The 61,442-nt window shown below is 44.1% G+C and overlaps 5 protein-coding genes and 1 long non-coding RNA gene across 8 annotated transcripts; 4 read left to right on the forward strand and 2 right to left on the reverse strand.

Moving 5' to 3' along the window:
- Window positions 1-1,620: 1,620 nt before the first annotated feature.
- On the reverse strand, window positions 1,621-11,823 carry tmem59l (transmembrane protein 59-like). Its single transcript, XM_063466937.1, has 8 exons — window positions 11,526-11,823; window positions 10,482-10,587; window positions 9,766-9,860; window positions 9,457-9,609; window positions 5,183-5,288; window positions 4,971-5,085; window positions 4,325-4,442; window positions 1,621-3,380 (listed from the first exon to the last, which is right to left on the reverse strand). Exons 1-8 carry the CDS (start codon window positions 11,688-11,690, stop codon window positions 3,222-3,224), a joined length of 1,017 nt encoding a protein of 338 aa, XP_063323007.1. The 5' UTR covers window positions 11,691-11,823; the 3' UTR covers window positions 1,621-3,221.
- Window positions 11,824-13,495: 1,672 nt separating this feature from the next.
- LOC134621008 (uncharacterized) lies at window positions 13,496-16,011 on the forward strand. 2 transcript variants are annotated; one of them, XR_010092175.1, is made up of 4 exons: window positions 13,496-13,736; window positions 14,111-14,264; window positions 14,636-14,730; window positions 15,323-16,011. It is a non-coding gene; the product is annotated as an uncharacterized LOC134621008 (long non-coding RNA). The 2 variants fall into 2 exon arrangements; XR_010092174.1 differs by lacking the exon at window positions 13,496-13,736 and having other exon boundaries at window positions 13,863-14,264.
- A 1,216-nt stretch (window positions 16,012-17,227) lies between these two features.
- Window positions 17,228-27,023, forward strand: crlf1b (cytokine receptor-like factor 1b). The gene is made up of 8 exons (XM_063466741.1): window positions 17,228-17,332; window positions 19,638-19,916; window positions 20,757-20,886; window positions 21,047-21,219; window positions 23,402-23,559; window positions 24,414-24,582; window positions 25,682-25,863; window positions 26,617-27,023. The coding sequence occupies exons 1-8, from the start codon at window positions 17,275-17,277 to the stop codon at window positions 26,638-26,640; spliced, it is 1,173 nt and encodes a 390-aa protein (XP_063322811.1). The 5' UTR covers window positions 17,228-17,274; the 3' UTR covers window positions 26,641-27,023.
- A 70-nt stretch (window positions 27,024-27,093) lies between these two features.
- rex1bd (required for excision 1-B domain containing) lies at window positions 27,094-31,178 on the reverse strand. Its single transcript, XM_063466742.1, has 5 exons — window positions 31,062-31,178; window positions 30,153-30,235; window positions 29,799-30,003; window positions 27,632-27,720; window positions 27,094-27,458 (listed from the first exon to the last, which is right to left on the reverse strand). The coding sequence occupies exons 1-5, from the start codon at window positions 31,062-31,064 to the stop codon at window positions 27,386-27,388; spliced, it is 453 nt and encodes a 150-aa protein (XP_063322812.1). The 5' UTR covers window positions 31,065-31,178; the 3' UTR covers window positions 27,094-27,385.
- Window positions 31,179-32,494: 1,316 nt separating this feature from the next.
- Window positions 32,495-40,247, forward strand: LOC134621059 (protein FAM78B-like). Its single transcript, XM_063467466.1, has 2 exons — window positions 32,495-34,042; window positions 37,085-40,247. The coding sequence occupies exons 1-2, from the start codon at window positions 33,777-33,779 to the stop codon at window positions 37,605-37,607; spliced, it is 789 nt and encodes a 262-aa protein (XP_063323536.1). The 5' UTR covers window positions 32,495-33,776; the 3' UTR covers window positions 37,608-40,247.
- A 693-nt stretch (window positions 40,248-40,940) lies between these two features.
- Window positions 40,941-45,616, forward strand: LOC134621060 (protein FAM78B-like). Of its 2 annotated transcripts, none has more exons than XM_063467468.1 (2): window positions 40,941-41,311; window positions 44,687-45,616. In XM_063467468.1, the coding sequence occupies exons 1-2, from the start codon at window positions 41,307-41,309 to the stop codon at window positions 45,207-45,209; spliced, it is 528 nt and encodes a 175-aa protein (XP_063323538.1). In that variant the 5' UTR covers window positions 40,941-41,306; the 3' UTR covers window positions 45,210-45,616. The 2 variants fall into 2 exon arrangements, with proteins under 2 accessions (XP_063323538.1, XP_063323537.1); XM_063467467.1 differs by lacking the exon at window positions 40,941-41,311 and adding an exon at window positions 43,149-43,829.
- Window positions 45,617-61,442: the final 15,826 nt, after the last annotated feature.

Raw genomic sequence — 61,442 nt, forward strand, 5'->3', positions numbered from 1 at the left:
CATTGTTTCGATGGCTATTATAGAGCTGAAATGAATGTGTATTTAAGAGAAGTTGTGAGTGAGTATGAGCCAGGTGGGGTGTCCTGTTTCATTGTTGTCACTTTTATTAGCTGAATAACATTATGGCCACTGACCGGTAAAGTGGATAACGTGGATTATCTCTTCATCTGTGAGTGGGAGCAAGTAGGGAGCAAGTGAACATTTTGTCTTCAGAGCTGATGTTCAAAGAAGGGAAAATAGACGAGTGTGAGGATTTGAGTGAGTTTGACAGTATGGTGTCTTGTGGGGTGTTCTCGGTCTGCAGCGGTCAGTGTCTATTAAAAGGTCCAAGGAAATAACAGCGCCGAACCAGAGACAGGGTCAAGGGCGGCCAAGGCTCACTGGAGCGAAGGCCGGCCCGGGTGGTCCTACCCAATAGATGAGCTGCTATCGCTCAAACTTTCATGGAGACGGTGCTCCCCGATGGCTGTGGTCTCTTTCGGCAGGATAATGCACTGAAAGCAAAAATGGTTCAGGATTGATTGAGGAGCAAAACATCAACTTTGAGGCGTTGACATCCTTCACATTCAGTCCAGTCGAGCATCTGTGGGATGTGCTGGACAAACAAGTTGGATCCACGGAGGCTCCACCTCACAGCTGACACCACAGCACCACAGCTGAAGACTAGTGGAGGCAGCAATATTAGGCAGGTGGAAATAATGACTGCTGTATAGTGAGTGTGGTTTTTACACACTGGGGCTGAGAATGGGCTCACTGATCAGTAAAAATAAATAATAAGAAAATATATATTACAAAACAACTCTAACATTTTTAAATAATACAGGGAATGTTTAAAGTCATAATTTAATAAAATATAGTTGTTATTGACTCTTGTGCTATGATACACTCTGTTAAAATATATATATATATATATTTAAAAAATAATTATTTGATATTAAACAAACTAATGACAAAATAACAAAATGATTAGTCAATTAATTTTCCTGTTTGTTGGAAACCGAAAACAAATTATTTACTAGATTAATTTAAGTATCATTTTAAAGCTTATTTAAAAACGTTATTATAAAGTGTGACTGAATAATGAATTCAGATGGGCTGCCTGTCTTGGTCGTAAAAAAGTGAATAACAACATTTCAGCCTGATGACCTTTTCGCCCACACCCTGGGACCCGCTCTGTTCAGGCTGGGGGACATGTTCAGCAGCGACATGTGAGTGATGTTCATGTGTTCATTTACTCTGTTTGGGTGCTTCTGAAATAATCTTTGTAGTGTGTCCGGCTGTGGCTCGGAAGTTAGAGGAGGTTGGACAGTTGGTGGTTCGATCCCCGGCTCCTCCAGTCTGCACGTTGAACCCTTAATGGTCCCCAGAGCGCCCACTGGACTGCGTGTGCGGCGTCACAGTTAGAAAGTGCTTAAAGGCTTAGAATAAAGCACTGTATGAATGTGAATTCAGTGTAGTGTTATATAAGTACCGGACCATTTGCCATTAATCTTCTGCTCTCTATGCTACCGTTAAGCCTGATATTATTTCTGTCTTTACGAGCTTCACATACACGCTGACACAAACACGCACGAGTGCACGCTTTGTCTGAGGTTTTCTTTAGAAATGAAAAAATCACGCTTACCATGAAAACACTTTATTTCATCATGTTGTATCGTTTCATTGAAAATTAACAGACCAGTAAAAAGGAAACAATACAGTTTGAAATTCATCTTCGCGTTCCTTGCGGCATACCTCCGGCACAGATATCGATCGAATGGCTTTTTAAAAAATTATTATTAAGAGTCCTTCCTGTATATCATGAGGATATTGTCATTCGTTATTACGCATTCTATTCAAGGTTTACAGTAATATGAACACAAAAAATCACAAGTCTACAGTAGAGTTGTGCCGTAGTGGCGAGCGGTTAAGATAAACTATCAAAGAATCACTTGCATGCACGGTTTTTTGTCTACATAGCCTGGATTAAAAGAGAGCGCTACAGGACATCTAAAGCACTGAGAGGAAAACAGAAAATCTTCTCTAAGACTGCGACTGTGCTCAATAACAAAGGTCTGTGTTAAAAGCTTCGCATTACACACTGTTACAGAGGGAATCCTTCAGTATGTGCTCCTAGGACATACAAAATAGTCAGCTATTAGAAAGCACATATAACAGCTAAGAAGTCTTGAAGTGATAGAAGAGCAATAACAGAATAATTATCATCATAATAATAACAATAGCATTATTAATAATATAGCAACAGGTGTGATCTGCCTTTGTGTGTGTGTCTCTCTAGCTGATGTTACAGTATTTTACATACAGACTAATTACATTTGCATGATGACTGAACTGTACATGGTACTGCAAAAATACTAACGGGTAACTCACTTTGATGACTCGGAATATAACGAGGAGAAAATAAATTATGGTCGATTTTTGCTCATTTTTAAAGACGGCGTCCGGTTTAAGATTTAATTCGAGCTGTGTGAAAAGACAAAGATCCAGAAAACACACGGGACTGAGGCGACGAGAGACGCCGACGTGCTGTTTTTGTACCTCCGAACTCGGCGAGGGTCACTCACCTGAGAACCGTTTCATGCTGTCGAGAGCGAAGACGCGAATCTCAATTACGAGGCCATTTCTGCACAGATCACGGTGCTGAGTGAACAGATCATAAACTGCGAGGGCTTACTCTCACCTTTCATTCATCTTCCTTTCCTCTCAGAGCTTCCCCCCCCCCCCCCTTTGCTCTGAGCAAGCCACTAATTAATCCAAACTCTCTGAGAACGAGGGAAATTGAATCTAAGATGAAGCTCCGCGTTTGTCTTCTTGTCCACACTTCACGAATGACACGAGCGCTCTCGGCTGCGGTCTGTCCTCTCTGCTTGTCTCGCGCGTGGCTCGGAGACGAGAGCCGGGACTCAATCAATCAATAAGCAGTGAGCGGGTTAACCATTAGGGAACGACCTCGCTTGACGAAACCTGGATTGTACAAACTAATGAAATGCATGACAGGTGTAACTGACACAGAAAAAACCCAACTGACTGACACGAACTAAATGTTTGTGTGAGATCACTTTAAAAGATGGAGGGTGCCATGCTCTTAAGAATATGTTTTTTTAAAATTCTGCTGATGGAGTAAGCATCGTAATGTGTTTCTTTCACCCCACCCCTCTTCTCTGACGAGCCTCAGAGTTTAGTCACCCGCTGAAACGAGACAGCCGCTCTGCCGCTCCATCCTAAACGCAAGTTTTGTTCAAGTCGACCTTCACCGGCAGCGGCCCGGCTTCCTGGCTCTCCTCCGATTGCTTTACGGTGACGGCGATGACAGGACTCAGGTGGTACGGGTTGACCTTGTGGGCGTTTTCCAGAAACTCTTTATCTCCGTTGATACTCAGCTAAAAAGACACAAAGAATTTTTTTTAAAAAGGCACAAAATACCACACGGCGTGGATAAACTGACAGTTCTAGGAAAGCGTTTGTGGACTGCTGTGATTTAAAAGTTCCTTTTTCTAAAGGGAAGAGAAGGCACACGTCTGAGGTTTGACAGGAGCCGACAGCTTCAGCGATGGAAAGAGGAGATTTCTACCTGTATCCTGTTTTTTTTAATGGATTTTTACCGCACGCGTTTTGAGGATCCAGGACAAAAACGTGAGACCTGACAAACACACATCTGTGTATTCCCAGTTTATCAGAGTCAAATATATAAAAATTCTTCAAAGTCTAAGTTGGTAATGCTGCGATTATCTAATGTTTGAAACATTCCCTTTTCTTTAAAGCTTTCTGAGAAGACTGAAGAACTCCTCACGAGGTACGTCCTCCAGTGCATTCACAGCATGTTTACATACGCAGCAGCTTCTATTTACTCATAATTACAACTTGTGTAAACTATCAACAGATAAATAAATCAAATAAAACTTGCATGTGTGGCTGAGATATGTTCAGTAACAAAGCAAAGTGAGACACCGGAGTGCACAAAACACGAGTGTAATGATCCAGCTGCAGCCTGGTAGCATGTTTTAAGGCTGTGACAGGCTGCAGATGAAGTGCACCTCACTAACGACTAACGGGTTGGATGAGCAGAAAGGGAAGACCAGGAGAAGACATGCTAGCTGTTGTGGATGGGAAATGCTGATAAGAATCAGATATCAAAGCAATGTTTATGCCACCTTCCTGGAATGAAATCCAGACTCAGACAGAAGTGGGCTGTTGTTTGGTTTGTGTTACTTTAAATGTGTCCTTAAGGAGCTCCGAGATTAGAAAACACAGGTGCACTGCCCACCCAGGCAGAGCAGGTGAATTCATGATTTAATGTTGAGTCATTTCTTTTCCAAATGTTTACCTGTGTCTTGATGTGCTGCTCCGGTGCGGTAACGAGGCTGGCACAGCTGAGCCACAGCATGACCATGATAGACAGGAAGAGACAAGCAGCTAAAATCCACCGCGGAAGGCCTGAACGTCTGCAGAAGGAAGCGGGGGAGCAGGGGAGGGTGTGAGAATGAGGTGGGCCAGAAAGACCGAGAAGCTCGCCAAATTATAAATAAATGCACCGCAGATGTTGTATAGACTTAAATAGCATCTCGTTAATGCAATTAAAGTTCAAAGTCAAAGAATCAGAGAGGTATTTTTCTGCATGTTGCAACTCGTTTACTGAAAGAATTACTTTATTTGATTCTCTGTGGTTCTAAATGGCGTTTTATGAGTTTTGCAAACAGGATGAACTTCATCTGTTCAGCTGTCTTTGTCAGTTAGGACGTCAGTGTAAGGTCGGGGAGTTAAATGTGTCCACTGCCAAACACTGCACGATACTGCAGCTCTGTTAGCTGTGTTAGATTAGCTTCATCAAACAGGTTTCAAGTGTCTTTAGGTTCATTTTCACGCTGGCTCCAAGGAGCACTTGTGTAAAAGCAATTTAAATTTATGAGAAACACTCTGCTTAAATCATTTAATTGGTGATTTTCCACAGTGGGACTGTTTGTTCAGCTAACCTGGACATGCAGCCGAGGAAGTCGTGCTCAGATGCGGGGTCTTCCGCGTGCTGGACAGTGTGTTTCCCTTTAGCTGCAGCTTTGGGAGTTCCCTTCTCCCCGTGTCCCCTCGCACCTGACACACAGTTAAAAAAGTGGACACCAGTTCTAGTTGAAACAACTAATGGTGGGATATTGCAGAAGCATGGATGTGCAGAGCATTTTGGTCTAACCGTGGGGCCTCTGGGTGTGAGAGTGGACCTGAGGCCAGGGTTTGTCTGCCACGCTGGATCGAGGAGCCTGCAGCTCGGGCAGAGAGTACTCCATCTCTGGCTGGCTCTGAGGAGAGGAAAACAGCATCAGAGGAGCTCCAAATAAGAATAAGTGATGAGAAAAGTCAGAGCAAACACATCGAAACCCCACAGAAGGCATCCAGCTGATCCTACATCACCTTAAGGTCACGATTATAGTGAAAACCTTTAACATTCAGTTAATCTTTGCGGAAATTTTGACTTTGGACACAAAACACCTGCTTCTCTTTTCTCTCCCTCATACAAAGATTTGAGATTCTTACCCACAGACAGCCCTGGAGCTGGAGGGATGATTCAAACTTGTATTTAAGGACATTTCAGCCCTTTAAGAGCCATCTGTGAGGGTACGGTCTACAAACGCTCACCCTATTAATCTCACGGGTCCCCGTGAGTTTCTCAGCATAATGACACAGTCTTTCCAGACTCTGAATCTTTCTTCTCTGTTCAGTAAAAGTTCAGTTATTCGTACTTCAGCATTTAACGTCGTGTGAAACTGACGCCATCATTAGCATTCATTTTTTTCAAGCATGCTCAGTTTCCTTTTCTCACAGACACTGAAATAAGTTCACTAAAGCTCCTTTTAGTGGGACACCATCTCTGAAAAACATCTTTTTAAACCCACATAGAGCCTGCTGTTGCCATTTGCACTGTTGTGTGTTTCATTACGTGCGCGATGTTTTCGGTTCCCCTGGAGAACTCATTAAAAGAGGATTTTGCCTCCTTACTGCTGACCCTCCCTCCACTCTAACAGCAGCTGTAGTCAGTTGTAACGATACTATTGCTGGCCTCAGCAACAGCACACTCTCACAGACCTACTAACAGCACAACACATCCCCGTGGAGTGTCTTCTTCCCCGTTATTCATCCATTCGGACACTCAACGGGATCAACGGGATCTGAAACCTCTTGCTGTGTCTGACACTATAATCGAGGATCATTTTCACTTTATTCTTTACTTTGTTTTGTAAATGAGTGATCTGCTAACTTAGTGAGTGATTTCAGTCACATGACCAGAGCAGCAAAGCACTGCTGACGCGCTGCAGTCACTCTGGAAACTGAGTTTATTCTCACTCATTTTCAGTGGCGGTCCTAACCTGTTTGGTGCCCTGGGCGAACACTCCCTCTGGCGCGCATGTTCTCGTTTCGCTTGTGGGGGTGTCCTCCACGACGTGTTTGTCAGATAAACTGGTCGTAGCTGTGGATCTGAGAGTGTGTGTGGCTGTTTATCTTCCCCTGTCAAGGGTGTACCTCAGATTTCGAGCCTTCCTGTTCTGTGGCCAAGAGTATTTCACTGTGCCTATGCAGGAAACATGCACTAACATATGCATGGGGGGGGGGGGGGGCTATCGTGCTACCCTTTCGAAGGAAAAAAAACGTACAAAGATTTGAGATTCTTACCCACAGAATTCTTACCCCCCCCCCCCCCATTCCAGCTCACAGTCCTGATCAATCAACATCAAGAAGGGATCCAAGTTAAACTGTGATTGTCATCCACACCCTCGCTCCCTGCTGCATCCAGCGCACGTGTCGCTTGAGTCCGTGCTTATGTCAGTTCACCAATATCGATAATTCCAGCAAAATACCTGTGAGTCAGACTTCCTCCAAACGCTGCTGTGTCACCACTTCTTTGCGTTCTGTTCAGGCGTTTTCTTTAAAATTCACTTGGGCAGAATGACTAATGCAGGAAGAAATGGAGCAGCGCCTTCTCTTTGTGTATTCAGAGTTCAATTTGTTTGTTAACAAAAACCACGGCTCAGCTGGAAGAGGCGTTTAATCGATCCACTTTTGTTTCAAACGCTCTTCTCCCGCCACCTCATCGAGGGCTGAACTGTCAAAACAACAAGGTGGTGGTGAGAAGGGATAAAGGGGTCTGCTTTGCAAGTCTTTCTTTAAAATTACAAGTTTGTTTTTCCCTTCAGTAGGAATAACTGAGAATCGTATACTGTCTGGTTCCTGTGATCCTCCTGCTTGTTTGTATGATGCTTGCTCATATTATTATCCTCACAGCATGGTGTCAGGCAAAGACACACATAAGCTCTCTGCATACAGTCAGCCTGCAATGGACAGCCATGCCATTTGTATTTCAGGCAACAGCGGTTTATTCCCGCCTCCTCTCTGCTGTCCCGATCCTTAGCCCGACTTTTCCTGTTGTTTCAACACTCGGGGAGTCAATCTGTCGAGTTGGTGGCGGTTCGCCAGCTGCCCACTAAACACAGGCCCGATAGTTTTCTCACTGCCTCTCGGAGCCTGCTGGTTTCCCCCTGCTGCTCCAGTCTGCGTGTCGCTGCCATAAAGAGCAAACATCCATCACCGAGTCCAAAAGAAATGTCGGTAATTTCATATTCTGCGCTTGCTCCATCGCCATATATGAGGTTGAGAATTACAGCCCAGCGTGCACACACATTTTTATACCTAATAGTGAATTTCAGCATAACAGACAGCTCTGTGTTACACAGAAGCCTTTGTGTGTATGCGTTAGAGTGCATAAATACTATCATTTTCCACGGAAGCCTTTAATTATGTAGCTATAACTGCCATTGAAGTCACTTATACAAACGGGAAAACACTTGGGAGAGATGGTTTTTGATTTTAGAGGATCTGGCTGGGCAGTCAGTGGTTAAACAGATCCAATATTATTTTAGCTTTAATGTAGAGGTGGTTTACTGTGTTGGCTTTAACAAAAAAAGATGCACTAACATCTGAATTTACTCTTTTCAATAACAGAAAACGCGACAAATGCTGAATCTTTTTCCACTCTGCATCTAAAGACGCACGGTGATGGATAATAGAGAGGTTTTTTCCAAGTCAGCCAAGGTCACCAGACACACATGACTTCAGCTGTCAATGCAGAAAAGTCTGCATCAGCACCACAGTGGAAGCAGCACTTTCACTTTTTCACTGTTCTTCGGCGTAGTCTGTTCTGTTTAATCTTGCAGTGAGTTTCCATCGTGAGGTGAGTTCAACAGCTGGTCATCAAATATGCATGGCAGCGAGGGGAAGTGACATCATTTAAAAGGAAATTTATAAACAATTAAAGTGCTGTGAGGGGGGAAAAAAACATCCAGCTCTCTGAATTCAGCCACCTTTCCTCCACCCCGCTGTGTGCCCTTGTTCACTCAACCTTCACAGATGCACTGACTCTAAAATGAGCTGTGAGATCGGCTGGCCCAGGCTGTACACAGTGTATACCAGAGGATACATTTCACAGTTCTAACGGGAAGGAAGCAGAGGTGAGCTCATCCAGTAATCTATAAGGGCTCGCTGGCTTGCTTTAACCTCCAATTAAAAACATATGATGCGTAAAATCGCCGTAAGTAGTCATTTTATATTTTTCCAACACCGGTGGGCAACAGACCCTGCATGAACGAATATATCCTGAATATACTGTGCAGATACTGTGTACATGCACATTAAAAATTTCTGTCTTTCCAGTCATGTGGTGTGAAATTTGTAGAACAGACTGAAGATCTGACCGAAGCAAAGAACAGGATTCCATCTTTTTGGTGGTTTGTCTTAATTTTGAATGCCGGGTAAGAAAAGTGGCGTAAATGCTCACACTACTGTTTTTATTTACAGGTGACACATTCAGGGCATAACTGAAAAGTAAAACAAACGTTCCTAACAGCCAGCCAGTGATGACGCGTGTGGCTGCCGTGGGATCAATGACCTCAGTGAACATTTTCCTGCATTGCTACTGCAGTCAGATCCAACCCGCAGTTATCTCCTTAAAACACTACATCATTCTTTTATATACAGCCTATGGGAGGGGTGTCCAACATAAGGTCCGGGGGCCTGAATCGACCCAGCAAAGACACCAATCCGGCCCAATTTGTTGGCTTTGTAAATTTATGTGAAGGACATAAATGTTGGACTTTTCACAAGTTTTACAGCTTTTCCTGCTGATGAAGAGCTCCCCCTGTGGCCACTCACAATGCACCGAGGTAATTAAATTATAAATTAAACACATTTACTTCTTTACAGTTTAAGCCCAAAGAGTCGTCAACATTTCTGATGAAATTGCTTCTCTGTCTTACATTAAGGTATCTCACTGTGGAGTTAAACTTGTTTATACTGACAGAAATTGGAGTTTCACTGGTCCGGCCAACATATCAAAGCTGTATGTGGCCCACAGTGTAAAATGAGTTTGACATCCCTGCTCTATGGTGTTCCCCGTCTCCCAGTGCCAGCTGGTCCTACCTGGAAAACCACAACCTTGCCGTCGTCAGCCTGCAGGTAGAAGGTCCAGGTGGAGGAAATGAAACTCTGGGCGGAGCTGACAATGTCATTGCACCAGCTGGACATGGCCTCCATCACAGAGGGCGGCTTTGGGCGGAGAGTCATGGCCTTCAGCTGCAGGAGAAAGAGCAAGACGGCAGTGAGGGTGGTCTCCTGTGCTTCAGTACGCACTTGTGTTTTTAATGTGCTTACACATGCCAAGTTTAAACCGACACCTATAAGTTGTGTGTGTCTGGGTGCACCTATAGAGCGCAAAGTGCTCTTTCTCACCTTCCTTCTCTTGATCTCGGGTTCGGAAGGCTGGCTGGCACAGCCGGTGCTGCAGGCCTCCTGCTCCAGCAGCTTAATATATGCCTCCTGGCATGCTGTAGAGAGAGAGAGAGGGTGCAGTAGTGAAGTATGACAGAATATATAAAAAAGGAAAAGAGCAAAAGCAGGTTGACAGCGCAGATGAAGGAGTGAGAAGAGAAAGAATGAGCACAAAAGGGAAGTCAGCAGAGAAGAAATAAAACAGGTGAGGGCAGAAAGAACGGACGCAACCGAGACGACTCGCTCCACAATGCTGTTACTGAAGCAGAAGGAACCGGGGCATCTGCTGTCTGGACAGCAAATCACATCATTGATTTTCAATACAGCAGTTCAAACAGGGAGAACAGCCTGAAACCCCCCACCCTGACAAAAACGAGCCTGCCAGCTTTCAGGAAACACTGCAGTGTTTTCCAGAGCTTTGATGTTGCTCTCCAGATTTTATTTTCAACTCCAGTCCTGTCTTTTCCAACGACTACGAAAACACCAAATTCGAGTACTGATTTTGACCCTCGTGACCTCTCTTCAGGATTCTTTCTTTTTTCCATCTGATTTACAATTAACATTGAAGAAAATGCAAAAATAGATAGATAGATAGATAGATAGATAGATAGATAGATAGATAGATAGATAGATAGTCACGCCAACAGCCCAATGGACAGCTTGACACACTGACTCACCTCCCTGACACTCCTCCCTGCTGGTATTAAAGCCAGCGTTGCCATTGACAAACTGGCAGATGGAGTAGAGGCGACAGCCACGGTGACAGGCGTTCATTATGGAGTCCTAGCAGTCAAACAGACAGAAGGGGGGGGGTTCAAAATTAGAGATGTCTCCTGTAGTCTTGGATAAACTCCAGATAACCTTGTTAGGAGCTGTGACATAGATGGGTCATGGCATTCGTAATGACACGGTGCAGCTGTAATATTATGGCCTGACATAAACAGTTTATAAGACACGTTTAGATGCTGCCAGAGAAAGCCGATGGTAATGAGCGAGCTCCATGAAAATTTTGCAGGATAATGTGGTGGTGAGAGGAGGATGCACATTGCTGCATCCTCCTCTCACCACGCTCTTGATGCAAATAAAGAAACAGCGTCCTCTGGTGGCCTCGCTGGGAACAGACGAGACAAAAAAAGGTTTTTGGCCAGTTTATTACAGCCTTGAGCTTTTCATCATCTTTACTGCGTTTCCGCGCTGATTCGGAGGGAGGGGAAAGGCTGTTTATCCCAAAGCGCGAATGTGAATGCGTACACAGCGTGCCTGGAGTCGCTGTTCTGTGTGATGGACGCAGAGCTTTGGATCGTAGATTTCAAACCGGGTGTTTGCAGCTCTGCCCCCTGCCGCCCTGCAGGGTGTCTGAACCACACCTGAAGGCAGCAGAGGAGGAGAGGGGGAGGAGGGGGGAGACAAACACCCGAGATATGAAATCTGTAATCCACGGAAACTCACAAACCTGCCGCCCTCCGGTGTGGCCTTGTCTGCGTAAACCTGTCTACAAACAGCGGATCCGAGTGGGTCACTGACGCAGTTCACGTCTCGACTGGCCTTTAAGATGCACACAGAAATCAGCTGCATCCATTTTCGGCCTAAGTGCGCCGAAGCGTCCCGGAGGCCCTCGCGCGGACCTAAACACGTTCACTGCGGGTTATCATGAGCTCTGGCTCCCGCGTTAGTCTGCGCTGTGCGCCGCAGCGGGATGGAGCCTGCCGGGGACCACTTACTTTAGCGGGGTTTTTGTTTCTGATGGTGAGCGCGCACTGCTTCTTGCAGTAATTGATGTCGCCCAGCTGGTCGTCAAACAGATCGGAGGACGCTGCAGCGAGTCCAGCGAGGAGCACGGAGAGCAGGGCCGAGAGCGCGCACATCCTGCCGCCGAGCCGAAGCATGCCAGATCCCGGAGAGAGCCGCGGAGAGTCGCTTTGTGGCGCCACTGCTGCTGCGGATGCTTCTGCTGCCTCAGCCCGGGTCCAGTCTGCCGCTCCGCTGATCTGCTTCTGCCCGTGGCGTCACGCGCATCATCATCGTCATCATCACGCACGCGCCGGCCCCCCTCAAACAGCCTACTTGATCCGCAGAGCAGCCTTTGCTGCAGTGCATAAACGAGCAGCGGAGAGGAGGACCTGACCCACACCTGAGACCTCACAGAGACACAACACGCAACTCACGGTCACGCCTGTTAGAAGAACGGTTCACTGCTGGGTTACCTGAAAAAAGAGGATCATGAAAAAGTTTAACCGATGCTAGTTATAGAAGTGCTGTACAGATTATATGTAGCATAACATAACACAACATAACATAAAATAATATAACATAATGTAACGTACTATAACATAATATAATGTAACATAGTATAATATAATACAATATAATATAACTGAGAGTATTTGTGAGCATTTGTACCTGAGAGTATCCATATGTTTCTGACAGTATTTGTAAGTTTCTAAGAGTATCCGCGAGTATTTGTGAGTAACTGACAGTATCTGAACTAACTGTGTGTAAGCTCTTAAAGAAACAGAGTGTTTTGGCTCCTCCTCTGTCTCTGACTGCCCATCACTCGTTTCTGCTTTGGGTGGATATCTGTGGGCGAGTGTCATTTTTTATTCTTAATATTTCTAACCACTCTCTGGACCCTCTGATGCTGATGCTGTGATCTTGAGGACATCGACCTGAGCAGCGCTCCATTTTCTGTGTAAAAACTTAAGCAGAGCCTCACCTGTAGATGAGCTTTTACAGTTTTTCTCTTGTGTTTGGAAGAACACGTGATGCACTTTTTATTCTGCATTGTTCTTCCTGTCATTTCATTAGTGCCAATGCTGTGTGAATGCAGGGGCGATGTTTTAAATCCATTTTTACATCGGTAAAAATATCTTTGGTGCAGATGTTTTAAAATGTGTTTTGTGAAATAACATCTGGATTAGGCGAGTTTACAACTGTATGCCTCCCACTCTTCAGTATAGAACAGATTCACTCAGAGGTGAGAGCATTACATCCATGTGGTGAAAGACTGCAGCCCAAACACAAAATACAGCATTACCTGCTCTCCTGCATTAGAGCTAATAAACTGTAATAACTTAAAATAAGTTGTTTTACAGGTGTAAAAAAACAAAAACCCACAGCTTTTGCATTCAGTGGGGTTGTGTTAAAAAATATGCTGTGAGAGAACAGGGAGCTCGATACACTGAAAAAAGGGGACTGGCCATCTCTTGGATTTATGCAAGCATCTTGCATGAATTTAACACAATTGCCTCATGTTTTAAGGTTAAATGTAACTATATAGTGTAAAAACTACATGATATGCAGAAAGGGTGTATTCAATTGTTCATATCATGTTCAGTTGAAGTAAGTCAATAATATAGCAACGTTAAATCTCGTGAAACCACGCGTGATTTCATCTCGCGGGCTTTGGATCGTGGTTTAAAAAAGGCATCCAGCTCTGTCAAGTCGAGCAGTCAACTCTATCTTTTTTGGTATGTCTTGATTTTTTGAATTAATATTTACCATATTTCAGCCAAATATAGTTAAACGTCTAGAGTGTCGCCATGTAACATGCTAAAAAAGAGCCGTTAGCTTGTTTGCTGTTTTATCTGTTGTCAAAGAATTGGCGCTTTTTCATTTGAATTTGTCTTTGGCACAAGAGCCGTAATATCACATTAAACCTAATTACGAGGCGCTCATAACATAATTTGGTTTTCTTTGTGAATAGATTTGCCAACTTATTCTTCAGTTACATTGTGTATTTACTGCACCGTGGTGTTAGTGATCTTTAGCTAACATCATCAGCGGCATTATGCTAGCTTACATCCCTACCCCTCCTGCCCTCACCTGCTGTCCTTTTGGGGGTTTTTTTTTTTTTTTGCTGCAAATTGAGAGACGACCTCTATTCTGCATTTCACCAGGAGTCAGCTGATGGACTGTGGGTTCAAGGTGTTATGGTGAGAAAGTATATTCTATTTTTGCTTAAGGTTTCTGCAATTTAATTATAATAGATTTTTTTTTTAATTATTAGGTGCATGCATACTCAACAGACCACCCTATAAATACAACTGAGAAATCCAAAATCTGCCATAGGTTTAACTTATACCTCTATGTATTGTAAGAAAGGTGATTACTGGACTCACATTAATGCAAACTTGAACTAAAATGAGGTTGTAACTTGTGGGTTGTTGGGTTGCAAATCAGAAACAAACAGCTTTGGATTTTTTTAATCCCATAAGAGCTAGAAACACAGGTTTTATTCAACAAAACATTACTGTTTAACCAAGCACAGTGCCTGCTGTTATTTCAAAATAATTTTATGTCATTTCAGATAAAATGCAGCATTCCAGTGCATCCCAACCATGCCTTTACAGTCAAGGTTTCTGACGGAGCTGAGTTTCTCTCTGACAGTCTGCTGAGAGTGTTTGCAAAGTGATCGGGGCAACAGGGCACAAAAGCTAAAGGATGTAGCTGCCATGATGACAGTAAGAACTTTAATATTCTTTAACTACAAAGTGTATATGTATTGTATTAGGTCAGTAAAAGATTTTTTGTACTGCATCCATTGAAACAGTCAACTATTACCTGTGAGTACTGATTCCACTGAAAGGATGCCATAATTTTCATCATGCATTTACTGCCCCACTGAGAAAAAATTATCTTTTTAAAAAAATATATGTTCTGGAAACTATATATCCATAAAGTTGATGTCAAACAGGAACTTTTGATATTGCTTTGTAGATGCTGGTGTTGCATGTTGACTGGTTTAAAAAGTCAAGAGTTTTTGTCTGGCATCATTTTCTTCTGTGCTACTGAAAACTTTGAGTTCACAAATCTGTTTTCTTTGTTATAATAGTTAAGGATGACATTAATGCTCGAAGGGAGTCCCTCATCAAAGTGCTCCGCATCTGAGTGAAAGACAATTGCAACATCTTGGTGCAGGAGTTCATGGTGAGTGTTTTATAAGTAGATTGTGGCTTTGCAACATTTAAAAATGCATTTAGTTATCCACTTGATCCTCATTGGACTGGTTAGGACCAGTAGTCCTCTTTAATCATTTGAAGTTCACATGAGGCCTGGTAGTGAACTTGGCCGCCGGCCCTTGAGGCCCCACCCCTGTATTAGGGGTCACATCAGTGTGGAAAAAATGTAAATTTGTCATTCTAGTGAACAAAGGAAAATCCCACCAATATTTACATTAGCTTTTGTTTGAAAAATAAAAGACCAACTGACCAACACCTAACCAAATTGTGGGGCTGAAAGTCAAAATTCTAACATCTTCTGAGTGACATAACTTGGATTTCTGATGGGCCGGTGTCTTTCTAACAAAAACTAATGTAAAGCATTTGAAATTATTATGTTTTTCACTCTCTCTTAGAAACTCTGTTAGCCCATGAATGGCAGCATGGCAGGCCACTCTTTGGCTATAGCTATTTACTATGTTGCTTGCATTGGTTTAAATTACTCTAACATTAGAACTGGTAGATTAAAAAAGAGATGAGTTTAAAAAGGAATCTTAAAGAAATGTTTTGTGTTTAACCAGGACTTGACTGAGGCCACTGCACAGATTGAGAAAACCACAATGAACATCTGTCTCCAGAGATGCGCCAGGCAATGACTTTTCTGATGTTGGCATCATCATCGAGGGTATAGTAGTTCTTCAAGATCTGGATAACGCGACCTTTGCAGTAGCCATGCTGTTTGGACCTTTTTTATTCCTTCAATATGAGTTACCCATCACAACTCTGCTACACTTTTGAGGTGATTCAAAGGGTGGTAATGGAGTTGGATGCAACTCAGCTCTCAAGAAAAGCTCACAACTAAGACAAAACTGCTCCTGCAAGGAAAGCTCACTGTTATGCATGTGAGGGGATCAGCTCTAGGTGAGAGGACATGTAAATCTTGCACTTGTTCTGCTGCATTTTGGAAGCTCAATTCCAGGATCAGATCGCAGGGTTTATTTTTAAATACTCTGCAACTGCCATGAGGACAGGCCCTTTTTTTTGTTGTTGTTGTTTGTTTTTCCTTTTGCTCTGTACAAGTTCTCTGTTTGTCTGTTTGGCAGCATTTTTCAATTTCTGTTTGTATTTTTTCTTTCTTTTACTAGTGAAGAGATGTAGCGTGAACAGTTATACAGTCTAAATATCCCATATGGGTCATGTGAAATGGTATTTTCAGTTTCATTAAGTTGAAGTAAAGAACGTTGAATATTTCTAAGTGTGCTGTGCTGTTTTGAACCAAGATGTCACAGTATGATCAGTGCTGTAATTTCTGACAGTCACTGTATCAATGTTATTTTTGCATCTCTTGAATAAAGGTTTTGACCTGCAAGTGCTAATTTCTTTAGTTATTGGGGTAAAATGGGTAATGTTAATAGGAAGGTGTTTGCCAATTCCGTAACCTAATTTAATGTTAATGGAAACTAACACTACCTCAAATTGTTTAGTTATAATTGTTGTTTAACTGAATCTTGACGTCAGAGGCCTTAAATAGAATGTTTTGTATTGTTCTTCCACAAGATGGTTACCTGTAACATTTTTCAAAAGAAACAGTCTAATTTCTTTGCTGTGATTGATTCCAGAGAACACGGAAAAACTGACATTATTTAACTGTTGATTTATATAGATTCGGTAGAGGAGTAATGTCAGTTTAATTCTTTACCTACTGTCAATGCAGTGAAATTAGGCATTTTGTTTTGAAAGGTTACTGGTGGATGCCAGCAACCATCTTGGAAGAGAACAATACAATCTGTTATAAGGCCTCCATTTGAAAATTGTGTATTTGATACTAGAATATAATAGCAAAATGTAATTTGAAGATAACATGTAGTATCTAAGTGACCAAGTAGTATTGGGTAAAAGTTACTGAATCGTTTTGGGATAAAGTGAGAAAATTTTGAAGGATTAAAATATTCCAAGAGCTCAAATTACTTCATCAAAACATGTTTAAGTCACATTTTATCAACACAAATTGCACAGGTTTATTGAACATGAATAAATCGTGTTAATTTAACTCGATTGTTTAAGTTGTTGCCAAAGCAAAACATCTGTGTGCAACAAATGTCCACCATTGAATTAAGTAAATCCAACAACATATTTTTTTCAGTGTACTTGGACTGATGACTGGTTTCGTTTCTTTACATACGAATATTTCTTTTTAAAAATCATTTAGTATCACATGACTTTAACTTCCATCACTAACTGGTGAGGATAAAGCCTCGCCTAACACTGACAGGAAATGACGTATTGTGATAGGCGTGGTGATGTCAGGAAAGGTGAGATTTTCAAACCTGACAGTTGTCACCGCCTCACCTGAAGCATCTCTCTGCATAGGAACGATGGCAGCAGTGAAAGTGTGCAAGTGTGTGTGTCTGTGGGGGGGCGGGGCGTGAGGGTTGCAGTCAGAGGAGGGATCCTCTCTCAGGGAGTGCAGCTGCGCAGTTCTTCCTCCAGCTTCAGCTCCTGGAGCTGCGAGCGGACAGCAGCAGAGAGAAGCATGATTCCCGTCGTGTTGGTGATCCTCCTGGTTCCACGCGTGTTGTTCTCCTCGACACGTGAGTAACACCGAACTTTCGGTAACTTCAGGTAAAGCTACGTCACCTCGATCCTGTCTAAAGGAGATGAGAGTGCAGAGCAGCGCTCGAAGCAAGAGAACAAGTTCATGTTCAACTGCGTGAACAAGTTTGTTCCTCACCTGTAAAAATTCTTATTTTTAATCATAGCGATTATAAGGATTAAACTTTGGTAACTCAGAACTATCTGCAAAATAACGTTATTTAAAATGTATTAAAGCAGTAAATGTGTCTGATACCTGACAGTCAGTTAGGTAATATGAAGAAGATCATAGAGGAAATCTTACCTATGACTTTGTACTTGCTTTATGGCAAAACTGATGCCAGATAACTGTATACAGCACTGTGCAAAAGTCTTGAGCCACTCCTAATTTCCCTTTAAAACATTTTTATATTTTGCCTCCAAGAAGCCAGACATTCCTCGAGTGCTCTTGAGCAACAATTCTCCAGCTTTCTGAAGGTCTTTGAAAGTGTTTCTTTGGAGATTGGCTGCCTTTTCGCTCATGTTCGGTCCTGTCGTCAGACCTGACCATTTTCAGAGGAATGGGTTTTGTTTGTTTGTTAACACTGACCACTGAATCATGCGAGCATGAAAAGGCATCTAACCCAAGGGATGAACTATGGGATGTTGTGCCTACATATAACAGAAAACTTGGCAAAGAACTAGTTTTAACTGATGTCTTTAGGCTTTTTGTCACTAGCTGCAAAAACACATCATTAATTCCCATTCCTTTAGTTAAAAAAACACCAAAATAACACAGTCTGACGGCATAAATTAGTGTTTTCGCACCAGCATGGCTTTCACCAAGCCTCATCAGAAATGGTCTCAGTGGAAGGTTGGCTAAGAAGCAAGAGAAACGGGGAGGAAAGGCTGAGGTGTTCCAGGTTAACCAAGAACTGGACTGGAAACTAGTGGCCAGAGGTCTGACGGAGCGATGAATCCAAATTTGACATGTTTGGTTCAGATCCTCGGAGTGTCCCTCAACAAAGCAGGAGAACTGTTCCTGAAGAAAGATTAGAGAGCTCGCCAAAGAGACTTGTGCTGTGTGGATTGATGTTGTCGTGAGCTGAGGTGTGCAGTTAGAACAGTATTCATTTTTCATATTATCACAGATATATTGTTTACTGCGCTCATAATTAGCACTGTGTTTAATTCCCTCTCAGCGAGGGCCGAGGATGAGAACTGCTGTGCTCTTCCTTTACATTACAGATTAAAACACTGAAGTGAAACATATGTTAGAAAGCTTATCCGCCGCCCACCTGCAGCACGGCTCATAAAACTCTACACATTAACTCAAATATCTGTGAATAAGGAGCCCGGTGGTGCCATTCAAATGCAGAGAGGAGGGCTTCTCGTGGGCATCAATCACAGGGGCAAACCTCACGCCTCAGACGGGCGCGGTATGGAAAAGCATTCAAGGGTTTCACCAGTAAACCGGGGTGACCTCTCTGACTGATCCTAGCGGGGCTCCATAAATCCGCTTCATTACTGGGTCATAAATATGTGCCGAGAGGCTGCTGCTTCCCACACACACACACACACACACACACACACACACACACACACGTCGGTTATTCATATCTTCTGGGGACATCTAATTGACATAATGCTTACCCTAACCTTTTGAGTCTCAAAATGCCTTCAAACTCGTGGAGACCGGGATTTTGCTCCCCACAAGTATAGCAAACTTCCTATTTTTGGTCCCCACAAAGATATGAATGGCTGGCCAAAAAATTTAGCCTCTAATGATTTCTTGTTATAAGTGCTGCGGTTTCACCTCGGGCTCTGCTGTCGGTTTGAGAAACACGCAGACAAACAGCCGCCGAGCGCTGATGTGGGATGCTGCTGAAGAAAGCGCAGTTAATTATGGTTAAACGATGACTGGGGGGAAGCTACAAACCTCAAATTTAAATGTAATCCTGTTAGGAAAGAGAACATTAGCAAGTTTACAGGATTTTTCACCTCCGAGGAACGTTTTGGTTAAATTATTTCACATTCATGTGTAGCCGGGGGAAGAGAGAGGGGCTGTTCTAAAAACCGTCAGTAGAGGATGTATTATAGGAGCATTTTATTGGTCAGGCCTGGATGTGAGGATCTTCTGGTTTTGTAGATAATCTTAAACAACTTTAGATTCTGGGTATTTATTCTGTCACATTCAGTAATTAGAGCATAATACTAATTAGACTTTCAGAACTTGATTATGACAGGACTTAATTATCACATGAAGCCTTCATACTGGTTTTGGCTTAAGAGGTTTTTTTGTGTCCACGTGTCTCCAACACCCAGATGTGGCGGTGATCTCCCCCCAGGACCCCTTTCTGCTGATTGGCTCCAGTCTAACCGCCACGTGCACGCTGAGCCCCGAGCTCGACGTGCACGCCAGCACTTTATACTGGACGCTGAACGGAGCGCGCGTGTCCAGCAGCGCCTACAGTGTGGTGTCCCCCAGCACCCTCAGCGTCACCCTTCACGGCCTCAGTGGATCCCAGCAGCGGTCCGGAGACAACCTGGTGTGCCACGGAGCGGACGGACACGTCCTGGCTGGATCCTGCCTTTACGTGGGCAGTAAGTGGAGGGTGAACACTGACTCTGCAGATGACATTATAAATGAGCGCACTTCAGAATTACATGATCCGCTTTATTAGCTCAGTATTAATTTTGCAGAACTGCAATCACTGCAGAATAAACTCACTAACTCTTCTTTCTTAGTCCCAAACAGGCGACATGAACCAGGAGATGTAACTCCTGTGTCGTCCTGTAGGGGGCAAAATTCAAAGAATTCAGCTGTTATTATCCAGTCTGCCTAATCAGAAATCTTCATTTGTGCAAGTTATAATAAGAATCATATTAATCATAGTTATTTTTATTAAAGTGATACTACAGGTTAATATAATTCTCATTATTGCATTAATGTACTGATGAAGAAAAGAGTTTTTGTGATATCACGCAGCAGATTAATGTCAATAGTTTGTTAGGTTGTGTTTAAAAGAGGCAGAAATTATTATACTCATACAGTCAGTACTTTGTCAGTACTCGAGTAAAGTCAGAGGTTCGATGTGGTAAATCTGTAACTTTCTCAGAGATTTCTGATCTGAACATTTTAAGATTAATTGAGTTGATTTCAAAGTTAAATGATTTCCAGCTGAACTTTTTCTGGACAAAATTTTTAAGAAACCTCGATTAAAACTACATGAAGCATCAGATGGCTCACACGGACTGTGTGTGTGATTAATGCTCTCTTACTCTTTGTTCCTTCTTGATTATAATCTTTATGTCTGTCTGTTCTTTTTTTCATGCAGTATCTTTAAGGCAACATTAGTGTTTGTTTGTTTTTTATTTTACTTATTGTAATAGGTTGACGCCAGTCTTCTTCTTCTTCTGTTTTCTGCTCCGTTTTGTCTCCAGTGCCTCCCGAGAAGCCCGTCAATCTAACTTGTTGTTCCCGAAACACGAAGGACTTGAGCTGCCGCTGGAGCCTGGGTGGGCAGGGCGAGACCCACGTCCCGACCAAATACACCCTCAAGTACAAACTGAGGTGAGTGCCTCCAGACCCGCTGTCGCAGCTTACAGGTGATTACCTCATCCCGCTGCCCTCAGCTAGACTGGAGAGTTCACTCCGAGGATGCAAACCCCTAAAAACACCGTCTGCCTCTGTGGCGGCAAACACCAGATTCAGTCTCTGTTCTTGCGTCCAGATGGCACGGCAAAGAGAAGGAGTGTGAAAATTACAGCACGGGAAACGAGCGTTACTCCTGCTACATCCCCCGCAACATCGCCCTCTTCACTCCGTACGAAATCTGGGTGGAAGCAACCAATCAGCTGGGCTCTGCTACCTCTGACATCACCACCCTGGACATCCTCGATGTAGGTGAGTGAGAGACGTTTATCTAAAGTTAACAGAGGGTTTCAGTTCAGCTTTACGCTTCCCCCTCCCCTTTTACGTTTGTCTGCAGAGCTCCAGCGTGTGGCTCTAAGACAAACTGTCATGTTGTAAAAGTTAACATTAGCAGATACCCCTCATGTGACGGCTTCACAGGTTCCTGGAATTTAAATCGTGGCGTTATGATTAGTGCAGCCCTCATCTGCTTGCACAGGCCTCCGGTAAACTGTCGCATTTCATAAAGCAGCCTTTGTTTTTTGGAACTCGGCATCCTCTCTCTGTGAATCCTCATTGGACGCTGAGGAACAGAAAGCGTAGAGGCTGTGAGTGGGCTGGAGGCGAAGGAGGAGCGCCGCCGTGTGTGATGCGTTGCGCTGCCAGAATACCAGAAACAATGAGTTCTGCCGGCTCCGTTTTCCTCTTCATCTTGAGCCGAACAAAGAGACACGTCAGCCGACACACAGTGAGCGATGTCTCAAGCGGAAGGTTACAAATGAGAAGCATTTTTAACGAGTGTTCCCTCTCGTGCTGCCATCCTCTTTGTCTTCATCTTCCTCTCCTTCAAAGCACTCGAGCCACTTTGTTTTATTTCTGACTGACTGAGGGGACGACGTGCTCTCGCAGGAACTACAGACTGACCTAAACTGAAGCGCACACACTAAATGAACAGAACCAGGTTTTTAATTTAGCATTTTAATAGCATTTAACTATTAAAATGATAAATTAGGAACCTCTGAACATGACAGCAAGTAGTCTTCCTATAACGTGGTATCACTTTGAAACTGTCCTAATCACACACATTTTTATAATCAGCTGGTCCAAAAAAATCATACCAGGGTACACGTTAATGACTCATTCGCACTAGAGTAAAAAAAAGCATGGAAACCTACCTGTGATTAGTAAAAATCTCTGGTTGCAGCAACCAGTTGCAGGTTGTAGTCATTCTGACAGACGTGTGCAGGTTTGCAGATAAGTGCTGTGTAACTTCTAACTGGAGACAGATGCCAACATGTCACAGTGAATGAATAATGAGCATGACTCTTTGAAGACAGCTGGTTGTGTTCTGGTTATTTTCCTGTTTGAAAGCAAAGCTGCAAAAGATCACCGTCCTGCAGAAACCACATCACTGTTTGTGGAGGAATTTCTGAATTTCTCGGATCTCAGATGGGAATTTCTGTCTGTAGACGGCAGCAAATTTAGGCGATTATTTTTGGTATGATTTTCTCTGATTAAATTGAAAGCGGCATCTATACGCCGTTAGTTTAAAAAAATTATTACCTATTAGTAATCTCCGTCTCTTCCACAGTGTGGGTTTTGTCCAGTATTTTTCCCCTCGACCCAATCAGTCTCTCGATGGTCGCCCCTCCCTGAGCCTGGTTCTGCCGGAGGTTTCTTCCTGCTAAAAGGGAGTTTTTCTTTCCCTCTTTCTCCAAGTCTTTGCTCACAGGGGTTCATCTGATTGTCTTGAGGCGACTGGTGTGATTTGGAAATAAAAATGAATCTGAGTTGCTCCATGTTAACACAATTTTTCATGTAAATGCCAGTTTAAGCAGACTATATCTTGCACACCATCACAGTCATTTTATTTAAGCTGTGGTCGTAAACTGTTGTTTTCTCCAGTGCAAGAATGGCTTCTTTCATTTGGGGTTATTACTACAGAAAAAATAAAGGCAAATGATGTTGAAACCTGCTGTTTCTGACAGGCAGCCAATCGGAAGAAGGCTGGCTGAAAAGGTGAGGTATGTCTCAGAGAGAGGATGATGTGAGGTGATGCACCAAGTCCTGGTATCAGATAAATTACGATTAGTATGAACACAAGCTTGCTGTAATGGAGTTCAAAGATATAAATATGAAGTTGGATAATATTTAGTTCCCATTAAATATTTATTTGCACTGCTTTTCCTTCCACATGACAGCTATTTATTTAGTAAATCTGTACCATGGAAATTCCCTGTGAAGCTTCAGCTCTTGCTTTGATCGTGTGGTAAAGCAGACCAAGGATGAGGCCAAATATAGTAAATACTCTAAAGCTGCACGTAAGAGTGTTAATGATTTAAGAAGCAGCCTCCGAGTAGTTTCATTCATTTCATCTCTTACTGGTCATCCCTGCCCTGTTGGACTTTAACCTGCTGCATGCAAACCCTTTAATAGATGTCCTTTGTGTGTGCAGTGACCACAGACCCTCCCGCCAACGTGCAGGTCAGTCGCGTCGGCGAGCTCGAGGACCAGCTGACGGTCCGCTGGGCCAGCCCTCCCGAGCTCAAGGACATCCTGTTTCAGGCCAAATATCAGATACGCTACCGACTGGAGGACAGCGCTGACTGGAAGGTGGTCCACACACAAACCCGCAGACGCACCTACACACACTTTCTCTGTAGCTACTGTGGAAACGTGTGAGCAATGATGAACGTGCAGCTTCTTGCTTCGCTGTAAAACAAATCTTCTCCTTGCTGTCGTTAGCGATTTATAGCTTCTAAGTGTTGAAGCTTGGTTTTGATCCAAAAGTGCACAAAATGTTCCTCCTTTAACTCTCTTTGATGTTTTCTAACAAAAGCTCCTTACTGTTTCTCTGCTTTGTATGTTTCTCTGTTGAATGAGAAGATTAAGCAAACACAGTAATATTTATTGAATACGAAGTCACCAGTATCCAAAGGAGATTCAGGATGAAAGCAGAGCAAACAAAAGTTTCAGATGCTAAAAATAATATGGGGAGGCGTTCAGAACTAAGACCGTGAAATTAAAAATGATTAATTAACTTTATATAAGAGGCAGTCAGGAGAAAATAGCAAAGCCAAAATCACATCGTTATCTCCTGTTGAAGGAGTGTGCAGCGTGCTTCTTGGTACAGCTGCAGTTTTCAGGTACAGTTGGTGAATTTGTCTCAGGTTTTCTGTGGATTTGAGATCAGGGCTCGTAGCATGTGCTGCAGGACTGATCATGTATGACTCTAGCCTTAAGTTTAAGCTTAGTGTCATGTTGCAGAATGGATCTAATCACTTTCAGGTCAGAAGTCCTCATTTTCATTTGGATCAAAGCAGGTGAAATGGATTCATGGTGGATTATTGTCCCTGACAGTGACACTGATATCCGGCGTTGAGGCATTATGGCCTTTCTGCTTTTCCTCCACCAACTGTCAAAACTGTCTCCTTACAAACTCTGTTTCTTTCTAACCTCTCCATCAGTTGGTGGACGATGTCGGCAATCTGACATCGTGCCGCCTCGCAGGCCTCCAGCCTGGGACCGTCTATTTTGTCCAGGTGAGGTGCAACCCAGTGGGCATCTTTGGCTCGAGGAAGGCCGGCATTTGGAGCGACTGGAGCCATCCGACCGCCGCCTCCACGCCCAGCAGTGGTACGAACTTAAAATACAGTAGACGCCATCTCCAAGTAAAAGCTATCAGCCTGGATGTAGCAAACATTCGTCACTAAAGTCCTTCCTGTCCCTGACTGTCTCTTTGCTTAAATGGCCTTTAAATGCTTCCCAAGCGTCTGTGATGCCCACAAATCTTGACCGTTCTTTCCGTTCTCTCCAATAATCAACCTTTCATTGCCAATTAAAAGCCAAAAAAAGAACGTGTCCTCCTTCCCGATCCAACATCCTGAACAAGGAGATTCAAACCGCATGTGGCCTAAAAGGAACCAAACATCAATAGGCTACGTACCTTGATAGGGATCTCCAGACGGAGGATTAGAGGGAACTGCGGAGAGCCGCGGGGACGTTTGATAGATTTTTGTCGTCGGCTTCAAACATTGATCAAGTTAAAAAGCGGCATGTCTGTCAGCGGCGCACACAGGGCCTATAAAGCCTGAGTGGAAGCAGGTTTGGGAGCTGGAGGAGCAGATAATGAGTTACATAGGTTATGTGGTCATTACTTCCCAGGGGGAGGAAGTCGTTATCGGGCTCTGTTGTTTGCAATAAAGAACTGATGGTGGCAGACGACAACAGCCCTCTCCCAGAAACTGAGTGTTGCTTCCACAAACACACGGCGTCACAATGAAACTAAAGTTCTGTTTGGATTTTCGGTTTTGCAGTGTTGAGCTACGATAGAGTAACTTTGTCTGTTTTTATCACGCAATCAGACAGATTAGGAACAAAAAGATGGAAAGTGTATTTTAAAGTCTTTGATTGCAAGGAGAAAAAAATAGGAATCGAAGCTTTTGTCTGCAGCAACGACTGTTTTGAACGAGTTTTCCCGCCTGTGAGAGTCAACCCTCCCGAAGGCAGCGTCTCAATTCAACCCTGCTCCGTTTGATTGTCTAATAAAGACCTGAAAAGAACTCCAAACTTATAGAAATCATTCCAAATATTCAAAGAGCAGTCGGGTCAGGAACATGCTTCATTTTCTTTAATGCATAACTTCTTCTGATATTTAAAAAGTCACACCTGTGCTCACACTTCACCTGCACATCTTCTCACTTCCTTTTTCTCCCCCCGCCCCGTCTCCTCACAGAGCAGCTGCAGAGCGGCTCGTGTGACCCTAAGAGCGGCGAGCAGAACTCCACGCTGCGGCGGGAACTCAAGCAGTTCTTCGGTTGGGTCCGCAAGCACGCCTATGGCTGCGGCGGCATGTCGATGAAACTGTACGATCAGTGGAGGGTGTGGCTGCAGAAATCGCAGAAAACGCGCAAGCAGGTAGGTAAGCGCGGCTGTGTCCGCAGCCCGAGCTGAATTTCTGACCCTGCCTTTGCTGCATCATATGGTCGGCATCTTTGCAAACACAAAGGGGAAGGATTTCTCTTGAACTTGCTCTGTGAAGTTTCAGTCTGTACTTTATGATCGGGTAAAATGTGCGGTTTAGACTTTACAGGCCCAGAGGTGGAAGCATGAAAGTAGACACGCTCTCAGTCGAGCACTCTGATTTTATTACATATTTAATGAGTGGACTTCTCATCTTCATCTGATGGCCACAACAAAGAGAAATGAACACGTAAATGTAATTAACAGCCTTCGGTAATGTGTTCCTTTTGTGTTTTGTTTTCTCTTGGCGCGAGCGTTCCCCTTTCACAGAAATAACTCGGCCCAAATGGCACGCAGAGCCTCCAGATCTGCTGTGTTTGTCTCTGTGAGGAGTTCACGTCCTCTGACGCTCAGTCCTTGAACTTGAAGAAACCTTCGGTCTACCTGACTCGATTAGCTCAGAGGTGCCTGGATATTTTTTTTTGTGCTTTATAGGGGACAAGCTGTCGTCTGAATAATGTCTTTGTCCACAAAGTGTGACAGCTTCCCATTGATTACCTCGAGAGAAAGGCAACGAGAGGCAACACGGCGAATAAGAACGAGGAGAAAAGCGGCAGTCACACGGAGAAATGTGACGATTAGTGGAGGTGGCTTTTTTTTTCCTAGCTGAATTATCCCAGTAAGAACCATCTGCTTTTGTCTTTTCAGATTCTGCAAGAAGATAATTCATAGCAGAGAAACTCAGCGTGACTGTGGCGTTTAATTCAAGACGCACATCGAGAAACCCTGATGGATGACTGGTCCACAGGGTCCCCGCAGCGTTGAGAGGTCCAACTCCCGTCCGAGGGACGCTGCAGAGGCTGTGCGCTCACACACGCTTGATTTTAAAAGGCCCGAGTGGGAGATAACCGAGACAAAGCAGCCTTTCATTCAGTCTGTCTGCTAGATCTGTTAGCAATAACAAAAAATATTAACGCCTTCAAAAACTGCAAATTTATAGTGTTTAACAGAATGTAAGATAAACACGTCTCTGGAAGTGAAAGTTTGCAGCATGTCACCAGATCAGCTCAAATGTCGTTTAGCTTATTGCACATTTAAGTGAATATTTTATCTATTTTTACTGTGCGTGATGTAAAGTGTACAAGCACCAGCTGGTTATTAGTTAAGAGCAAAACTTGTCTTGTAAAGTGTCTTTATTTAAAAATACAATCCCAACAAAGAGAGCGTCTCCAAACCGATCACACCTGAATATTTTATATACACATTTCATTATGGCGCCAGCAGAATTCTTTCTTTGAGCCTGGAAGTAACACAAACGCATGCCTGCAGACAAACACTCACGCAGGATGGATGTTAAAGGCCCTCTGGGAGGAATAAGACTGCAGCGGCGAGCTGGGCGGAGCCGGGTGGAGGGGGAGGGATCGATAAGTGCAGCTCATAGCGTCCGAGACAGAAGCTACCTCCTGGGAGCGAGCTGTCAGTCGCACTCCTCTGAGTCATACTTGAAGTCCTGCATGATCTCACTCAGAGCCTCTTTGTTCTGGATGATCCTGAGCGAGGAAGCAACACACACACACATACACACACACTTTTATTTGTGCTGGTTTGATATGGAACAGTTACAAAGATTATCGGATCAATTAGAAGAAGAACTGATCCTCTCAGCAGCGAGCTGATGGGAAGCGAGCACAGTAAACTGAGGGGCTGTAATGGCAGCTCTTACTTATGCCTGATCTCCTGAATCTGTTCTTGACAGCTCTGGTCCTCTGGCTGATCCTGGGCCTGCTGCTTGGCCAGCTGCAGCTTAGCCGTCTGTTGAGAGGGCACATCAGATAAGATTTATGCAAACCACTCATCAGCAGAGGATGGAGGAAAGGCGGATGATTAACCCGGAGATAATGGGAGCTTTATAACATTACTGGAAGAAAGGGAGCTGAATTATAGAGGAATGTAAACCTTTATACAAAAGAACAAAGCAGCATCTCTGAACACCAGATGTACCGAAGTCTGTGAGAATGTGGGAAGCACTGAGGTGGTCAAATTTGTCCAACACTCTGTAATACTGCCCGTGACTAAGGCCTTAATTTTCCCTGTAATTAAAAGGAACTTCAATGTTTCATATTTGAAATGACAGTAAAAATATATTTATCTACAAATACCTGCAGGTAGGCACACCAGAATAAGGAAACACAGATCTATAGTGTTTAAATAACTTTAATAGTGCATGACTTCAGGTATTACACAGGAAAGGACAGAAATTATTCTGTAAGTGATTTTAAGTATGGTGTCATTCAAAATTAAGTTAGCCTTTTCTCCTTCGTTATAGGTCACATCATGGTATTTATTTTGCTGTAAGCTGGTAAGGAAGCACAGTTCTTATGATTTATAGTGGTATAACAAAACGATCATTTAATAACCAAACATTCAGCCTAGACATCAACATTTTTAATAATAATAAAGATTTAAAAAAGGTCAAGAGGCTTGTTACAGTAGCTCAAACTGGTGGAGGTGAAGCTTCCAGCTACAGCAGGCTGCATCTGCACAGCTGTCAATCAAAGCGGCCACTCCCCTAACTTAAATCACCATGGTAACATTATTATGGAGGGGGTTTTGTGCTGGGCATTTTACCTCGGGATGAAGGACTTGCTTGTGCAGTAATCATGTTCCCATTCTGCTTTAAAGAAAGGTTTTTGGTTTCTGTAGCTAATTTTCTCCTTCACACTAAAAAAGAAAAAAATCACCACATATATCTTTAAACAGTGTGTTGATTTAAAGTGATACTAAAGCTTACAGGCTGGTCACTTTGAATGACAGGTGGAGGCTGACGGATGGCAGCTCACTGCTGGATTTCATCCCAGCAAACTAGACTTGTTTTTGTGGTGCTGTGCCTTTTTGAAGCAATTTAACTCCTAGCAGATGATTCGGTTTACTTTTAATACAAAGTAAGTCGAAAAAGTGTGTCCTCCAGTTTAGACGGTGATGGAAATATGCGTCCACAGGCCGACTGCTGGCACCACCGTGTGGTGACCATCTCCACATCTTCACAGCAAGTCTTGAGAAACACCAGTGACCCGATCATTCCTCCTTTTCAAATCAACTCTTAGCACAGAGAGTGTATGTTTGTGAGAGGCGGACAGGGGAAAAAAACGATGATAAATCAACCTCAAAAGATCCAGGTCTCAAATATGAAATCTCAAACATATCCCTCCAGAAGCTTTTCTCACAACTTTACTCCATCGGTGATGTAAACTGGAGAATTTATAACAAACTGCTGCCCTACAAATGATTTCTGACACTCAACAATGATGGTGGGGAAATCTGCTTTCAGCTGAAGAACGATTAAGAAATGATTTTCGTTTAAAGCAAAAACTCTGCCTCCTTGTGGTGAATCAGTAGAACTGCATCCAGTTTTGGAAAAAACATTATCTGTCAGGTACGGTTTAACACCACATTATTAAACAACACAAATTCCTCTTTGACAACTGCTCAACTTTTCTGGTCAGTCATTTATAATCTTCTTTAATCTATATATTTATAGTTTCGCTTTCTAGCACAAAAGGTTTTAGATGTTCTGAACGAGTGCGAACAACGTGTGTGTCTTTGTGTTCAGAGCAGGTACTATAAGGCATGCTGTCGGCAGCTCGCTAAAGTATAAAACATATTTATGTTTAACAAATGGTCAGAAGTGAGTGGAAAGTGCTGCTTTCTGACAAAGAGAATAACACAGCCTTGTTGCCTTTACTGTGATCATGTTTACTGGCATCCATAGTTTCTTGCCAAAAACCCGTTCAGGAAATCTCTCATCACCACACAGACGTATATTATATTTTAGACTCCCCTCGACTTTGCCTCGGTCTAAAAAGTGACCCATGCAGAAAGTGCTTACATACCAGTTCAAGTTTCTCCTTCTCTTTGTTCTGCAATTTCTCAATGTGCTCGGAGAGGTCTGGTCTGTCAAACTCGTCGTGCAGCCTGCCCTTGATCTCCAGCACTTCCTTAGAGATGCCGCAGAACGCCTGCGTTATCTCATGGACCAGCTGCCTGTAGTGGTCAAAGTCATAATGGGGCCCTGTCCTCAAGTAGGCCTCGTGTCCCCTGGAAAACATTCAGCAGCCATCACAAAAACAACAGGGGGGGAAGCAATTAGTCATTTAATACAGATTCCTCTTGTTTGTGTACATGATGTAATCACTGGAGACAGGACTGTGTGTGTTTAACAGCATTATCATGAGATTCAAACGTACTCTTCAAAGAGCCGGTAGGTTTCGACCCGCTCGGACTGAAGATGATAAAATCTCTGGATCAGGGCTTTAAAGTCTGAAGGCACCTGGAGAAACGAGACAGGTCACCAAAATGAAAATACATTAAAACATCAGGTCGCAGGAGACTCACTGGATGTATTTTTAATCACACTGAACTCAGACTGGATTACAAATCTGAAGCTACACTTTCTCATTGCAACATATCAGGTGACCCAGAATCCTTCCGCAGTTATGCAGCAATAGGTGTAGCCTGCTGGGGGATTCTCATGATGCACTGAGTGTTTCTTCTTCACTTACTGTGTATTTATACACGTCTTTGCACTGAATCATTATTTATTATTAATGTCTGGCTCTCTTCTATAACTTGTCTTCTGTCCTGTCCGGTCATGGCAGATGGCCGCCCCTTCCTGAGCCTGGTTCTGCCGGAGGTTTCTTCCTGTTAAAAGGGGTTCTCTCCTTCCCACTGTCACCAAGTGCTTGCTCATAGGGGTAACATTCGTGTAACTAACATATTAAATGGTGACCACTCAACATGGTATAAATACCAAATAACAAAAGTTTAGTTTTTCTCACAAACACCGATGGAAAGCTTGAATTTGAACTAATATCTTGGCTGTTTTTAATACTCATTAATATGCAACATGAAAAAAAAGATCAAGATTATTGACCCAGTTTTGAATGAAGTCATGTTGCTGTTTTTTTCTGTTAATGGTTTCTACCGGAGCGAACTAAACAGAGAAAGTCCTGTTTCACTGACTCAGACAGCAGCGTGAATGCTTCAGCATCACTAGCTGGAGGTTCCCGAATTACCATTAGCTTGGTTAGCTTAGCACATGTGTTAGCTTTAAAGTTGGGCTTTTGCGAAGTTAAACTGTGAAATAAGAAACTCACCATGGCTGTAACACACCCGGGATGACTCTCCACTTTTTATAATGGCACCATGTTTACACTTTATAAGCCCAACACGCCGCTTTCCTCCTGTATGTGAATCAGCAACCTGACCCGGAAATGAAGAACATGCGGTTGTAAATGGCTGATTTTCAAAATAAAAGCATTCGAACGCGTCGGTTGCACAAAAAAGGAGACTTTCTTTCTTTATTTTTATTGAACCCCTCCTCACATAAAAGTGAAGACGCACATAAACAAAGCAGGAGGTCAATTACAGACCAGAAAGAAAACAAACAAAAGAAATAAATAGATAAAACAACTAATTACACATGTCTAAACGCAGATACAATTTCTTTACAAAATTTAGTAAGTTCGCACTGTACTGTAATTTCGTTGGAATTATATAACTTCGCCATCTTATAAACATTCGGTGTCAACCTGATATATACAGTAAAAAAGTAATTGCCCCTTTCTAAATTAACTGTGATTAACTACGTTTTTGGAAAGCGAAGTTTAATTGCACTGTCACACCAAGGCCTGATTATTGTCAGACCTGCTAAATCAAGAAATCGCTAAATAGAAGCTGTCTAACAAAGTGAAGCAGGCTAAAAGATCTAAACAAACAGCTGAGAAACAAAGTCACTGACACCTATCAGTCTGGAAAGGATTACAGAGACATTTCTGAGGCTCTGGGACTCCAATGAACCACAGTGAGATCCATTATCCACACATGGAGAAACTGCAGACAGTGCTGAACCTTCCCAGGAGTGACCAGCCCACCAAAATTCACCCAGGAGGTCACAGAAGAACCAAAACAACATCTGAAGACCTGCAGTCCTCGTCTGGCTCTGTTAAGGTCAGAGGTCATGACTCAACAATAAGAAAGACACTGGGCAAAAATGGCCTCCAATACCAGTTAAATGTTTGATGTCAGTTACTACTGACATCAATTGTGGCACAAGCAGTTATTACCTGAAGCTGGCAATGATTTTTTCACACAGGGCAGGTAGGTTTGGATAACTTTTTTCCTTAATAAATGAAATTATTTTATTTTATTTGATCTGAAATTTGTAAACTAATAAATCAAGAAGGGGCAAATACTTTTTTCACAGCACTGCATATAAATAAGAATCTGCATCTTGTTTAAGCTGTTTTCAGAAGCCATCATCCTGCATTCAGCCATCTTTATCAACTTAAATCGACCCACTTCTCCATCTACAGCACAATTTGCAGCATTTTATATTCAAAAGTAGCTTCTTTATCTCCAATAAATGATATATATTTTTGTGGCACCACATCTGAGATTCTTATGACTAGTTGTTTATTAATACATGGAAATGTCCCATGTATGTTTTATTATTATAAACAGAAAAATCTGTAATGTTAACAGACGTAAAGCAAAAGGAACAACGTATTCTGTGTGTGTGTAGATATATACTTATATGTAAAGTAGTAGTGTAATTTCTGGTTAGCTGTAAGGTGAGCAAGGCCAGTAAAACACTTTATATGAAACCTCCGCCTGCCGGGGTGGAGGTAGGGGAAGGCTGCAGACGCCGGAGCACCGTGAGGTGATGTCGTTTTGCCGAGACTGTGGCAGTTTTATTTTGAAAAGCCTGATGTTCTCAAACCAATTAAACGACCCTTCCTGTTAAAGGTGCTGTTCTTCGGCACAAATACCCGGGAAGGTACTTTGCCAGTGCCTCGCGTGGGCGGAGTCACTCCTAAAGATTTGAGCAGAGTGGCACGTGCGTGGACAGTGTCGGCTCCGTGTTTGTGGGGTTTGGTATTTTTGGGGGGAGAGGTCGCAGAGCTGCTCCCTCCGCCGCTCATTGGTCGGCTGAGCATCTTCAGCACCGCGCAGGCTGAACAGCGACGCACAGCCACGCAGCCTTCTTCAGCGGAGGACGGCGCGGTGCACGCGGCGCGGTTACTATGACACCGTTTCTCTTATTTTTCTTATTTTGATCCTTCGGCGCTCTTTCGCTCTGCACTGCGAGGATTTGATGCCCGGGGTCTGGAGGCTTTGGTCGGGAATTGCCCTCCGGTGGTGGCTGGGAGGAGGCTGGTTTCCCCACCGCTGATGCTCGGACTCCCGGCTTGTTCCACCGGGCTTCCCTCCGGTCGAGTGGCCAGGCATGACGGACCCTAACGACCTCGCTCAGGTTACCGGCAGCAGCAGCAGCAGCATCTCATGCACCGTTCAGCACCGCCAAATACCGCCGCCCGACCCTCGGGTCCCCCTGCCGGTGTCCCAGCGTCCGTCGGTCCCCCGACGCCTGTTGTGACATGACAGCTCGGGGCAGAAAGGCGAGGATCAAAGGTTACGGGCAGGGACTGCAGCAGGAGCGCGGATGGATCGCATCCTCCGGGAGAAACTGACCGCTGGGGTTTAGAGGAGAAGATGCAATCATCCCTGCATCTAAAATTCACGTGACACTCGATTTATCTGCTCCCTTGTTTCTGCTTCGGATCCTCCGGAGGTCAGCGCGCAGGGTCAGCCCCAGAGCAGCGGGCAGATGTGCTCGCACATCAGCAGGGCGGGTGTCTGCGTTACCGGGTACTCTCCCGGGCCTGCAGCGTGGTAGCACCCACCTTTGCCTTATAATCTCATCGGATGCACAGCGTCGCGGTGTCGGTGGAGTCCCGGCCAGCTGTGCTGTTCCCCGGCCTGTCAGGCTCACTTAGCCGTCGCTGACCGCCACCTCCACCCGCACAGCCATGGGTTGCATCCAGAGCATCGCCTGTAACAAGTCACGCATCAAACGAGAGAGCATCGTGGTGTGCGACCTGTCCGCCACCATAGACCACTGCCCCACGGTCATCGAGGAGAGCTCGCCCATAGTGCTTCGGTACAAGACGCCCTATTTCAAAGCGTCTGCGCGGATTGTGATGCCTCCAGTCCCGCGCAACGAGACCTGGGTGGTGGGCTGGATCCAGGCGTGCACCCATATGGAATTTTACAACACTTACGGAGACGTCGGCATGTGAGTTCACACCTCTGTCACCTGAGTCCCAGTTACACGCGCGTGACAGGATTTCAGATGCAGGAAAACGGGAGCGCGTGCGTGACGGCGCGCCTCCGTGCACTCCTATAACTAACTATAACGCGTTCGTGCCCGAGCTGCACGCGCTCGGGGGAGCATTTGTGCACGCAGCAGGTTAACGGAGCTCGTCAGCCTCCTTCATTCAAACGCCCACCGACAGATTCTGTTCCTGTGACTCTGGCACCTAAATAGAAAAGCTGCTATTAGAGGAGCTAAACAACAGTTGCTGCTCTCACACTCAAATTGTGCCCACGGAGACATGTCCTCCCCCACACCCCCACCTCACACACACACAAACGCGTTATGTCTGGAGGGCATATGCGAGGGGGTGTTTAATCCTGCTGGGTGCAGGGGTGTGGGTGGTGGATGCACGGGTGAGAGGATGGGGTTTAGGTTGTCATCGGATTGGTCACATGGCATGGTAAATAGATGGTAGGGGGCCTCCAGATGACAAAGCTGTTGATTACAACAAAGGGATGATGATGATAATCCACTGGCACACTGAACCATCATGGCTTTTCTTTCTTTCTGTTTTTAGACAATTTGGCCCAACAAAGAGAAACTTCCTGTAATAAAATAGATTTTAAAAAGCAAAACGGCTTAATGAAATACAGTATCACATAACTAAAAGCTTGGTATGGTAGTTATCTAAAAAAATATATATAAAAGAATCCGCAGCCAATCAAAAAACAAGCAAAGCAAAAACAACAAATATCTCCAAATACACTCAAAAAAAGCAAATTGGGTGGTTGTTACATTTGCAAAAGTCTAACTTGTAATTTGAACAAAATAATTTCATGTTCCTATGGTGAACATAATTAAATTATGTAGGATCTGCATGAAATTCAACAACTTAATTTGTTCTTGTTCAGATGACCTGATACAATCTAATAAGAGTGGTTAGTTGCCTGGACTCACGAAATTCACAAGATGACACGAGATTTCAAACCACAGGAAAATCACTGGAGTTATAAGAGGCAAACAACCATACACACACCACAGGTATGTTATTGCTATTTATTGTGGTTTAAGTTGTCAAGTCTTGATTGGTGGCACGGTGGTTAGCGCTGTTGTCTCACAGCAAGAAGGTCCTGGGTTCAAATCCAGAATCCAGCTGAACTGGAAAAAAAGAGCGTGTTGGATTTACTTAAGTGAACAGCGGTTGCACACAATTACTTTGCTTTGGCAGAAACTTAAACAACTGAGTTAAATCAACACAACTTCTTCATATTCAATAAGCCTGTGCAGTTTGTGTTGATAAAACGTGAGTGAAACTTGTTTAAATGAAGTAAGTTGAGCTCTTGGAATATTTTAATCCTTCGCAGTTTTGTCACTTTATTCCAACACTATTCAATAACTTTTACCCCAATACTACTTGGTCACTTAAACACTTAAATAATTAAATTTGTCTTCATATTACATAACGTTCAACAAAGTCTAGAGTCTGGTTAACATAAAAATTGAATGGATTTACAACGACTACCATCCTCCTATCTTTATCCGGGTTGCAGGGGGGGCTGGGGCATAACCCAGAAGTGATAGGGTAAGAGGCAGGGTACACCCTGGATAGCTCACCAGTCTGTCACATACAGACAAACAACTATTTTCTCTCAAATTCACACTTTAGGGTAATTTGGAATCACCAATTAACCTAACTCTAATAACCGCACGACTTTTAACTGTGGGAGGAAGCCAGAGTACTCAGATGGAACCCACTGTAAACTAGCCAGATTGTGGATTTGAGCCCATGAACCCATGCTCTTGCTATGAGGCAACAGCACTAACCACCACGCCACCAAGCTGTCAATCGAGGCTTAACAAAAGTAGAAAAAGCTATGATTTCAAGGCTTGATGCAGAATTTTCCATACGTTTTTGTCCTTGACAGCTTAAACCGCAGTAAATAGTGATAGCATACATGTGGTGTGTGTAGTTGTCTGCCTTTTAAAACTCCAGTGATTTTCCTGCAGTTTGAAATCTTGTGTGATCTTGTGCATTTCTTGAGTCCAGGCAACTAACCACTCTTACTAGATTGTATCATGTCATCTCAACAAGAACAAATTAAGTTGTTGAATTTAATGCAGATCCTACATGATTTAATTAAGCTCACCATAGAAATATGAAATTATTTTTGTTCAAATTACAAGTTAGACTTCTGTAAATGTAACAACCACCCAATTTCATTTTTTCAGTGTAGTTTGCAGTGAGTTCTCTCTGGGTACTCTATTTCCTCCCACAGTTAAGTCATGCAGTTATTGGGGTTAGGTTAATTGGTTAAAAAAAATTCTCTCCATGTTTGCCGTGCAATAGACTGGTGAAGAGGATGGATGGAAGTTGTTATAAATCTGTTAACCAGACTCTAAACTTTGTTGTATATTATGTAATATGAAGATAACGTGTAGTTTTTAAAGTAACCAAGTAGTATTGGGATAAAAAGTTATTGAATAGTGTTGGAATAAAGTGAGAAAATTGTGAAGGATAAAAATATTTCAAGAGCTGAAATTACTTCATCTAAACATGTTTTAATCACATTTTATCAACACAAACTGCACGGGTGTGTTGAATATGAATAACTTGTGTTGATTTAACTTAGTTGTTTAAGTTGCTGCCAAAGCAAAACATCTATGTGCAACCAGTGTCCACACTGTTGAATTAAGTAGATCCAACATGTTCTTTTTTTCAGTGTAGGAAAAACAGTCACCACAGCACCACAACTGGATCTAGTCATGCTGGTATTATTAGCAAACAGACAGCGTTACACATGTTCCTGGAGTCTATTAAGGGGCAGCTAACAGGGATCAAATGCGTTTTTTGGGGACTACCTTCATAGGTGGATTTGGTGCCATGTTTATACACGTGATACAGTGCAACAGTGGCTTAACTTGTGTTTTTAATAAGTTTGAACGTCAGTTAAAATCTATGAAACATGTTTTGAATGAATGTTGGAGTTACCCAGAGATCTCTTGGTTCCTGTCTTCCTCCAGGTCCAGTTGGGAGCTGCCTCAGCTCCGTGAAGGCCTGGTCCGGGCCATCAGCGACTCAGATGGCGTGAGCTACCCTTGGTACGGAAACACAACAGAGACAGTCACCATAGTCGGCCCCACGTCCAAGCCGTCCCGCTTCATCGTCAGCATGAACGACAATTTTTACCCCAGCGTTACCTGGGCTGTGCCGGTCAGCGAATCTAACACACCTTTACTGACGAACATCAAAAGAGACCAGAGTTTCACCACCTGGCTGGTGGCGCTCAACACCACATCCAGGGAAAAGATCCTGCTCCACACCATCAAGTGGAGGATGAGGGTTGACATCGCAGTGGACCCGTCCCTGCCTCTGGGTTCCAGGGCCAGGCTGGTGGGCCGGGTGCACCAGGACCAGCCGCGGGTGCTGACTCGAATGGAGCCCATCCCTCTTAACGCCATGGGGAGGCCCAACGCCAATGATGCCCAGGTTCTGATGTGGAGGCCGAGGAGAGGCCCTCCGGTTGTTGTCATACCGCCCAAGTAGAATACAACGTGCATCTGATTGGCCGTTTTGGGACATCATATCATATCAGGCCAATTCTGCTAACAGGATAATCAGATGAGACGCAAAAGCAGACAAAAATGATATTTATAAGCAGGCTGAGAATTGCATTACGTGCTGATGACCTCATCAGAGTTGCAGTGCTTTGAATCTTGAGGGGACAACTGCCTTAATTCCCCACCGCTGCCTTTGACAATTAGAAAGTTTGTTAGTCCCTGCTTCTGGTGCCGTTGGGCTGCCAGGTGTGCAGGCATGCACTCCGGCCCTGCACAGCAGAGGGAAGACTCATCTGAAGCTTGAACATCTGCGCTGGGATGTAACTGATACCTGTGCTGTAGCTACTCAGGCCCTGGAAGAAGAAGAAGTGACGGAGCTTAAATACAATTGACAAAGGTTTTCGCGGCCTTAAAGACAGCATACTCGTGGCCTGCTCTGTTCTGTACGCTGAAGTGCTGTGTAAGAGTTTAAGCGAGGAAAGTTGTTAGAGTTTGTGTTGCGTTCACGTCCAGCGAGGACGGCGTCGCTGTGGGGTTTCTTCTTCATCGTGGACGCAGACAAGTAGAATCTCACCGGGATGACGTGAGCGTGCAAACGCGTGTATCTGTTTGTGCTTGTGTGCTTTCTATAATGGAGCCCGGGGTCGGGTCCAGGCGTGCTGCTGTGTCACACCAGACTGCCTCACACACTCACACACAAGGCCTCGTTTGTAAAGCCGAAACATTGTAGGGTCATTTCTTTTCTTTGTGTTTTAAAGATTGTCACATGCAAACACAGAGCTACCTTGTTTTTGACATATCAGAGGAAAAGCAGAAATAACACTTTAGTTTATGTCACATACACACAGACATGACTGAAGCCCTGCAGCAGGACTATTTCCCCCTCCTGCAATCGCACGTGGCCAGTTCGTCCGAGCTGCAGAGCTTCTCCCTCCCTGCCTTTTTAAAAGCCAGAGATGCCTGTGTTGATGACAGCCTGCTACAGTCAAACATGGTTTTATCATTTGAAGAACGTACTGATACCAAGCTCCACTCATGTAAGACTGAGATCACACCAAAACATAGTTTCTTCTGAGTTAACCCTGGCAGCGTGCAGCCCTGCAGTTAGAAGGTAATCTGCTGAAGCACAGCAACGTTTCAGCTGTCGTCAACGTACCTGCTCATCCAGATTTGGGATATCAAACTAACGCCTGTTAAATCTCACTCATCTGAGGGTTACAGGATTTTTCTTTGTCTTCAAACAGCATTTGAAATATCTAGAAAAAAATGTATGACGGTTCATCTTCAGGGTGACGAAAAAAGTTTCGTCCATTCAAAAAGTGTCCATTCAGCAGTTAGCAAAATATCCAAACACGTGACGGTGAGAGAGGAAGTGTTTGCTTCGCAGCGTCTCTGGTGGTCTGTCGTGATGTGTGTGTCAGAAGGTTCGCGGCTGAAAATGAAAGCCAGTATGTGCTGTTTTCCTACGAGCTCACAGCTTCAGTGTAGTTCACTGTTAGGCTGTTGTGTTTTGGCTCATAGCCTTCATCGTGGTCGTAAAACATCACACACTTGGCTGAGATTGTGCGTTTTGTATTTTTTTCTATTTCACATCTACATCATTTAATCTGTAATATGTTTTATGATGACCCCGATGAAGGCTGCGAGCCACAAATGCACTTGTCTAGCCTTACAGTTACTCTGTATACTGTCGGTGCTGCAGGAGGTTTGATCTCTTCAGGCTTTTTCCTCTCCTCCGTGCACCTTAGAAGGAGGTGAAACAGTGCCCCAAACCAGAAACCTCTACGCTGCTTCTGATGATTTTCCAGGCGGTGCATTTACTGTAGATCTGCTCATCCGGCCTCAGTGGGACTGAAAAAAAGAAAAAAGGCTTCTGCTGAACTGCTGAGCTGGTCCAGATGAGACAGAGATGAAGAGAGATGGATGATGTAACCACATTATCTTGCCCATGCTGCTCATTACTCTTGGTGCGAACCGAACAAGCCTTCACACACACACACACACACATACACACACACACACACAGACACACACACCTCATATAGAACAATAACAGAGCCAGGATCACCAGGAAGGACTGTTCTGCCGGCCTACTGCGAACCCTAACACACACATTAACCGCACAGCGGTGTGGACAAAGAGATAGTTTAACACCCTGATTATTGTAGCCATGACACAGGGGCAGTTTGTGAGCCCACGCCGACAATCATGAGCAGCACTTCCGATGGGACAACTTAGAAGGTGATCGTTATTGGACTGAAACTTTGTTCAGAGAACTGATGCTTTTATAGTGGGGAACTTTTTTTCCCCCACATGCCCCAATTAAAATAACGTGTTAATTAAAAATACATTTTTACTTCACCGTGAGAGTCACACAGTCTGCCGTCAAAGTGCATCCGGGCCTCAAGTGTCTTTTACAGTTAACAGCCGTGCCTGTGGGCTCGGAGCAGAGCGCTGCACGGCCCTTCGTGTGAATCTGACTCGTTATTCCTACTTGTCCTGCTGGTCGACGTTAGATTGTCTGAAAGCGACGGGCTGACGGTGTTTTACAGTGTTTTAATGTGGAGGACGTACAGTCCTTTCTCTCAGACTGTCTGGCTTTTGCATGCAGTGTTTTTAAACTCATTAAAACAAATGCCAAAAATAAAGTGTGAACTTGCTCCTGTTTGTCGCTCCACAGCCCAGGTACAGTGTAACATTTTGACATGGGCATAAGAGGCTACAAGACTTTTTCCCCACAGTACATTCACAGACTGTAGGCAAAAGATGGACGAGCTGGCCCTATATCCACCAGCAGGAGGCGACTTCAGTGATTATAAGATACTTGTATAGAAAACAACCTTTCAGCACTTTTCCAGATGGGTTTATAACTTCTGATCCTGGTTTCACATCTTACTGAACACAAATTTACTTTTATTTGTTCAATTATTACAGTCAGGATGTTAAAGCAGGGTCTTTTTTAGCTGCTCTAGTTTCTAAATTGCAATAACTCCTAACGACCAATCAGTGGTCGCTGTCGACCTCTCTGGCTTTTTATTAGTGCTGTTCACATGTGTGCAGCACATCTTTTAAGATCACTTTTTAAAGCCTTGCAATGAAACTAAAGCCCACAGGCTCATGGTTTGCCAGACAAAAGAAAACATTTGAATGCTTCATAAAGGTATCACTTCTAGGCCGACTAAGATTTGGGATAATGAAACTTACGGTGCATACACACCGAACACGATAGAAGCGACCAAGAAGCGCGACACGCCCCTAGCTGGTAGCTTGCACATTCGCACCTTGAAGCGTGTCCAAAGTAAATCGGTCACGCTTGAAATCATCGCGTGTGAAGCATTAATATGTAACTTGTGGGAGGAAGTAGTGCCAGATGGTATGTTTGCAAGATGGCAGCTGTCGATCTAGCATTTGAAGAGAGAGTCTCCCTTCTCTATTTACTGTGGAGAGCAGCGGCGTAAAGGACGTCCTCACCGTACCTGGGTCCATCAGGTCCTCCAGAAGCGTGAGCAGTTTGGTGAGTTTCACCACTTGCTCCAGGAGCTGCGATGACGGCCGCTTTCAGCGGTACCACCGTCTTTCCCACGCCCAGTTTGAGGAGCTGCTGTCCTGCGTCGGTCCAAGCATCGCTCCCCTAGACACCAACTACATGCGCTCAATCCCACCTGCAGAGCGCCTGTCCATCTGAATGCGGTTAGTAAAAGTGTTTAATACGGTAGTCCTTTATTGATACCTGTGCTAATATATGCTAAGCTATCAGTTTATACACTGATAACATGGATGTGGTGAATGCCGTCGGTGTTTACTGATAGCAAACTGTGGTATGGAGACAACTGTTTATAATATTTCTAGCGATACTCAAAAGGTCTCATCAAGTCCTGATTTAATTCAATTTATGCTATGTTATCAGTGTTTGCAATGATAGCATGGCTGTGGTGTCATATCAATGTATGCTCTCTGTGTTTGCTGATATCAAACTGTGGTATGAGGACCACTGTTGGTAATCTTTGTAGTGATACTCAGAAGGTCTATCTTATAAAGTCCTTATTTTTTTATTTAGACCTGGTTTAATTCTGGTATAGAACCGGTTGAATATTTGTATATAAACCCCGCAGCAGGGGTCATCAGCCTTTTTAAAACTGAGAGCTAGATAAAATTGTGAACAGTTTGATTCATCTTTAGTTATATGATAATAACAATTCTATCTTGATATGCTATGTCTTATCACAGGTTAATTTTTCTAAAATATTAACAATGATTTAAGAAAAGTAAAGGGCTACATGTCAATATCCAACTCTTTATTTCTATTAATCTCTTACTTCATTCCTACCTGATTGACATGTTTAGGAATTATGAGTGATAGTCACACTGTAGTGGTAAAAGTTGCTACCAATCAAATTAGGATATGGTAAAGTTAAAACAAAACACAACTCGCTGTTTTATATTATATCTAATATATATATGTTATGTAATTATTCTTATAATTAGAAAATGTTTTATGTAAGATTATTGTTGTGTAATTTAAATCTGACATCACCAAAGTATTTTGGAATCTGAATAATGTATTTTGTAACTGTAGTACACATAATACTAATTTTAAACAATTTTTTCCAGGTTCCTTGCCACTGGGGACTCCTTTAGGTTTCAGTTTCAGAGTTAGTGTGTCCACGGTGTGCCAGATCGTCCCCCAGGTAGCGACAGCCATCTGGGACTGTCTAGTGGACTAGCCTGCTGCCTCATCAGAAAACTACTGATTACTAGGGTCCAATGTTTCCAAATTTAACACAGCTGTGCAGTTTTCAAAAACTAATTTATAAATTTGAAATTTTACAAATTCTCTCGTCTGAGGCGCTGTCCCTGGTCCCTGGAGGATGTTCTCCACGGTCCGCACCATATTGCTGCTAGTCTCCCGCGGGGTGACGAAGGGGTCCAGAAACCCCATGACCGCGGAGAACTTCCATTTCCTCCCCGATCCTGCTGCAGACCCACTCCTCTTCTCCTTCTCCATCCTCTTCTCCTTGGAGTATGTGTCCCTGGCTCTTCCACTTTCTCGGTAGAGAAAGCAGCTGGTGTCATACAGCTCCAGGTGGTTGGCTACGGCGTTGATGAGCCTTTCCTCCATACTGAATGAAGAATAAATGGCTTTGGCTGGACCTGCCCCTTTGAACTAGGTCAGAGCATCACGTCACCAGGCTCCTGATTGGTTGTCGCGGCGCTACTTGAAGCTAGAGTTCAGATTTTTCCAACTCGAGCAGTAGACGCGATAAGCGCGAATGCACAAATTGCACCACACAAACTGAAGCCCGTATTTTCGATCGCTAATTGTTCGGGCGAATCAGGAAGAAAAGCGTTTTATGCGACGCCAATCTGCTTCTGAAGTTTCACGGAACCCCCAGTCGCGCTTCATCGCGCTCCTCCATTGACTTTACATGTAAACCTGAAGCTCTGGTCGCTTCTATCGCGTTTGGTGTGTATGCACCGTTAGGGTCAAGAGTTTTAGGGTCAGAAACACGCCTTTATCAGCCTAACCCAGAGCTCGCTGAGTTGCTCTAGTTTCAGAGCCGAAGTTCATTTGGCCTCTGAGCTTACAGAGGCCAAACAGCGTTAAACACCCCGAGGTGAAGGCAGCAGTCACTGGGCTACGTGGCAAATGTGGCTTGGAGGAATAGTTAGAAAGGCCCACCCTCTGGTTCTTTGCTCCTCTGTCACACTGAGTGACTGACGTGGCTGTAACACTAACAGGCAGTCAGACTAGTTCCTATTGAAGTCAATCAGTCGGTCCAGTTTCCCTTCACCTCAGCGGGCGTGGCAACAAGATTATATGTGCTGCTGTAATTTTGGGTCAAAGTCCTGGCTGCAGGACTTTGACCCAAAAGATAGCACCTGCTTTCTTTACCCAAGGCTCACTTAGCCGCTCACTTAGGTTCACTTAACCCCCGCTGACCGCCACCTCCAACCGCACAGCCATGGGCAGCAACAACCCGTGCATCAAACAAAAGAGCATCGTGGTGTGTGACCTGTCTGCCACCATAGACCACTGCCCGACGGTCATCAGGGAGAGCTTGTGTGGTCTTCAGTACAAGACGCCCTATTTCAAAGCGTCCGCGCAGATTGTGATGCCTCCAATCCCACGCAACGAGACCTGGGTGGTGGGCTGGATCCAGGCTTGCACCCATAAGGAATATTACAACACCTACGGAGACGTCGGCATGTGAGTTCACTACTCTGCCACCTGAGTCCAAGTTACACGCGCGTGACAGGATTTCAGATGCAGGACAACGGGAGCGCGTGCGTGACGGCGCGTCTCCGTGCACTCTAATAACTATGATAACGCGTTCGTGCCCGATCTGCACGTGCTCGGGGAGCATTTGTGCACGTAGCAGGTTAACGGAGCTCATCAGCCTCCTTCATTCAAACGCCCAGCAACAGATTCTGTTCCTGTGACTCTGGCAGTCGCTAATCTTTGTTAAACATTATGCAATATGAAGATAACGTAGTTTTTGAGTAACCAAGTAGTAAAAGGGGAAAAAGTTATTGAATAGTGTTGGAATAAAGTGAGAAAATTATGAAGGATAATAATATTCCAAGAGCTGAAATTACTTCATCTAAACATGTTTCAATCACATTTTATTAACACAAAATGCACAGGCTTATTGAATATGAATATGTTGCTGCCAAAGCAAAACATCTGCGTGCAACCAGTGTCCACACTGTTGAATTCAGTAAATCCAACATGTTCTTTTTTTCAGTGTAGGAAAAACAGTCGCCACAGCACCACAACTGGATCTAGTCATGCTGGTATCATTAGCAAACGAACCGACAGCGTTACACATGTGTATCCCAGGGCAGCAAACAGGGATCAAACGCGTTTGATGGGGATTACTTTCATCTGCGGATTTGGTGCTCACTCTGAAAGAAGGACTGCGCCGTGTTTCTACACATCATACAGTGCAACAGTGGCTTAACTTGTGTTTCTAATAAGTTTGAACATCAGTTAAAATCTTTGAAACATCTTTTGAATGAATGTTGCAGTTACCCAGAGATCTCTTGGTTCCTCTCTTCCTCCAGGTCCAGCTGGGAGCTGCCTCAGCTCCGTGAAGGCCTGGTCCAGGCCATCAGCGACTCAGATGGCATGAGCTACCCTTGGTACGGAAACACAACAGAGACAGTCACCATAGTCGGCCCCACATCCAAGCCGTCCCGCTTCATTGTCAGCATGAACGACAGTTTTTCCTCCCATGTTACCTGGACTTTGTGGGTCAGTGGATCTAACACACCTTTACTGACGAACATCAAAAGAGACCAGAGTTTCACCACCTGGCTGGTGGCGCTCAACACTACATCCAGGGAAAAGATCCTGCTCCACACCATCAAGTGGAGGATGAGGGTTGACATCGCAGTGGACCCGTCCCTGCCTCTGGGTTCCAGGGCCAGGCTGGTGGGTCGGGCGCACCAGGACGAGCCGCGGGTGCTGACTCGAATGGAGCCCATCCCTCCTAACGCCATGAGGGGGCCCAACGCCAACGAGGTCCAGGTTCTGATGTGGAGGCCGAGGAGAGGCCCTCCGGTTGTTGTCATACCGCCCAAGTAGAACACAACGTGCATCTGATTGGCCGTTTTTGGACATCATATCATATTAGGCAAATTCTGAGGATAACCAGATGAAAAGCAAAAGCAGACAAAAATGATAATTATAATGTACCATCTATGTGGGTTTATATACAGTGTCAATAGATAATAACCAAGGTGATGAGTAATTTGGGCTAGTATCAGAAGAATAAGAATGGCTTTTGGAGCTCTGACACATGAACGACAGAGAAACCAGACAAAACACAGTTATGTGGCTTAGAAGTAACTTTAGTTATTTTAAGCCTTTTTAAAAGATTTTTTAACAACAATGAATTACAACGTGGTTTAACAAAGACTTCAAGTAGAGCAGGGCGATACGACCAAAAATATTTATCACGATATACATTTGAAAATTTCCGATGACGATATAATTGACACTAGACAAAATACTTTAAAACTCCACAACTTTATTAGTGCAAACCCCCCCCCCCCCCCCCCCAAAAAAAAACATCAATGTATTTTCACTTAAACAAGCAGCTGTTTTTTATGTGCATTAAAGTTATGTAAAAATTTAACAGTGCAAATGCAAATTACTTGCTGACAGTTTAACCAAAAGGCATTTCCAGTGGAACAAACATATCCTCAGCATAACCATGTATAATATCCACGAAACTTAAGAGGTTATACACACACAATACGGTAATATGTTGAAGCACAGTACGTATCACTCCGCAAGGCTCTTGCCTACGGTAGCTCCAACGGTAATGCTCCGACAATCCATCAAGCGGTGCGGGTTCGTAGCTTAGCAAAGTCGTACTAAAACATTTGACAGATTTTTGAGCGCCGTGTACCACATAAAATCATTTCGAGGTCAGTAAACACAATCAGCATTCATACATAAAGCAAATGGGATTATAAGGGGCACTGTCGATTTTCAGAAAAATCAAAGGATTGATTTTAAGTGTGCCGTATTTTCCAAAAAACACGGTAATAACGACGGCCCGCTAGCATGCTCTACCAAAAATAGTGCTTTGTTGTGTATCTGACGGACGAAAGCCAAACCAGTTCCACACCACTAGATTGTCTGTCCTACCACACTACTTGTACAGTAGAGGATTGAAGCCCATCAATGTGCGAATGAGTGTGCATGTATGTGTATGTTGATCTTGACTTGGCTCGCCATCCAATGAACACTGGAACACTCTGGGATCCGGATTCGCTGAGCTGGTCCTTGAATTCGCCCCATATAAAAACCTGACCTATAAACAAGGTCAAATATAGGTCATGACCAATTTAAGGATAACCCTCACAAATTAAACTAAAGCAGTATCACAAGGCAGTAACTACTATTCAGATCAGCTATCATCAATTCAGTCAAGTTGTACAACATTCAAATTAGGGCTGCCACAAACGATTATTTTGATAGTCGACTAGTCACCGATTATTTTTGCGATTAGTCGACTAATCAGGTCATGCATCCATTGGACGTACAACGTACAGCTTATTTCACCAGCGTGCATCTGCTCTTATATAACTATCATTAGCTTACAGCTTTAAGTGTTTAAGGTATGTGCTAACTAAAAATAAAGACAAGATGATAGTTTATTAAATTTTAATGAAATTTGCAGATTGTTTTGGTGAAGTTTAATAAACTCAGCCGTCTGCTCCTTGCTATCTAAAATATAACAGGACACCGGAGTATATTCTCGAGCATCTCACACTTCTGATAATCAGTTGTCTGCTTGACGTTTATTATCATAACTTTAATCTCAGCCAAACCGATTTACTCAGAAACAAATAAAATACTGAAAAACCATAAAATTTTTAAGTTATCTAAGTGACTTATATATCATGTTTAACCTGAATAGCGGAAGATGGCGGTGGGTTTGAAAACGATTTGCCGGGAGTCCGGTGTTCTCACCAGCTCTAGTGAGCCTTGAACCCCGGCTAGCTATCGAGCTGGTGGGTAACAGATGTCTCCGAAAACGTCGGAGCGCTTTTGAAAATATGTGGTGTCTTGATAAACTGAGCAGATATTTGAGGTTTACACAGTTACATTCTCGCCTGAAAAATATGTTAAACGTTTATTTTGTGACCCAGAAAGAATAATAACAGTAATATTAAAACTAACTAGCTGTTGGAAACTGAGCAGGGCCGCACTGGGCCGCGCTATGAATTCTGGGACACAGCTTCTTCTTCTTCGGGGTTTAACGGCAGCTGGCATCCTTGTACATGCAGTGCTGCCATCTTCTGTTTTAGTCCATTATTACACTCTTAAATCCTGCTACTCATTCCTGCGTCTTTTGGGATCTTACAAAGCTTCAAACGACGCGTCGACTATTAAATTAGTCGTCGACAATTTTGATAGTCGACGTAATCATGCCTAGTCGACTAATCGTGCAGCCCTAATTCAAATGTCAAGGTTCAAAATTCACAGTATCAAGGTTCACAGCATTAAAGTTCAATACTTATTTGTAACCTGCAGTAATATTAAAGATTTTCCACAAGGCTTCAAATATTCAGGAACTATGGTCACTGTATAATTCACTTTCATGGTAACCATTCATCACATCCATCAGAAATAAACTCACTGTATATATAATCACAAAGAAATAATTGTATTACTCCTTTTGAGAAATGGAGTACTGCACAAATGCTTATCAGAAACTCAACAAAGTGCAAATAATCAATTTCGATAACATATAAACACAAGAATTCAGTCTATGCATAGGAGCATTAAAATAGATGTGCTTAATCCCCATTGCGCCACGGGTGTAATAATACTGGTGGAAATACACTCAAATTTACCTCCACATATTCATTGCTGAGCATAGTAAAATAACCGATTGACATCAAAACAGTATCAGGAAGCAGCATAAAGTCTGCTTACAATTATCTCCCATAAAACTTTTATTTTCAGCTGCTTCAACCATCTACAGCTTTTCACAGGTTAATGACTCGGTTAACGGTCTAATTAGCAAAAGAACAGTATGTTTCAGAGACACTCAACAACTGTAACCTCCGTGCATCACGTGTCTAATTAGCCACATTTAGCTTACCGCTGTCGAGTGGGATGCTCAGAGTTTACATGACGCCACAGCTCAGTAAACCCTCCATTTTCGCTCTGTCCTCTACGACAACGAATGCAAAACCATACTTAGTGAATAATATCAGTTTAAATCGTATTTTACTCGTTTAGAGGTTATTTCCTCCAGCTTACCGAAAGAAAAAAAAGTCTTAGCCCGCCTGCTCCGCTTGGCTCCACAAAGCATGAGAACGGGAGCTGGCGCTAAGGAGGGACAAGAGCTGCCTAGAACTTCACCGATTGGCTGACACAAGAGGAGTGGAATAAAACAACAGACTCTCGTCAGAGCTCATCAACATTTGGAAAAACTTGACTCTTGTTTAGCCAAACACACATCATATATAAATCTGTGACCTTTCATGTTTAAATAAATATATTGATTTTGTTTCACTGTCATTAAAGAAAGACAGTAAGAGCAGGAACAATGAACATAGCCCGTTTTACTTTTGTTTTTCAAGATGATTTTAGGAACTAGGATACAATAAGCAGGATGATAATTTCCTGACGTCTGCTTTGTATTTTCATTTACGATTAAGTTCATGTTTGTTTTATAATTCATAGATTCGTTACATAATTCATCTTTCCGGGATTAATAAATTTGAAAATTTAAGCTATGTTTATGTAAGGTAATGCCACTGTTTGGGATTAGAATCTAAAAGAGGTGCCTACCACTTTAAGTATGTAAGTGCAATAGCAGCATAAAACCCTGTCTGAGGGGAGAGGTTAGGAGTCTCACTATGTTATATTCCCTCCTGTGGTGTCAGTACACTAATAGAAATTGAAAATGTGACGTCATATCCGGGGTAAAACCGCAAAGTAGTGATGGGATTTCCGGCTCTTTTTAGAGAACCGGCTCTTTCGGCTCAGCTCACTAAAAAGAGCCGGCTCTTTTGGCTCCCAACCGGCTCTTCAGGTTGTTTTGTTGCTTTAATTAATTTATTATTAACAACAATATAAAATTATGCACAAAAGGAATTACTAATGTAAAAAAAACCCTGTGGTTTTATTTATATATGTTTATATATAAATATAAACGGTGGCCCCTAGAGACAAAGCACGTACAAACTCCAAAAAGCACGTACAAATTCTAAAGCACGTACAAACTCCAAAGCACGTACAAACTCCAAAAAGCACGTACAAACTCCGAAGCATGTACAAACTCCAAAACACATTTCTAGCGTTAACTGAACTTCCAAAACAGAGCTACCTAGATCACTTAAATTACACAATGCAAGCATATGTGCATTGTTTGTGTATTTATACACAGGCACTCATATATATTCAAATAATTTAAAAAAAAATGTTCATTTACCTGTTACTACCACACACCAAATCCTGAGGCCAGTGACAGTCCAGTTCTACTCTAGGTACATGCTTACGGTGGCTCACAGGACAAGGCCACATTCCTGTCCTGCCAGAAGAGAAAAGAAACTTCAGAGTCTTCATGCAGTTCAACCACACCTGTCATACTCCGTATGGCAGGGGTCTCAAACGTTACCGCAAACGTTACCGCTGCTGCTGAGTTGAGATTCACGAGTCCGGAGCAGAATTAAAAACACGACATTCATTTAAGGTTATCACGTGTTTTGTGAGCAAATGCTTTTGCATATTCGTAGTGTTTCCTCCCTTAAATGAAATATCTACTTTGCAAGTATTGCAAGTTGCCCTGTTGTCATCCGTTCTCGTAAAGTATGACCAAACTTTTTAGCGTGTGAGCCGCTATGTTTCCTGCCAGGTAAATGACGCTCCGCAACGTGGTGACATCATTCGGGGCGACTGGAATCGATAAGGGAATCGTTTGGAAAAATGGCAAACAATTCCAAGGAATTGAAACAGTAGGAACCGGTTCTCAACAAGAACCGGTTTTCGATACCCATCCCTAAAACTAACGCCTGTTAATTCTCACTCACCTGAGGGTTACAGGATTTTTCTTTGTCTTCAAACAGCATTTGAAATATCTAGAAAAAATGTATGACGGTTCATCTTCAGGGTGACGAAAAAAGTTTCGTCCATTCAAAAAGTGTCCATTCAGCAGTTAGCAAAATATCCAAATGCGTGACGGTGTGAGAGGAAGTGTTTGCTTCGCAGCGTCTCTGGTGGTCTGTCGTGATGTGTGTGTCAGAAAGTTCGCAGCTGAAAATGAAAGCCAGTATGTGCTGTTTTCCTACGAGCTCACAGCTTCAGTGTAGTTCACTGTTAGGCTGTTGTGTTTTGGCTCGTAGCCTTCATCGTGCTTGTGAAAAATCGCACAAGATTTTTTTTGCACACAGAATCACTGGAGCAACAAATCCCAGTGGATCAAAGATGGAGCTGAGAAGAGAAACCAGTCCTCTTCTAGTGTTCAGTCTGTCTTTAAGGTTGATCTTGAACTTGAACTGATCCGATTCAGCACACCACTGGATTCCCAATGCTCTTTCCATCGGCAAATTGCTCTCGTCCAGATTCAGAACTTTAAATCCTTGTGCTCTTTCTTCATCAGGAATTGAGTTGAGCAACTTTCTGCTGTTGCTTGACCATTTTGTTAGTCGAAATCCGCCCTTTGCCAACATGTTCCTCAAGTCAGAACACAGGTTGATTGCTGCATCTTCCTCTGCAATTGACTTAAGACAGTCATCCACATAAAAATATTTTCTTGAGTGTCCTTGCAGCTTCTTGACCAAATTCCCTTTCAAAGTCAATAGCACATTTCTGAAGTGCCAAAGATGTGGACCAACATTTTGTGTTCTGCAAGCTTCTCCTTGTAATTCCCATCAGGCCACCAAAGAAACCTGAGGAGATCCGTATCTTCCTTGCTGACTCTGACTTGGTGGAACATGGCCTCCACGTCAGCCATTACTGCCACAGTCTCCTGACGAAACCTCAGGAGGACTCCCACCAGTGAGCTTGTCAAATGCGGTCCCTGCAAGAGATGCTGGATCAGCAATGTTCCTTGAAAGCTTGCCCCGCAGTCAAAGACAGCATGTAACTTTTGCTTGACTGGATGTCTGACTACATGATGAGGCAAATACCATTTTCGTCCCTCCAGTAACTTACATTCAGCATTGTTCAGTTTGATCGCGTAACCCTTTTTTAGGATATCATCCATATATGCAACATATTTCTCGTAAAACTTCTCTGGTGAATCTTTTCTGTAAGTTCAGCACACGTTGCACTGCAACTTCTCTGTTGTTTGGCAAGCACAGTGCCTTGTTTCTCACTGGAAGACAAATACTATATTGGCCATCCTCCAGTTTTGCAGACTGAGACATCGTGCTAAGAAACTGACGATCTTCCTTGGACATTTCAAGATTTTCGTCTTGTCCCGCATCAGGAAAGTCCTGCTTAAACTGTAGCTGCCAGAGCTCTTCCAACCTGGCTAATAATATCCTATTCACAGTCACTTGTGCCAATCTGTTTCCCTCACTTATGTCGCCTCCACTTCTAAGTGGTCCATTTACTGTCCAACCTAATATTGTTCTCACTGCGTAGGGTCCGTTGTCCACGCTGTTTACCACCTTAAGCGGTTCCAAGGCTTTGGGAACATTCACTCCTATGAGTAATAAAACATATGCTTGGATAGTGGGAAGTTTCACTTCTGTCAGGCGAGACCACCTGTCAACATTCTCCTGGCATGGGATATTGTTTTTACTTACAGGAATGTGGTTTTGTGCATACACCTCTGAAAGTTTAATAAACTGACTACCATCCAGACTACTGACTTCCAGTCCAGTCACAATGCAGGTGTTCACAACAGATTCATTTCCCATCGTTCGGAGTGAGATTTTCGTAGTTCGTCCGTTCAGGTTCAGTTGTTTTATCAGTGACTCTGTCACAAAGGTGGCTGAGCTGCCTTGATCTAAGTGTAGCCGGATAGAGAGCACACCGTGTCAGAGCTCACTCTGCTCACATGCAGCAGGTGATCATCACGTCCCTGTTACTCAGTCGGGAAACTAGAGCCCTCTGAGCTGCAGAGCCACAGTTCAGGTGGGGAGTTCACTGGTTCACAGAAAGATAGGATTGGGAGGCTAATATCATCTTGTCCAAAGATGTGTTGATTAGCAGGGTGACTGTCCCGTGCTTGGTGGATACTGGTTCTATGGTTTCCACCATCACTGAGAGCCTCTTTTTGGCACATTTTGCCCCTTGGGGACAAGAACGCCTTCAGTCATGCCATTGGTTACAGCTTCGGGCTGTCAATGGGCTTACCATTCCTTATATTGGCTATTTGGAGCTCAGTGTACTCCTGTGTGGCAAGGAAATGCCCTCTTGTGGAATCCTTATAGTTAAGGACCCTCCTGGTGCCACGCCCTCCGTTCCTGGCATCTTAGGAATGAATGTAATCCGCCGCTGTTATCAAGAGCTGTTTGGGGCTTTCGGTGGCTCTTTGTTTAATTCAACTTCTGTGTCACAGGCACCGAGACCAGTTTTGGAGGCCTTACATCAGTGTCACCAGTCTGCAGCCCAAGCCCCAGAGGACCCTGTTGGTACCGTCAAGGTACAGGGCCCGCGGGCCGTGCGGATACCTGGTGGTGTCATGCAGCTGGTGGCCACCTGCTGCATGGCCACCAGTTCCCAGCAGTTGTCAGGTCAGGCCATGCTTTTTGAGCCTCCTGTGTCTGGGCTGCCAGTTGGGTTGCTGGCCTCTCCATGTTTGGTCCAGGTGGATAAGGGCATTGCCTACATCCCAGTCACCAATGAGGGGACAACTGAAGCCGTTCTCCACCCACGGACCCGTTTAGGACTCAAGCTACTGTTGTTAGCCTCCCTGTTGGTGTTAGCGAGGAACACTCCTTTCCCGTCGCAGTTTCCTCCCATACAACCAGCAGCCCTGCTCAAGACATGGTGGATGCTATTGACCTGTCTGCTCTTGCTGAGTCGGAACAACATGAGGTGCGGTCACTTTTGCAGAAGTACGGCTCTGTTTTTTCCGCTCATGAGGGAGACTTGGGCTGTACCAATCTGATTTCGCATGACATACCTCTGCTCGATGACGTACCCGTCCGGCAGAGGTACAGGCAAATTCCTCCTTCGGATTATGAGGCTGTCAGGGCCCATATCAATCAGTTACTGGAGGCCCAGGTAATTAGGAAGAGTAGCAGTCCTTATGCCTCTCCAATTGTGCTGGTCCGCAAGAAGGATGGAAGCCTCCGTCTGTGTGTTGACTACCGCTTGCTGAATAGCAAAATGAGGAAAGATGCCTTCCCCTTACCTCGCATCGAGGAAAGTCTGGATGCACTTGCTGGCGCATGCTGGTTTTCTACAATCGATCTGGCCAGCGGGTACAATCAAGTACCAGTTTCTGAGCAGGATAAGCCCAAGACCGCTTTTTGCACACCGTTTGGCCTGTTCGAGTGGAATCGTATGCCATTCGGGCTGTGCAATGCTCCTGGTACCTTCCAGCGCCTAATGCAGAGGATGTTCGGGGACCAGCAGCGCCAGTCGCTACTGCTGTACCTGGACGACATCATTGTGTTCTCCTCGTTGGTCTCTCAGCACCTGCAACGGCTGGAGATGGTGCTTGCAAGGCTGCAGCAAGAGGGGCTCAAGGCTAAGCTAGAAAAGTGTGCCTTCTTCCGGCAGAAGGTTAGCTACTTGGGCCATGTCATCTCTTGCGAGGGCGTCTCCACCGATCCAGCCAAGGTCGACGCAGTAGCCAAATGGCAGTGTCCTCGTTCCGTATCAGAGTTGCGATCCTTTTTGGGTTTCGCCAGCTATTACCGGCACTTTGTGGAGGGGTTCGCCACATTGGCGGCTCCCTTGCATCAAGTGGTGGCTAAATTGGCTGGCACCAAGTCAAAGAAGGGCTCGGGACAGACTTTGAGTGCCATCTGGACACCTCAGTGTGAGGAGAGCTTTGAGGCCCTGAAAGCGAAGCTCGTGTCTGCCCCTGTTCTGGCGTATGCCAACTTCACTCGCCCATTTATCGTGGAGATTGATGCCAGCCACAGTGGTTTGGGTGAGGTTTTCTCACAGGAAACAGAAGGTGGTGTTAAGCCAGTGGCCTATGCTAGTCGAGGTCTTCAGCCCCATGAGCGCAATATGGACAATTACAGCTCCATGAAGTTGGAGTTTCTTGCGCTCAAGTAGGCCATGGCCAAAAAGTTCAGAGAGTACCTGCTGGGGCAGAAGTGTGTGGTTTACACTGACAACAATCCACTCAGTTACCTCTCTTCAGCTAAGCTGGGTGCCACCGAGCAGAGGTAGGGATCCCAGCTGGCGGTCTTCGATTTTGAGATTAAGTATCGGTCAGGCCGCAGTAATAGGAATGCTGATGCTCTCTCCCGACAGTATGAGACAAGCTCCAGCCTGGCCGAGGGCGTGTTGCCTGGGACTCTTGTCCCGACTTCGCTTCAGCAGGCTCCGTGTCCAGCAGTGTTGCCCTCCGTTACTCAGTCGGAGATTGGGGCCTTTCCGTCTCATTCTCCGGGGGATATTCATGCTTTGCAGGAGGCTGACCCCCTCCTGAAGGGTTTCTTGGTATACTGGAGGAGGCAGTCCCCGCCCTCTCCGGGGGAAAGGAGTCAGGTCCCCAAACCAGTCATGGTTCTGCTGCGTCAGTGGGATTGTCTGGTGGAGAAGGATGGCATCCTCTATCGCCAGATTTTGCATCCGGGTGGAGGTGAGGAAGCCCTCCAACTTGTTCTTCCGGAGGCTCTGAAGCCTGAGACCTTGAGGCAGCTACATCAGGACCATGGACACCAAGGTATTGAGCATACCACTGAATTGGTCAGACAGCGCTGTTATTGGCCAGGGATGTCTTCTGACATCAAACAGTGGGTCCAAGGTTGTGAGCGTTGTCAAGTCGCAAAAGACTCAGGGTTGGAGTCCCATAGCTATATGGGCCACCTGTTGGCGTCTAGGCCAAATGAAATCTTGGCCATAGACTTTACGGTGTTGGAACCCTGCCGTAATGGGTTTAAGAATGTCCTGGTCATGACTGATGTCTTCAGTAAATACACTGTGGCAATCCCAACCCGGGATCAAAGGGCTTCTACTGTAGCCCAGATCCTTCTGACACAGTGGTTGTTTAAGTTCAGCGTTCCTAGCCGTATCCACTCTGACCAAGGTAGGAATTTTGAGAGTCTGTTGATGCAGCAGTTGTGTGAATTGTACCAGGTAGCAAAGTCTCGTACCACTCCATATCCTATCCTATTGTGTACTTACCCCATGTGCTCTTCTGCTACAATAGCACACCCCATCAGGGCACAGGTCATTTTTCCTGATGTTCGGCAGGGACTCTCATCTGCCCATCGATTTTCTTTTGGGCCAGGTTCAGGACCCAGTGCCTGGAGAGGTACAGGACTGGGTGGCCGAGCATCAAACCAGGTTAATGGTGGCTTTTGAGGGAGCTCGGGTATGGTTGTTGCTGGCCGCTGACCAGTAGTAGCGGCATGATCAGAGAGTCCACTCTGCGCCTTTAAAGGTCGGTCAGCTGGTGTATCTTTGAGATCACAGCGCCCGGAGCCAGCACAAGATCCAGGACCTGTGGAGCTCTGTTGTCTGTGGTGCTCAGGGCATCTCAAGGGAACGGGGCTGTTTATACCATTGCCCCCGTGGGAGACTTGGAGAAAGTTCGACATGTCCATCACGACATGTTGAAGGCACAAGTCAGCCCGGGGCCTCCTGCACCTTGTCCACAGGCTCCACCCCCACCTGTGCCTGCTGATTCAGAGCGGACCTCCCTGAGTGATGATGAGTTGTGGCTCCTCGTCCCTGAGGTACCCTCACACCCTGCGGCACCCGTGGCGACGCTTCCCGACACCTCTACAGTTCCATCGGTGGAGCCCAGGTCTATTCCCAGCGTGCTTGTATCACCCTCGGCCTCTGCTCCCCCAGATTCTTCCTCAGGCTCTGTTGGACATTCTGAGGTGAGTGGGTCACAATTGCGGAGAACAGCATGTCCCACTGCTGGTCTGCACTTCAACATTCATCGCTTGCCACGTCCTGTCAAATCTGGACCAGTCGCTAATGCTCAGCTTGCCATATTCAGGCCATGGTGTTTCCTTGAGTCATTTTCGGGGCGCCAATGCAAAAAGGGGGGGGGGGGTGTAGATGTAGCCGGATGGGCTACTCGCCTTTCTCTTTCTCTCTCTCGCCCTCACTCTCTCCTGCGCTCGCTCTCAGCTACGCAACTAGGTTAATTGTGAATCCACCTGCATATTGATTGCAGGGCGGCGTCGGTCCGTATAAAAGGAAGCCAGTTTTCTCTTGGTTCCTCCCGCATCGATCAGCAAGTGAGCAGATCGCATGACAGCTACAGGTAGGCTCTCACTTAACCGAGTTCCGGAATTTGTAATAATATAGTTTTGCGGCCCTGTTGTAGCGCGGCCGTTTCTGTTTCACTCCAGCGTTGCGGAGAGAGGTGCTCGAGTTATCTCCGGTAGTTCAGGATAGCGCCTCCGTTCCTGGGGTAAGCTGCCCAAACTACTTTTTTTTTTTTTAGCATTCACAATTACAGGAGGCTAAGGTTACATTTATCCTTTGTTTTAGGGTTTGATTGCTGCCTTTACCTCTCCGTGGCGAACCGCCCGACCTTAATTGGAAGAGTGAAACACCTTCCAGCCGCTGTTGTGAGGGCTCCTCCTCGGTGGAGCTGCTGTCTTGTCTGGTATCGTCTTTTATTTTCGTGGAACTGTTTTTATGAAGTGGGCTTACCTTTTTTTTGGTTTGCCTGGTTTTATTCGATTTTATTCTGACCTGCTGCTTGCACCCACGCCTCTGTGATCGGGCTAGAGCGATCCTCTGCCCGAGTGTCGTGCTGAGAACTTTAAACCGCCTCAGTTGCCGGTTCCAGTCTGTGGGGAGCCAGACCGGCCTGTGATCAAGGCTTGGACAATTACAACCAGCACAAGCTGTGGCTTGACTCGTGGGGTGTAAGCCTACCAGTTGGCGTGTGTGTGTGTGTATGTGTGTGCGCACGTTTTTATTAGATCTATTAAAGATTGAAGTTGGTTTTACCTTTTTATGATATGTAGCGAGCTTAACGCTCAGTGTCCTTTTATTCTTTTAACTCATTGTTCTGTGTTTTTATTCCAGTAAACAGAGGACGTGCCAGTGGCCCTGGGACCTTAGGTGGTGGGTCGTTTTCACATTTTCCTTTGTACAGCACTGGGTGCCAGCTGTAGTGATTTTCTTTTCTTGTGGTTTTCTTTTGGGTCCACGGTTGCTGGTAAGTCCCGGTTCCATGGTTATTTTATTGTACTTTTAGGACACTGTCAACTACGACGCTACATTCAGTATTTTCTTAATGTTTCATTTTATTTTTGTCAGCATAAATAAAACTTTATTAATACTGGAGCCAACCTGCCTCGGTGTGCATCCTTGAATCTGTGCGGCCTCTTTTATTCGTTTTTATCTATTTTTCTTAAATATATATTTCCTAGGGGTGAAATTCCCCTAGGTGGCATTGTCATTTTTATTAGTTTTTATCTAACCCCGCTGACCACTTGGTCATATAAGAATGCATATGTTGTTACTGTCTTGGTTCCTTTCTGGTCCTTGACGCGTACTGGAACAATTGGAAGAATACAATCTTCCTTACCGGCCCCAGTCATGCTGAAAGTTGCTGTTATTTGTACAAGAGCACTTGATACGAACTGTTGAGCAGTCTCCCTTGATGTTTCTTCTTGTGAGTCCCTATTGGTAATGTGCAGCAGGGTAGGATGCAGTCAAGAGCATTCTTGACAATGGAGCTTGTCTTTGCAGCTGCTACTCATGTGACCATGTTTCAAACAGGCGAAACACAGTCCTATGCTTCTCAAAAACTCAATCTTGTCCTTATGAGGCTTGTTTTTGAGCTTTCTGCAGATTTGGAGGTTGTGTTGCTCTCCCTTGCAATAAACACAAGGTTTGCTGCTTGAATCCACTGGGACAGTCCATGTTTTTGATGCCACTTTCTGTCTTGTTTTCCATTTGAGATGGCTGTTGTCAGCGATGGCTGTTTTAAACACTTTCTTTGGTTTGAATGTCTCTGGGTATTGTGGCTTTGCCCTTTGTCTGAATGAGTCCTTCACACCTGTTGTAGTTTCCCTTATATCTTTAAGTTTGTAAGGAAGCTTGTTAGCTAATGCCCTTAGGTTAAACGTATTATCCAAATCTTCCAAGTAATTAACATCTGTCATTGCATTGTAGCAGCCGGTGAGAAACAATGCAAAGGACTGTAGTGCAGTGCCATCTTCCGGCTTAATTGTCTGCCAATCCAGGGCCTCTTTTATGTAGGCTTCAGCTATCTTAAAATCATCTCCAAAAAACTCGTTGAGCATTTGTTTCGCCTTTGTATAACCCACTGAAGGTTCCATGTGGATGCAACTTTTAACCAACTCATGGGGTTGTCCACTCGTGTACTGCAGCAAATACTGTAGACGATCACGATTATTATCAGTACGGATTTCAATTCCATGTTCAATGGAACCGATAAAAGAGTTGTATTCAAGTGGATCTCCGTCGAAAGTTGGCATGGTGATGTCAGGTAATAGAGATGCCTTGTGATTCTTTACAAGGTACTCAGTGACGTTAACTTGCTGAGAAATGGCTTGACACAAACTATCGAGCACAGGTTCACCAGCCCTTTCAGTGTTTGGTGCAGGCACTGTCCTTTCTTGCATTGATGGCTGCACATCGTCGCCGTTATAGGGTGCAGGTGAGACATAATGCGATATTGGGTGGAATGTGGTTTTAATCTCAGTTTTGCCATTCTGATCATCATCTGCAAAAATGCTCATGTCTGGCTGTGTATCTTCATATTTTTGCAAAACTTCCAATTTTGCATCTGACTCAGCAAGGGCAGTCTGCATAGCATGCATTTCCTTTTTAGCCTTTATTGCAGCCTCTCTTTGTTTTTCTTCTGCCTGCAATTGAGCCTCCTTTCCTTTCATTTCTGTATACCAATCCACTTCTTCCTTTTCTATTGCCAAACTCTTCTCCAGAGCTGCAGCCTTTGCCTTTAATGCAGCACACTCCATTTCTACCTTTAACCTCCTAGGACATAACATTTTGGGTTACTTAGACCAAAATACTCAATTTTACTCTACAAGGGCCTGATATCCACTTACAAGGACATTATATTGCTAACTGTTCTATCGAAATTTTAAATGAATACCCTCATATGTGACTCTCATTTTTCTTAGAAACAAAAATTAGGTAAAAAAAAAAAATCTGGTAATTCTTTGTTTTTACATTCATCAGGTCCCAATCAACCCAAATATCAAAGAGAAATTAAAAATGCATGCAGTGGAACAGTTCGGGTCTTAGGAGGTTAATCTAATATAGGAAGATGTAGAGGAAATGCTTCTGCGTAGTGATCCAGATCTACTGGAGCATTTGCTTGTCGACTTTGATGATACGGACCTATTATCTGCCTGCTTTCCTATCTCATCCTCTGTGTTCTGTTCAGAGCGTTTCATGACTTCTTTCATCCACCCTTCAGATTTCCAAAAGAAATCATTGAGGGACTTGTTTTTTGGATCAAACCACCTATTTTGATCATCCAAAAATTCGTCTTCACTCGTAAGTTGTTGCAGTTCAGAATTTAGGTCAGTAAAGTCTTTCTGCAAAGAGCTAAAGTCAACTCGTAATTTATTTTTAACGAGGTCAACATTTGCATCATCTTCCATTAATTTCTCAATTTGTTTTATCATACCCATTAATTGGGAGAGCTTATGTCTGCGTGCGTTGACATGTCTAGTCTTGCAGTCTTCTACAGCCTTCTCAGTCATTTTTACAATCCTTTTTCCACTGTTTATTTCGTCCATGGGCAGCAAAATTCCAAACTCAATCGATGCACATGTTGTCATGGAATAAAAGAGCTTTACACACGGAACACCTTCCACATTGTCACTTGGTTGATTAAAGTCCACTTTTTAGTTTGTCACATGCACCTTAGCACTTGTCCGTTTTGTCGGACCAAAAAAAGGCAATTTGTGAAAAGGCAAGGCAATTAAAAACTTACGGTTTTCCATCTTCGGTTTTTCCTCGGTTTGGTATTTCCTTTTTTCTTTATAGTCAGGCGTTTTCAAACTCCATTAATCCGTGAAGAGCTGGTTTTTTGACTAATGTAGATTTCCTGCGAATGGAGCCTTAGCTTGACGCTCCGCTTAGTCCCTCTTTCCATATCCACAAAAATAGACAACAGTCCTTGATATAGTTTCTCAATATTTACTTTCAAAAGTCCAAACAGGTACACAGCAACAGAATTCCAAATTATGAAAACTTACAAAGCTCAACTTAAAATGGATGAAGAGAGATCGCTAGGTCAAAAAAACATGTGGCTCCAGTCTCCTCTCGCCCAACCCAAGCTCTGACCACACTTGTTACTCCTACACAGTGGTCGATGTCGACTACGATTTGGGAACATGAAGCTTAGGGTCAGGAATTTTTGGTAGCGAGTCACCCAAACTATGCAGCAAATTCATGACAAACCTCGTGGTAACAAACGGATCACCTCAGAGGTCCTTTTGACTGGAGTTTGGTCCACTTTTTGGCATCTTGTCCCTGCCCATCAGGGACCCTTGCATGAGCTTTTATTGAGAGGAAATAGACAGACTCTAAGGGGCTTTACATACCGAGCGCGTTGTGAAAATATGACACGAAAATGGATTTATGTGAATTGATCCCCCCCCCCAAAAAAAAAAAAATTGTGGAAAAAATGAAGTCCACATGAAGTGATGATGAGCTCGTCCTGATGTTTCTGAACCAGAAAAGGAAGAAACGGAGATTCTGGATCATCTGACTCTCAGGAGCAGCAGCAGAAGGGACGATTTCCTGGTTCAATGCTTTCATGCACATTTCAGGAATCAGCAGAGTTGGGACCACATCTGAGGAGGCAGAGGAATCATTTCAGGGAGCCGACTGACCTGGAGCAGCAGCTAGCTGTGAGTCTGAGGTCACACAGGATTATCTGACTGTTTCCAAATCACTGATAATTCAGTACCGGTGCACGTTTCAGCTCTGACCACACTTGTTACCAAATGCAGTGATCCAATTGGTCAGATCCGTTTTATTCAAGTGTGAAAAATCAGAAAAATTTAATTTGACCTGAAAAATATTAATGGTGCAAATTGATCCTGTGAAATTATGCGGTTGATCTGAATGGCTGCATTAAAGCTAGATGAGCCAGAAAAAATACAGCAGTACATTTCAGTTTTTCAGAAATCCTTCAGTCGGAACATGGAGCGAGCCAACTTCCTGCTAACT

The sequence above is a fragment of the Pelmatolapia mariae genome, linkage group LG23, assembly GCF_036321145.2.
Source record: "Pelmatolapia mariae isolate MD_Pm_ZW linkage group LG23, Pm_UMD_F_2, whole genome shotgun sequence".
In the NCBI taxonomy this organism is placed as follows: Eukaryota; Metazoa; Chordata; class Actinopteri; order Cichliformes; family Cichlidae; genus Pelmatolapia; species Pelmatolapia mariae.

What these genes read in the sequence shown, in the direction of transcription:
- tmem59l (XM_063466937.1), bottom strand. Translation starts at nt 11,690, where the DNA reads ATGCTTCGGCTCGGCGGCAGGATGTGCGCGCTCTCGGCCCTGCTCTCC. An exon ending in GAAACAAAAACCCCGCTAAA is followed by an intron (nt 10,588 to 11,525) that starts GTAAGTGGTCCC and finishes TTTGACTGCTAG; the next exon opens with GACTCCATAATGAACGCCTG. An exon ending in CCGAGATCAAGAGAAGGAAG is followed by an intron (nt 9,610 to 9,765) that starts GTGAGAAAGAGC and finishes TTTCTCCTGCAG; the next exon opens with CTGAAGGCCATGACTCTCCG.
- crlf1b (XM_063466741.1), top strand. Translation starts at nt 17,275, where the DNA reads ATGATTCCCGTCGTGTTGGTGATCCTCCTGGTTCCACGCGTGTTGTTC. An exon ending in CGTGTTGTTCTCCTCGACAC is followed by an intron (nt 17,333 to 19,637) that starts GTGAGTAACACC and finishes TCCAACACCCAG; the next exon opens with ATGTGGCGGTGATCTCCCCC. An exon ending in ACCCTCAAGTACAAACTGAG is followed by an intron (nt 20,887 to 21,046) that starts GTGAGTGCCTCC and finishes TCTTGCGTCCAG; the next exon opens with ATGGCACGGCAAAGAGAAGG.
- rex1bd (XM_063466742.1), bottom strand. An exon ending in ACCTACCGGCTCTTTGAAGA is followed by an intron (nt 30,004 to 30,152) that starts GTACGTTTGAAT and finishes AATGTTTTCCAG; the next exon opens with GGGACACGAGGCCTACTTGA. An exon ending in ATTCAGGAGATCAGGCATAA is followed by an intron (nt 27,459 to 27,631) that starts GTAAGAGCTGCC and finishes TTCCTCGCTCAG; the next exon opens with GATCATCCAGAACAAAGAGG.
- LOC134621059 (XM_063467466.1), top strand. Translation starts at nt 33,777, where the DNA reads ATGGGTTGCATCCAGAGCATCGCCTGTAACAAGTCACGCATCAAACGA. An exon ending in ACTTACGGAGACGTCGGCAT is followed by an intron (nt 34,043 to 37,084) that starts GTGAGTTCACAC and finishes GTCTTCCTCCAG; the next exon opens with GTCCAGTTGGGAGCTGCCTC.
- LOC134621060 (XM_063467467.1), top strand. Translation starts at nt 43,585, where the DNA reads ATGGGCAGCAACAACCCGTGCATCAAACAAAAGAGCATCGTGGTGTGT. An exon ending in ACCTACGGAGACGTCGGCAT is followed by an intron (nt 43,830 to 44,686) that starts GTGAGTTCACTA and finishes CTCTTCCTCCAG; the next exon opens with GTCCAGCTGGGAGCTGCCTC.